The sequence below is a fragment of the Lactuca virosa genome, chromosome 4, assembly GCF_052849685.1.
Source record: "Lactuca virosa cultivar CGN04683 chromosome 4, Lactuca_virosa_CGN04683_v6, whole genome shotgun sequence".
Taxonomy (NCBI): domain Eukaryota; kingdom Viridiplantae; phylum Streptophyta; class Magnoliopsida; order Asterales; family Asteraceae; genus Lactuca; species Lactuca virosa.
This window is the reverse complement of record NC_136429.1, coordinates 524,147,162-524,219,250: the sequence shown is the minus strand read 5'-3', so window position 1 is coordinate 524,219,250 and position 72,089 is coordinate 524,147,162. Positions and strand designations below refer to the sequence as shown.

General features: G+C 38.7%; 2 protein-coding genes and 1 long non-coding RNA gene across 3 annotated transcripts; 1 reads left to right on the top strand and 2 right to left on the bottom strand.

The window, feature by feature from the left end:
- Nucleotides 1-28,790: 28,790 nt before the first annotated feature.
- LOC145103696 (uncharacterized) lies at nt 28,791-30,427 on the bottom strand. Its single transcript, XR_013706800.1, has 6 exons — nt 30,325-30,427; nt 30,035-30,237; nt 29,863-29,955; nt 29,186-29,276; nt 29,018-29,117; nt 28,791-28,904 (listed from the first exon to the last, which is right to left on the bottom strand). It is a non-coding gene; the product is annotated as an uncharacterized LOC145103696 (long non-coding RNA).
- A 1,676-nt stretch (nt 30,428-32,103) lies between these two features.
- LOC145109477 (uncharacterized) lies at nt 32,104-34,800 on the top strand. Its single transcript, XM_079046643.1, has 7 exons — nt 32,104-32,241; nt 32,390-32,460; nt 33,160-33,415; nt 33,496-33,602; nt 33,686-33,818; nt 33,894-34,088; nt 34,225-34,800. Exons 3-7 carry the CDS (start codon nt 33,167-33,169, stop codon nt 34,579-34,581), a joined length of 1,041 nt encoding a protein of 346 aa, XP_078902769.1. The 5' UTR covers nt 32,104-32,241; nt 32,390-32,460; nt 33,160-33,166; the 3' UTR covers nt 34,582-34,800.
- A 2,342-nt stretch (nt 34,801-37,142) lies between these two features.
- LOC145103695 (cyclic nucleotide-gated ion channel 18-like) lies at nt 37,143-40,238 on the bottom strand. Its single transcript, XM_079040982.1, has 6 exons — nt 39,728-40,238; nt 39,345-39,557; nt 38,946-39,247; nt 38,758-38,869; nt 38,426-38,662; nt 37,143-38,021 (listed from the first exon to the last, which is right to left on the bottom strand). The coding sequence occupies exons 1-6, from the start codon at nt 40,190-40,192 to the stop codon at nt 37,314-37,316; spliced, it is 2,037 nt and encodes a 678-aa protein (XP_078897108.1). The 5' UTR covers nt 40,193-40,238; the 3' UTR covers nt 37,143-37,313.
- Between the last annotated feature and the right edge of the window lie 31,851 nt (nt 40,239-72,089).

Sequence of the window (72,089 nt, the reverse complement as noted above, 5' to 3'; positions counted from 1 at the left end):
TATGTAGCTTGAAACCTTGTTGTATTTGGCCTTAAGAGCTTAGCACCAAAAGTATAAATGCCTCAAATGGCTCACAACTCACCTAGGACAAAGGTGGCTCTTGAGAGAGAATCTTCATGCACCAAAAACCTCCATATTTCTCTAAGAAAAGAAGCACACGCTTTTGGTCATGAAGCAACATATTTATATGGTGGATTCCAAGGGTCATGGGTTTAACCCGAATCCATACCCATGGGTTTTATGATCCATGGTTCATGTGGCCCAACTCTTTATGTATCCATACGTAAACTTGGTCCAACATGGATCCTAAGCCCAACACATATAAATATAACTAATTACCATAATTAGTCCCCATAGATTTAACTAGCCTCTTTTGATCACTAAATTAATTCCAAATTAATTCTTGATCAATACTAATTAAAACATATGATTTCATATTGATATATTAGAACTTATAATATATTAATATAAATCATATATAACCTTCTCTCAAGAGTCCATCCTAACAAATTGTCCTGGTGTTATGCAACCCAAATGGACCATGCTACTCTCGGGTCGAGTACATACCAATAATAGTTATGGGCTTAGACATCTAATCCAACAGGCATAACTCCAAGGTCTCCGATGAAGTTCTTCAACCATATCGCCTCTTTCGATGCTTCACTCGTTGCAATGTACTTTGATTCACACGTTGAATCAGCCACAGTCTCCTGCTTGGAACTTTTCTAAGTTATTGCTCCTCCATTTAGGGTAAACACCCAGCCCGACTGAGAACGCATATTATCTCTGTCGATTTGAAACCCGGTGTCACAAGACCCTAATACTATCAAGTCATCACTCCCACCAAGGATAAGGATCCAATCCTTAGTCCTCCGCAGGTACTTAAGAATGTTCTTAACTGTAGTCCAGTGAGCTCTACCAGGATTCCTTTGATATCGACTGACCATGCTCAAAGCAAAGGCCACATCAGGGCGAGTACAAGTCATAGCATACATGATTGAGCCGACTGCGGAAGCATATGGTATTCGGCTCATCTCTGCTATCTCAGCTTCTGTACTCGGACTCTTAGTATTACTCAGTTTGGTATTGATTTGGATAGGCAAGTCACCTTTCTTGGAGTTTTCCATGCTGAAACGCTTCAGCACCTTGTCCAAGTAGGTACTTTGACTAAGTCCTATTAGTCTCTTACTCATGTCTCTCAAAATCCTTATCCCTAGGATATAGGTAGCTTCTCCAAGGTCCTTCATAGCAAATCCCTTCTCAAGCCAGGACTTAACCTCCTGCAAGGTTGGGATGTCATTTCCTATGAGTAGTATGTCATCCATATACAACACGAGAAAGCTAACTATGCTCCCACTAGCCTTGACATATACACAGGACTCATCCTCGCTTCTCGAAAATCCAAACTCTTTGACTTTCTCATCGAAACAAAGATTCCAACTGTGAGATGCTTGTTTCAATCCATAAATGGATCTCTCAAGCTTACATACTCTATTAGGGTATCTTGCATTGACAAAACCCTCTTGCTGATTCATGTAAACATCTTCAGCCAACTTTCCATTAAGGAAAGCGGTTTTGACATCCATCTGCCATATTTTATAGTCATGAAATGCAGCTATGGCTAACATAACCCTTATAGATTTAATCTTCGCTACTGGTGAGAAGGTCTCATCATAGTCAACTCCTTGAGTTTGAGTAAATCCCTTCGCAACCAGTCGTGCATTATATGTGTGTACTTTCCCATCCATGCCGGTCTTCTTCTTAAAGATCCATTTGCACCCAACTGTCTTTCGACCCGGTACATTGTCAACCAAGTTCCAAACTTGATTGCCATACACGAACTGAATCTCGCTATCCATAGCCTCTTTCCATTTAGCAGACTCGGGGCCTGCCATGGCTTCCTTGTAGTTGTTAGGTTCATCCAAATTTACCAGTGTGCTATCACTGATAAATGTATCATGTTCTGTAGTAATATGGAAACCATAATAAAACTCAGGTGCAGTCCTAACTCTAGTGGAACGCCTTAGAGGTACAGATTCGTCAATTAGTTCAATAGGAGTTTCCTCCTCGGGTTGATCTCTAGTGTTTGAGGTTCCTTCACCGCTTGACTCTTGAAGCTCTTAAAGGTCAATTTGCCTCCCATTGTCCCCTTGGCATATAAGTTCTCTCTCACGAAAGACCCCTCTCCTTGCGACGAAGACAACATTGTCACTTGGTTGATAGAAGAGATATCCAAAGGATTTCTGTGGATAGCCGATGAAAATACATCGCTCACTACGAGGTTCGAGCTTGTCGTGAGTCTCGCGTCTCACGAAAGCCTCGCAAACCCAAACTTTGATGTGGTCTAATGTGGGAACCCTCCCAGTCCACATCTCGTGAGGTGTTTTGGCAACCTTTTTAGTAGGGACTATATTAAGGATATGGGCGGCAGTCTCTAAGGCATACCCCCAAAATGAGATAGGTAACGAAGCTCGACTCATCATAGAACGAACCGTGTCCAACAAGGTTCGATTGCGCCTCTCAGCCACACCATTCAGCTGTGGTGTCCTAGGAGGTGTCAATTGTGAAACAATTCCACATTCCTTAAGATAGTCGTGGAACTCGATACTAATATACTTTCCTCCCCGATCGGATCGCAATACCTTATCTTCCTGCCCAATTGATTCTCCACTTCTACCTTAAACTCTTTGAACTTTTCAAAGGTTTCTGACTTATGCTTGATTAAGTAGATATAGCCATACCTACTATAATCATCAGTAAAAGTCACATAGAAGCGGTTAGCATCCCTTGTGATAGATATGAAGGGCCCACACACATCAGTGTGTATAAGATTCAACAAACCCTCACCCCTTTCACAAGTACCATTGAAGGGTGACTTAGTCATCTTTCCAAGTAAACAAGATTCGCAAGTATCATCCTATTTCAAATCGAATGACTCCAAGACTCCAGCCTTTTGGATTTGGCCTATGCACTTCTTGTTGACATGTCCAAGACGACAATGCCACAGGCATGCCTTATCCAAATCATTGGATGAATCAATGTGTAACACATTATTTCCTAAGTTATCTACAACATTCACAATTTCATACACACCATTGCAAGGTAAAGCTTCAAAATAAAAACACCATTATAATAAGCATATATACCACCATTATTATTATTAAAAGCAAAGGTAAAACCTTGTTTATACAAACTGTGAAAGGAAATAATATTTCTCGCCATATCGGTAGAGAAACAACAATTATTCAAATCTAAATTTAAACCATTACTAAGCAATAAAGAATTGGTCACAGGCGACACTTTCCTATTTCCCATGATTAAGTTTATCTTCCCGTGCTCCACATCCCTACTTCTTTTTATTCCCTGCAAATCAGAACAAATGTGAAATCCACAACCTGTATCAAGGACCCAAGAATTAGCATGTGATGTATCATTAGAATGAATAGTGTAAATACCTGCAAAGGAGGGTTTTATTTTCCCATCCTTAATATCCTACGAGTACTTTGGGCATCTTCACTTCCAGTGCCCCTTTTCATGGCAATGGAAGCACTCTGCTTCCTTTGGATTGGTAGAGGGTACAACAGAACCAACTTTGGTTCCGCTAGAAGAAGATCTATCTCGGGACTTTCCCTTGGAAAGAGCCTTCCTCTTCTAACCCCTACCATGTCCAATTGCCAGGACAGGGGCAGTAGCAGTAGGAGTAGGAGTGGTAGCAACAGATTTACCTTTCATGTTGCTTTCAGCAGTTCTGAGGAGTCCTTGAAGCTTGCTAAGAGTGACCTCCTCCTTATTCATATGATAGGTCATACGAAACTGATCATAACAAGGAGGTAGGGAATGAAGAATAATATCAATAGCTAATTCTTCATCAAAGTTGACATTCAACTTTAGCAAGCGGTCCACATATCTTTGCATTTTCTGCAAGTGGCCCGTGATGGACTCTTCATCCTTCATTTTAGTGGTGACCATGGAGGCTATGATCTTATACCTCTCCTGCCGAGCAGATTGATGGTACCTTTCCATAAAATCTTGGTGCATTTCATAGGGCCAGAAGTCCTCATAGGACTTATGCAGCTCAGCAGACATGGTAGCTATCATTATACACGACACTTTTGTCGCGTCCCTCTCATGAACCCGGTACTCCTCAATTTGCTCGAGAGTAGCAATTTGGTCATCAATTTCCTTCAACTCCTTGTCTAGGACATATTCTTTGTCCTCATATCAAAGGGCCATGCGAATGTTTTTGATCCAATCATTAAAGTTGGATCCATTAAAGATGGCTCTCCCTACCAAGTTAATTAGGGAGAAAGAGCCTGAAGGGTTTGAGCCTGAAGCATTGTTTGGGATAGACATCTGTAAAAGAAAAGGAAAAAAGTTTAGATTAGATGAGAATCCTTAATAAATCACCTAAATGAAGTATTAAGGCTAGGATCCAACACAATATTCTACAATTGCGAAGAGGGATGTCGTAATCCAATTGTAAAATATCTGAAGGTAGGTAAATGACGATTTACCAATTTCCACCATGAAAAACAAAATTTCTTATTAGGTTTTTAATTGGATTTGAAATTCCTAGATTCTTTTGAGATTCATTGAAATTTCAATGGCATGTTTAAATCTCGATTGTGCCCTCTCAAGTTTGTGACTGGGATGTCGAGGATCACAAACAAGGTGTGAATAACCATGCAAATGTACTTGATACTCTTAATGTTACAAATCACCTAACCAATGTGCCAGTTAACCACACACACTCCATTGATCTATGATTAACATTAAGCTACCCTTTGCCACTCTTTATTAGTCCCAAATTAGTGTGTCGGTTAACCACACACGCTCCACTAACGACTTAATAAAGTGCAAAGTGTTATTTCATGGATTAGCACCTATTCACATTTTTCCTAAAGTAACTAAGATTGGGAATTTAATAATAGGCTTAGCTACTTTATAATTTCATTATACTTTTAACGAGAATTAATGTCCTATCCTACCCGTTGCGCTAACGACCCTCCACCAGTCAAGGAAGCGGTGGGTGAGAATGGACACCCATTAAACTGCCATTTTATAGGCAGTAACCTTATATCCCCCTTATAGACTGGCTTCCTGAATGGGGTCTACTAACGGTAAGACTGACTTTTCTTATACATATACACACACACACACATATATATATATATATATATATATATATATATATATATATATATAAGTATTAACATTTAATATTATAATAGTATAAGGGTAGAATTTTAATCTTTTAAAACTCTAGGGTTTTGGAATTAAATGTCTTATTAATGTGACTTTACAAATTCCAAAACTTGAGGGCAAGTTTTGAAACTTTTCAAGACCTTTCATATTCATAACCTATGAACAATTATGAGTTTTAATATTCATGAATGCGACCTTTCATATAACTTGAGGACAAGTTACAATAACACATATCATGAATAATTAGATCAAATTTTTGGATCAAACACGATTATCATATAATTTTTTTCTATTGATCTAAACTAACTCATAACAAGACAATTCATATAAAATACTACATATAATTACTTTATTATCTAAAAATTTGACAATTGCCTTTTAAATGGATGAAGACTATCATTACCAATTCAAAAAATACAATTTTTATGATTACAAAACAGTTTGTGGTAATGACTCTATCCATTTCTGGCCAAGAACTCGAAGTTTCTGCACACAGAGGCACCAACTCGTCGAGTACCAGAACTGGACTCACCGAGTTGCCCCTTTACTAAGTGGACTCGTCGAGTCTGTTCATGGACTCGGCGAGTTCATCTGTCAGAATGTAGAAAAGTCGATTTTCCAGCTTTGAAAACAAGTGTGCATCAAATATAACAGAAAGCAATCCTAGGCTCTGATACAACTGTTGGGTTTTAAGCACTATAGCACTCCTATGGTGCACATACAACCCTAGATGCTTTGGAACTACGTTTTCTCTAATTATACATGCATTTTCAAATTTCCAAAGCATATAAATTAACTAGCATACAATTCAAAGTAACAACTAGTTAGATAACTTACCTCTTGTGTAGTTCTTGACCTTGGAAGCTTAGCACCTCAAGTGTTGTGCCTCTAATGTGTTACAAACACCAATATGCAAAGGAGGCTTAAGAGAATAAGACTTGTATCTTCAAAAATCGTTTCTTTGCTCTTATGTACATGTGTAGCCGATTTTGACACCAAGGGGGGGGGGGTTTATAGTGTTTGCAAACTCTAGGGTTTCATCCATGTAACCCTAATGTGCCATGACTTTCCATCTCCCTTAGGCTCCATGGGTTAAAGCTCCATGGACTATCCATGAACCATTTAGCCCACCCTAATGGATCTTTGGCCCACACTATAATAATGGATGATTTACATAATCAGCCCCTTAGATTTAATTAGTCTCTTTTTGATCACAAAATTAATTCCAAATTAATTCTTGACCAGTACTAATTAAATAATATGATTTCTCAATTAATATATTATACTTATAACATATTAATAAATCACCAATAATCTTATTCTCAAAAGTCCATCCTATCAAATTGCACTGGTGAAGGCAACCCAAAAGGACCATGCTACTATTGGGTCAAGTACATACCAGATATAGTTATGGGCTTAGACACCAAGTCCAACAGTCTAACCCAAAAAAGTTCTTTAAGAAGAATTTCTATCGTTTCAAAAACAAGTACAAGCAGGGCAACTCCATTTATGAAAAGCCAAGAGAGGAGAGTTACAAGAATTCTCAGAATAACGAAGAAAAGAAAGAGAAGAAGTTGCTGGGTGATTCTGGATATGACTGTAACTATTGTCATGGAAAGAATCACTTCACAAAGGAATGTATGCTACGTAAGCAGAATGAGAAGAAGGAGAAGGATAAAGACGAAGCCTACTACACTCATAAAATAGACAAACTCCGAAAGAAAAGTACATCAAATGCGAAACCTGTGTTGATGGTGCAAGAGGAAAGTGATGATGGTCGAGTCGAAGTGTGATCCACAGACTCAGAGGATGATGAGGTAAGGAAACCTACTCATGACGGGTGTTTTGTGGTGAATACCGAGAAGCAAGGTTATGCAGGCAAGTGTTTGATGCTTCAGAGAGGCAGTTCAAAATCGAAAGGATATGCAACTGATGGTGGAAAAGCCTCGAATAGTTGCTTTGCTACAAAGACAATCAAGGAGTAAGTGAACGAATACGAGAAGGTTGTCGACAAGGTACACTCTATTCTTTAATCTCTTAATATTCCTACATCACGTTATGATTCTGAATTGGACGATTTACGTTATACAATTTCTGATTTTAGTGATAGCTTAAAAAGGACTCGTGTCAATAATTCTAATCTGAATGATAAACTTAACAGGGTAACATTTATGAATGGGGAGAGAAGAATAAGAAAAGAAGCCTTGGAAGTTGAGCTTAATAGATCAAGAGATGATATTATTTTCCTTAAGAGAGATAGTAGAGCACTTTTGAAACAGCAAAATATTTTTTGTTTGATTGCTAAACGTATGTATTTTAATATTACTCGGCTTTATTTGGATTGTGAAATAGGTAAAGGTTTGCATAAAATGATTTTGTCTTTTCTTGAATTGAATGAAGATGAAATTGATGTTGATTGCTATAAGTGTGAATCAATTGTTTCTTCGAATGATGTTTCTGATTCTTACAGGGTTGGACATGAGATATTTGAAGAATATATTCAGTCCAAAGAACATAAAAATATGTTGAAATATATTTTAACTGAAAAGAATAAACAAGAAATCAAATTAAGTGCTATGCAGAAATATGACTTACTATGCAAGAAATTGAATTCGGATAATACTCTTGATTCTGAGAATAGTTCTGAATTTGATGAAAGTGAAATTAGTGAAATATATTAGAAGACAAAATTGATTGTTCTGCTTTTGTGCAAAATTTTGATGAACCAAAGAAAAATTTAATTTCTGAAAACTCAATCAAATTTGTTCGAATTGTTGAAAATAAACATTCAAAAGTTTTGAACAAAGAAGAAACAGTTTTTCCAAAAGTTCAAACAGTTCTGAATCAAGTTTTTGTAAAGAAATGGCTGAACAAAAATGACACCTCTGAATTAACGTCCATGGTCGCTGATGATAATGCAAAAGGGTGTGATGAATTTTTCTAGTAAAAACCAACAGACAATGCTGATGAAACAAAAGATCTTTCAGAAATGGCCTCTTGGAAAACAAAAGGGAAATACGTTTCAGAACCATTGAATCGTGTGGAATTTTGTTACGATAAGGTCGTACCAAGTGGTACAAAAGATGTTTCAAGTGAAACTTCATCGGAAAGAAATGAAACACCAACTAGAAAGGAAAAACCGAAAGTTAATATTCATAAATCAGTTGAGGAATTAATTGCAAAGAAAAGACAAATGAATGTAAGATAAAGAAAGAATTTGATTAAAGAAAACAACTTTGGAAGAAAGTTTGAATGAATTCAAATCAAAGTTTTGTCAATTCATCAAGATCTTTTAATCAAAATACTGATTCATCTCAAATTTCGAAACCAAAATCAAGTTATTTACCAAGTCACAGTTTTCAAAACCTATTGTTAAAACAAAATATTTTAAGGTTAAAAACAAAGTTGCTTCGGAATCAAGGCTTACTCTCAAAGAATACGAAGAAAAGTTGAAAAAGGAGGAAAAAGAATTTTCGAAAAGGATGGCACCAAAATTCAAAGAATATATTCTTTGAAAATCTAATTTTGTTCAAATCAATCTTTGTGACAACAAAATTAAAGTTTTTAAAATGGAAAAAGGGATGAACCATACTCTGAAAAGAAATCCTTTTGGGTTGACAAAACAAAGATTTTTCCTGTTCAAAAGAAATTCTCACAAGGACCCAAGTTGGTTTGGTTTCCTAAACCTTTTTAAATTTTGCAGGTTATGCATGACGAGCAGTATGATTCAGAATGGTACATCGATAGTGGTTGTTCTTGTCATATGACAGGAAGGAGAGAGGAATTAAGAGAGTTTCAGACTTTAAAAGATGGTGGAAAAATGAATTATGGAAACAATGCCACTGGAGAAATAAAAGGATATGGCATGATAACAAATGGAGAATTCACGATTCGGAAGGTAGCTTATGTTGAAGGCTTACAACACAATCTAGTTAGTGTTTCTTAATTGGTTGTAGGTACAGGTCTAAAAGTGTCTTTTGATGAAAAATATTCATAAATCATAGAAAAGAAATCTAAAGTTGTTCTTCTGAAGTCAAGAAGGAAAAGAGAAATGTATCCTCCGAATCTAAATCCAATCAAAGGGAAACCATCTGTATGCTTACTTACGAAAGCATCTTTGGATGATAGTTGGTTATGGAACAGAAGGTTTTCTCATTTGCATTTCAAGGATATTAACAAGCTCGTAATTGGTGATCTCGTACGCGGACTAACTCGTCTGAAAATTGAAAATGAACATTTATGTGCAGTCTGTGAGTTCAGAAAACAAAGCAAAAAAGAGTCATTCATCCATCATAAATACCAAAATCATTGAGCCACTGGAATTATTGCATATTGATCTCTGTGGTCCATCAGCCATCGAAAGTATTGGTGGTAACAAATATATTTTGGTTATTGTTGATGATTTTTCTAGATTCACCTGGGTATTCTTTCTTAGACAGAAATTCGACGCAACTCAGAAGCTAATAGATTTCATCAAGCAGGTTGAGCCACAATTGCGAAAGCCAGTTCGGAAAATTCGTAGTGATAACGGTTCAGAATTCAAAAATCATGCATTTGAAGAATTCTTGACAAACAAAGGAATTTCTCATAATTTCTCTTCACCTTACACTCCACAGCAGAATGGTGTAGTTGAAAGACGAAATCGTTCTCTCTGTGAAGCTGCAAGGACAATGTTATCGTTTGTGAATCTCCCTCTGTATTTCTGGGCTGACATTGTTGCAACCACTTGCTTTACTCAGAACCACTCTTACATTAACAAACAATTTATGATTACTCCATATGAAATTCTGAACAATCGGAAACCTAATGTTAAATTCTTTCATGTGTTTGGGTCCAGGTGCTTTTTATTCAATTCCAAAGAAAATCGGAACAAATTTGATGAAAAAGCTGATGAAGGAATCTTTATGGGGTATTCATTAACTTCAAAGGCATATCATGTTCAAAACAAAAGATCAAAGAAGATTTAAGAAAGCTACTATGTTACGTTTGATGACAGTTACATGAAGAAATATAAAAAAGAAGATTGTCAATCTTAGGAAAATTTTCCATTAACAAATTCTAATACTATTCCTCTTATGAATCTATATGAGGATTTTCTAAATTTGTTTGATGAACCTGAAAATGCAATTTCCTCATAATCGAATGCCAAGGATAATCAAGAGGATGAATTAATAAAGATTATCGTTGAAGATGTTGAAGAAATTGAGATTCCGAAAGAGCAACCTATTCCAAATGCTGCTGAAATCCCAACCCAACCAGAACCCAATGGTGTTTCGATCCAGGGGAGAGTTCCACTTCAAACTTCAATACCGATGTTCCACTCCAGGGGGAGTATTCAATTCCGAATGTCGGGTCACATGCAAATTTCTAAGGGAAGAATAATGAAAATAATGACTCGGATACACAATCGGAATTTGAAGAAATTTTTGCTGAAATTGATCCAGCATATGATCAGAACTATCCACCAATGACAAAATGGACCAAAGATCATCCTCCATCTCAAGTGATCGGAGATCGTTGATCAGAAGTTCTTACTCATGCTCAACTAAAAGCTAAGCAAACTGCATTATTTTCTAAATTGGAATTTTGCATGTTTAATTCTTTTATCTAAAAAATTAAACCTAATATTGTTAATATTACTCTTGTTCATGCAGATTGGGTTCAAGCGATGCAAGAAGAACTGAATGAGTTTGATCATAACAAAGTGTGGAGATTGGTTCCTACGCCGAAAAATGCATATGTAGTTGGTATGAAATGGGTGTTCAGAACCAAGATGGACAGAGAAGAAAATGTCATTCGCAATACGGCACTTTTGGTCGTTAAAGGTTATTGTCAAGAAGAAGGAATCAACTACGAAGGGACGTTCGCACTTGTGGACAGAATTGAATCTGTTCGCATATTTCTTGCCTATGTTGCTCACAAAAACTTTGAAGTATATCAAATGGATATGAAGTGTGCATTTCTTAACGGAGAACTTGAAGAGACAGTCTACGTCAAACAACCTCCAGGTTTGTGAACGAAAAGTTTCCAAATCATTGTTATATTCTGCATAAAGTGGTATATGGTCTTAAACAATCTCTGAGGGCATGGTATGAAACTCTGACTCATTTTCTTAAACAATCCAAATTCAAACAAGGTTCTGTTGATCCTACCTTCTTTCGAAAGAAGGAGGGTAACCATTTAATGATAGTTCAGATTTATATTGATGACATTATTTCCGGATCAACTAATCCCAACTTAATTGTTAAATTTCGAAAATTAATGGAAACATAATTTGAAATGAGTTCTATGGGTAAAATTAACCGTGTCCTTGGTTTAAATATAAGACAGAGTTCGAAGGGAATATTTTATCAATCAAGAATCTTTCACAAAGACGTTACTGACAAAATTCGGAATGGTTGGTGATTCAAAAGTCAAAGTACCTATGGAGTTCGGAACGAAACTCACTCCTTCTCTTGATAAACCAGCAACGGATATCACTTTATTTCGCCAGATGATCGGATCTCTGTTGTATCTAACATCCATTCGTCCCGACATAATGTTTGTTGTGTGTTATTATGCTAGGTTTCAAGCGAATCCTCGAGAACCTCACATGTTAGCAGTTAAGAATATTTGTTGGTATCTAAAGCGAACTACTTCTCTTGGTTTATGGTATCCATCAAATTCTAGATTCTTTGTGCAAGCGTACTCTGATGTTGACTTAGGAGGCTGTGGTTTAGATCGTAAAAGTACATCAGGTGGATGTCAGTTTCTGGATGACAAGCTCGTTAGTTGGCAGTCTAATAAGCAAACATGTCTATCTTTATCTACAACTAAAGCAGAATACATTGCTGCAGCATCATGTACATCCCAAGTGGTGTGGATTCAGAACCAGCTAAGAGACTATGGAATCAATATGAAGCGAATTCCTCTATATTGTGATTCCGAAAGTGCTATAAGAATTTGCCACAATCCAGTGCAACATTCCAAGACAAAGAATATAGCTCTGAGATACCATTTTATTAAGAATCACATTGAAGATGGGAATGTGGAAGTTCACTTTGTTCGTTCCTCAGATCAATTGGTCGATATATATTCATGAAGGCATTACCAGAAGTATCATTTAATCGAATTCTTCAAGGATTGGGAATGATTGAAGCTGAATCGGTTCCGAAAACCACTTCTTAATTGCCATAGTTATTGTTCATATTCTGAATGGTTCTGAGCTTCAGACTAGTTCGAAATTCACTGTTCACTTCTGACTTGTTCCGAGCTTCAGAATGGTTCGGAAGTTACTGTTCATTTAGCTTTCAGAATTCTCTTATTTTTATTTTAATTTTCTTAACTTCTGTTTTAATTTTCTTTAGAAAATCAATAATTTCAAAAATATTTTCCCTTATTTATGTTTTGTTTTTTAAAAGTCAAAAAGTTCAAAAATATTTTATTCATTTATGTATTTTCTATTCTGAAAAACCAAAAACATCAAAAATATTTTCATTTCTATGAATCGAAATTCATTTCTGAATTTGAGTATGCAACAAGGAATTAACGGTCGACTTTATCTCTTCTTTCTACCATATCTTATCACAACTTTCATGTAGTTTCCTTGACTATCGGAACAAAACCAGTTTTGGTATAGAGCTACAAAACTCTAGTTAATGATCGTAAAATTATTGTCAACATGATTTTCGTGAAACTTCCAACTATTCAACTACCAATATATTATTTTGTATCATAACCCTTAAGACTCTCAGGTTTTACCACTAAAGTTTAGGTTATAAACATTTGTGTTTATGATCTTAAAATCATTATCACCATGATCAATTTTTTATGGAAAAACATCATGCAAGGTTTGGAACGCCCAGGGTACTGATCAGCGATAACAAGCTACAGTTTGCAGAAAACCCATTCCAGAGTTGGTGCGCTGAAAAAGGGATTGAACAACGGTTCACGTCAGTAGCGCACCCCCAGGCCAACGGCCAAACTGAAGTGTCTAACAGAACATTGGTAAATGGAATCAAAAAGCGCCTGGGGAGAGCCACGGGTAACTTGGTAGAAGAATTACTGAGAGTACTTTGGTCATGCAGAACCACGCCAAGAACGAGCATAAAGGAAAAACCATTAAGTCTAACCAACGGTACAGAAGCAATGATGCCGGTGGAACTAGAAATCGGCTTGCCTCGCACAACCTACTTCGAAGAAGAAAATAATGATAAGGACTTAAGGCTAAGCCTGGACCTCATTGAGCAAAGACGTAAGAAGTCAAAAATTCATTAGGCGACTTACAAAAATGTTGTGGAAAGATATTACAACCAGAGAGTCAAAGAGAAAGCTTTCAAGATACGGGAATACGTCCTTAGAAGAAATGATGCAAGCCATGCCCAGCCTCAGAAGAAACTAGGCCCAACATGGGAAGGACCGTACAAGGTCATCGAAGCTCACCATAATGGGTCTTATACACTTGAAATGATGGAAGGGAGGCAAATCCCCAGAACATGGAATTCTAGGAATCTGAGGAAATTTCACTTTTAGAAAGAAATTCGTTGCCCGGATTGATCATCCGGGACAACAGCTAATACTCAAGGCTTACCAAACTCTTCTGCAAAATACAAAATACTCAGTGTATTTCTTGTGCGACGAATACTCAACATATTTGTGAGGCTCAAAATAGCCATTTTATTAGAATACTCAGTGTATTTGAGAGGCTCAGAACAACCATTTTATTAAAATACTCAGTATATTTGAGAGGCTCAAAACAACCATTTTGTTAAAATACTCAGTGTATTTACTGGAACAGTCATTTTTAATACTTAGTGTATTTCTCGGGCTCAGGATAGCCATGCTATTAAAAAACTTAACGCGTTCGTTTGGCAGAATAACCATTTTCATACACAGTGTATTTGTTCGGACCAAAACACGACTAGTTACTTAATGCATACAACCATTGCAAAACTTAGCACAGCCACATGATTTGAAGCGATTACCACGTGCTATACAATCGCCCTACACTCGAAATGTGAGAGGTGATAATGACAGAGGTTTAACATTAATCCATAAAAAAATGCAATGAATCACAAAAGTAAGCACATGCAAGGATATCTTACATCATCAAAGATAGAACAAGTCACTACAACCAAAGCCAAAGGGCCACCAACACTTGAGGCCACCAAGAGCCATACACAAAACAAACATAAACAAATGGAAAAAGAGAACAAGATTCACAAATTTTTTCACACCCCAAAGGGCAGCATACGGTACAAAGTACCTTAAGAACTAACAATATCACCACCATCACCACTAGCGCGTTCATCGCCACCACCAGTATTCGCACCATCACCATCGCCTCCAGTACCTGCACCACCGCTACCAACCACCGCGTTATCACCACCATCATAACCCGCGTCACCCTCACCAGCCACACCAATTAGAATGTCATAAGGAACTTCTCCAACGTAATCCAAAGCGCAGAGCTGCCGCATCCCAGCCATATCAAGATGCCCCAAGCCCAGGAGAGCAGCATGATCCATTGTGGCAAAAGCAAGTAATTCATCATTAAGGTTGGTAGTATGGTTGGACCGGGAATCGCTGCCATCAGAATCATGAACACCGGAATCTATTTCTGCTTTCAACCCAGCACAATCAGATTCTTTGCAGGCAACAAAGGCAGCATGTCGTATTCGGCTAATCCCACTAGTAAATTCTGGGTGCTCAATCAGTTTATCCATGATACGCACAACCCCTACTTGCAAGAGCCAATCTCGGTCACGATGTAAGGCTTTTGCTTCATCTCAGACTTCCCCAATGATTTTGTCACGGTCACTAACATCCCACTCCAGGATTTCATTATGAATCATGAATCCCTCATTATCCTGTATCAGGGAGTCCACCTTAACTTCCAGGCCAGACCGAACTTCCTCAGCAATAGCTTTCTCCGATGTCAGTAAAGCGTACCTCTGATCAAAACCACGAGCATCATTTTCAAGCTCAAGGATCTGGTGCTTAAACTCAGCTTCCCGAGCGGTACAACTAGCGTGATAAGCCTCTATCTCATGCAGCAGCTAGATGCGGTAGGAGTCGGCGACCAAATAGAACATTGTCTGGGCAGCAACATATGACATGTTGTGGACCAGCGCAGACTACCCATGGTATCCATATCAGTAACGACGACGGGTGGAAAGGCATGACGGTTAAACACTACGGAATTAGTGCGAACAGACAACTGAGAATCATTTCATAGATTCCAAGAGGGAGAAAAAGAGACCAGAGCTGGGATCATTAACAACTGGAGACCCCCCACTCAGAGGAGTCTGATGAAGCGGAGTCACACTGGGGCCCCAGCAGGAAGGAAGACTGGGATCAGACTGTGCAACAATTTGAACCGGAACAACGAGCTGCTTAGTCGCCCTGTGATCCCCCTTGGAATGTTGCGCATCATCACCAGGGATCACTACAATGGCCTCCGACATGGAGGATATCGAACTCAGCAGACGAGTAAAATTGTGTCTCGACTAAACGCGCCTCTCGATGTTGAAAACATCGGAGGAGGTCTCCCTCATCGCCAAGACTGCTTTCCTCTTGGCTATGGCTCGCCACACATCTGAAATAATGTTGTCCTTGTTATCCTCTACCATCTTAGCATGACTAAGATTCGCAACCGAAGGCGGGGCAACCATGGTGATGGGTTGAGAAATCAAAGGTTGCTCTCGCACGGTTGCAACAGAACCTTCCAAAGCCAACGTAGTCAGAGGAGGATTCATGGCGAGCCGATCAGCACATCATGACGGAGGAAGAGTTTTGAAAAGATCAGTCTCACGATGTTCCAACTTCCCTCGATACTCTCGGGGGAAGAGTTTCATAAGCTCTTCTAAGTGGACCGAGGTCTAGGGTCCGAGGGTTCGGTCGTGCGAAGCTCGGACACGCGAGAAAGGGGCACGCGTCGGACACCTATTGGACCGCGGCTTCGGATGCGAGGGCAGGTGACACGTCTCGGATGACTCAGCAGATTTCGGACACGTGGCACGTTTTGAGCGAGGGTGACGTGGCCGAAGTCCACCTATGCGAAATTTCTCGGATTTTGCAGATTTTCTCGATTTTTGCGCCAAAACTTCTAAAATCCATAACTTTCGCATACGGGCTCTGTTTTTGACGTTCTTTATATGCACGCGTAGGTAAAATTACGCTCTACAACTTTTGTTTAGACTTCGTCGGCTAATTTTGAATTTAATTTTTATATTATTATTTTTAACAGACCGGGAGAGGAAATCCGTTAAAAATTCATAACTTCTTCATCCGACGTCCGTTTTTGTCTGTCTTTTTACCGTTGTGCTACTATTGACGAGACCTTCTATTCTCGTTTAGGTTGTATCGGCTAAAAATCACTCGATCTAAAATACGAGTTTTTAGGTGTCTGCTGCTAAGCTGAAACTTAGAAAAATCATAACTTCCTCATACGAAGTCAGATTTGGGCGTTCTTTTTATACCTACTCTCGGTTTAACGAACACTACGACTTTAGTTTAGATCACTAAGGCTAAAAAGTAGTTTATCAAAAACTCACTTTTTACAACATTCGACACCTGCCGGTTTTGTCGCGAAACTTCGACAGGTCATAACTTCTTCGTTATAACTCGGATTTTGGTATTATTTATATATCCGTAATCCTTGTCACGCCCACTACAAGTTTCTTAATAGATATCGGCTTTATCTAATATTTATTTTTGACGCTCATTTTTATTCGTAATTAATTAAACCCTAATAATTAAGCATAAAACATATAATTCACATAATATTCACATAATTCCTTTTCATTTCTTCAAAATGAGTTACAAAGGTTAACCTAGACTATAACGTCAATATTAATGTCTAGCCTAGAAACACGGGCGTTACAATTCTCTCCCCCTTAGGATGATTCCGTCCCCAGAATCACACATCAACAAACAACTGCGGGTAGCGACTCATCATGTCACTCTTCGTTTCCCAGGTGAGATTTGGCGCATTTGTATGTTTCCATCGCACAAGCACTAAATCGACCATCTTGCGTCGCAGCTTCTTAGTCTTACGGTCAACGATTGCCTCAGGTTCTTCAATCAACCTCTTGTTTTCATCCAACCTTAATTCAGAAATGGGAATTATGTCGGACACATCTCCCGTGAACTTTCTCAAATAACACACATGAAAGGTGTTATGAATACCCTCCAGTTCTTCCGGTAGTTCTAGCTTGTAAGCTTGATTTCCGATCCTCTGAAGAACTTTAAATGGTCCAATAAACCTTGGACTCAACTTTCCCCTTTTACCAAATCTTATAAGTCCCTTCCACGGCGAGACTTTAAGTAAAACCGAATCTCCAACTTCGAAGGATATCGGTTGTCTTTTCTTGTCAGCATAACTCTTTTGTCGATCTTGAGCTGCTAACATCCTTTCTCTAATCACTTTTAACTTTTCAGCAGTTTTATGGACTATTTCAGGTCCCATAAACTGCTTTTCCCCAGCTTCCAGCCAACATGACGGCGTTCGACACTTTTCTCCATACAAAGCGTGATAAGGTGTCATCTTGATGCTTGAGTGGAAACTATTATTATAGGAAAATTCTACTAGAGGTAAGTGTTCATCCCAGTTACCTTGGAATTCCATGGTACATGCTCTCAGCATATCCTCCAATGTTTGAATTGTTTGTTCGCTCTGACCATCGGTTTGCGGATGGTAAGCTGTACTCAAACACAACTTGGTACCCAATTCCTCTTGTAGACTTCTCCAAAACCTTGAGGTAAAACGGCTGTCACGATCGGATACAATCGTTAACGGAACACCGTGAAGCCTAACAATTTCCTTCACGTAAGAATTCGCAAGTTTATCCATAGACCATTTCTCGTTGGCTGCTATGAAATGTGCACTCTTAGTAAAGCGATCAACGACCACCCAAATCATGTCGTGACCGTTCCTTGTTCTGGGCAGTTTAGTCACAAAATCCGTGGTGATGTCTTCCTATTTACCCATGGGTACAGGTAAAGGTTCTAAACTCCCATACGGTTTTTGATGTTGTGCCTTAACCCTAGCACAAGTTACACACTCGGCCACATACTTAGCAACATCGAGCTTCATCGTCGGCCACCAGTAATAGGGTTTTAGATCTCTATACATTTTTGTACTGTCGGGATGAATCGAGTACATGGTCTTGTGAGCTTCTTCCATCAGAAGATCTCTTACTCCTCCCGCCTTAGGTATCCAAATCCTATCTTTGAATACCTTCAGTCCTTGACCGTTTGTATCAAACACCAACGTTTTGCCCAAACGTTCCTCCTTTCGGTCATTTTTCTCTAAAGCTTCCTCCTGAGCTTTCTTTATACTTTCCACAATTGTCGAGGCAACTTCAATTCTCAACGTTCTTGGCCTTTTATTTTCAAGATTTACCTTCCGACTGAGAGCATCAGCAACAACATTTGCTTTACCAGGGTGGTAAAGTATCTCACAGTCGTAGTCCTTGAGTAACTCTAGCCAGCGCCGTTGCCTCATGTTCAATTCCTTCTGATTAAAGAGATATTAAAGACTCTTATGATCAGTGAAAAGTTTGCATTTAGTACCATAAAGATAGTGCCTCCATATCTTTAAGGCGAATACTACCGCTGCCAACTCCAGATCATGAGTGGGGTAGTTCTTTTCATGTTCTTTCAATTGCCTCGATGCATACGCTATCACCTTATCCCTTTGGGTCAGAACATAACCTAACCCAACTCCAGAGGCATCACTATAAACTGCGAAGTCATCAACTCCTTCAGGTAACGAAAGAATCGGTGCTTCACACAATCTCTTCTTTAACTTCTCAAAGGCTTCCTTATGCTTCTCATTCCAAGTATAAGTAGCTCTTTTGTGGGTCAAAGTTGTTAATGGAGTAGCACTCGAAGAAAAGCCTTGGATAAATCGGCGATAATATCCAACTAAATCCTAAAAAGCTTCTAATCTCCGTAGGACTTTTTAGTTGTTCCCACTTCATCACAGCTTCAATCTTTGCTGGGTCAACCATTATTCCTTCTTGATTAACCACATGACCTAAAAATTGGACTTCTTGAATCCAAAATTCACATTTGGAGAACTTTGCATACAACTTCTCCTTTTTCAAAACTTCTAGCACTTCACGCAGATGCTTGGCATGATCCTGCTTGCTTTTCGAATAAATCAAGATATCCTCTATGAATACTATCACGGATTTATCAAGGTATGGTTTATAAACCCTGTTCATCAAATCCATGAAAGTTGTTGGGGCATTGGTTAGTCCGAACGACATAACCAAAAATTCATAGTGTCCATATCTTGTTCTGAACGCAGTCTTTTCGATATCCTGCTCTCTCACCTTTAGTTGATGGTATCCTGACCTAAGATCGATCTTCGAGAAATAGCTCGAACCTTGAAACTGATCGAACATGTCATCGATCCTCAGCAACGGGTACTTGTTCTTTATTGTCGCTTTATTCAGCTCTCTGTAATCGATGCACATTCTCATGCTCCCGTCTTTCTTCTTTACAAATAACACCGGGGCTCCCCAGGGTGATGAACTAGGTCGAATAAAACCTTTGTCCAATAACTACTGAAGTTGTGTCATAAGTTCTTTCATCTCTGTTGGTGCTAATCGATATGGTGCTTTTGCTATCGGCGTCGTTCCTGGTAACAAGTCTATATGAAATTCTACTTGTCGCTCAGGGAGAAATCCAGGAAGATCTTCGGGAAAGACTTCCGGATAATCACACACCACCGGAATATTCTGCACCTCCTTCTTTTCCTTCTTAGCATCGATCACGAACGCTAGATATGATGTACATCCCTTAGCTAAACACTTCCTGGCTTTCATTAGGGAAATGATTCCAGAGTTTACTCTGCGTTTGTCTCCATACACCATAAACGACTCTTTCCCTGGCGGGTTTACTTTTACTATCTTCTTCCTACACAATATTTTGGCATCATTGGCGCTAAGCCAATCCATTCCTAAAACTATGTCGAATCCATTTAACTCGATAGGCAATAATTCCTCGTGTAACTTATTCCCATCCAAGTCAATGAGGATGTTTTTCATACGATGGCTAACAGGTACAAACTTGCCACTAGCAATCTCGACTATTATAGCATTAACTAGTCTATCTACAGGCAAAGCTAGTTTTCTACCAAATTCATGCGAAATAAAGGAGTAATTGGCTCCAGAATCAAACAAAATTTGGGCAGGCAATTCGTTTACGAGAAAGGTACCTGAAGTGACATCAGTTTCTTCTTTCGCAGCTTCAAGTGTCATCTGAAAGGCTCTCGCCTTTGGCTTTGGTGGAAGATTGGGTTTTGCTGCGTCCTTCTTCTTCGGACAGTCTTTCAAAATATGCCCTTCTTCATGGCACCCAAAACATACCCTCTGGTTGGACGGACACTCGTTGGCAAAATGCCCAGTCTTTCCACATTTGTAGCAAGTCACCCCCTCACTACATTTCCCAGAGTGCTTTTTCTTGCACTTCTCACACCATTTCACTTCGCCTCCTCCTCCTCCAAACTTCTTAGACTTTGAAAATTTGCTTTTCTAGTTGGAACCTGAAGTTCCTTCAAACTTTCTCTTTTCGCCAACTTCTGCCCTCTCCACACCCTTCTCTCTGATATGAGTCTCAACATTCTTAGCAGCCCAGATGGCGGCTTTCAAAGTGGTTGCTTGCTTGACCATCGGACCAGAGTCCGCTGGTCATCCGAGGGAAAACTTGTTGACCTTGGAGAGTTCAGTTGGAACTAGATAAGGAACAAGCTTCATCTTTTCCGTAAAACTAGCAGCGTATTCAGTAACGCTCATCTTTCCCTTCTTCAAATTCTGGAACTCATTATTGATTTCCAGAAGATCCTGCTCAGAGCAGTATTGCAATTTCAGTTGTACCACAAAGTCTTCCCAAGACATCTTGCTAGCTTCTCCCTTGGGCATCGAATCAACTAGTAACTTCCACCAGCTCAATACACCAGATTTTAACAGAGGAATTGCAAGTGCGGTCTTCTGTTTGTTGTTGCACTCACAACTTTCAAACATCGTCTCCATTTCGGAGATCCAATTCATGACTTCCACCGGTGTCGGACTTCCAGATAGACACGGTGGTTTGGATGCCATGAAATCTTTGTATTTGCACCCATGTCCATCAACTCCTCCATCCTGGTTGTTTTGTCTAACTATCGGTGAGTTGGCTTGGCCAAGAGTCCCACTGTAGTTCCCTCCTACTGATTGCCCTTCATTCAATTCGGGCTGTTCAACAGGTATCGTAGTTTCTTCCCTATTCTGTTGTAGTAATCGCCTTGTCTCCTCCATTTGGCGATCTAACATCATCTGCATCATTGCTTGTACCCCAACCATCCTCATTGGCTCAGGTGCAGCTCCTGCAACAGGTACTTGCTCAACTACTTGGGGTTGAGGTTGTTGATTCCTGTTTCCGTTTGCATTTGCAACTCCACTGCGAGTTCTTGCCATTATAATCTATATACTGAATAAGGCGAATTTAGGTCTTTATCCTCGATAGGTGTTTAAATTCCTTTATCACTCCGAAACGTTTACATGTTAGTTCTAATATCGTAATCGTACGCTTAGAATCCTACACACATAAGGTTTCCAGATCCGGTCGGCAACAGACAATAGATCCGAACAAATAATGGCATATATGGCAAACATATAACATTTAGCACATAAAAGCATTTTAGGCATCTTTCCTAAAATAAACTAGTGCTCGTGTCTAAAATATGGTAGACACTCATCTCACAATCATCACTTAGCATTCTAAGTTTAAGTCTATAAATCCTACAATTTCTTAGTTCGCTTAAACTAATGCTCTGATACCAACTGTGACATCCCCTAATTTCTCGGCCAGAAAAGACCGATTTAATTTATGCTTTTTAACATAAAGACAGAGAAATCCTTTTAAAAGATGTTGCGGAATTGGTCCCCAAAACAAAACATGATAAAAGTTTGTCAAAACCTTTCTTTAAGAAATATATAATTTCATTTCATATCAAAACCTCGGGATGTCATGTTCCGATACAGATCAAAGGCATAAACAAGACATTATAAGTCTTTCAACAGTTATTTACAACTACTGGCCTATAATCCAAAAATCTCTCATCATCCTCCGACTATGCTCGGGGTCCACTTCCTGTAACATAAAAAGTTTAGTCGGTCAGGCTTGGGAGCCTGGTGAGCATATAGGGTTTTCAACCCACAGTAATAATAAAGTTATTAAGTTCATCAATCAACAATAACCCTGATTACTCATTCCCGTTATCCTCACTTTACGTCCCTAAACACTTATCACAAGGGACCTAGCCTAAAGAATATCATCAGGATGGACACTACTGCTAAGGGGACTCCTCAGCCATACATGTCCTAAAGGCAACCATGAGGGGGATGGAGTACAGCAAATGAACACCCAAGTTCATTAACACCTACAGGTTGCGGGCCTGCCAGCATTCCACTGGACTGTCTAGAAAAGTCTGTGGTCGTCATCCATACTCCGCTAGATGACTGTATCACAATCACATCGAGGCCTCTCATCATTTTATTTCATCATACATCAACTATCTACCCATGTTTTACCCAACATATTTGTAGATAAAAATACATATACAGTTTAAAACTTGTATAAAACATCTATTCAACAGTCACCTCAATTAAACAGTTAATATAATTACACATAGCACGTATTTTATAGTAAATACTTCATATCTAGGTGTAAGATGAAGGTGACTATACACTCACTTGATTTGATGATAATCGGGCAACACTTCGTTTCCTAAAACGATCGTTTCTAATAAAATCGGGAGTTTTATTGAGAAACTGGGCTCTGCGAGGGTCGGGCTTCAAAACCGAAAAAATAAATTTCTCGGGCACTTCGGTACATGTTTCGGGTGTTTGGTATGATACCAGGGCTTTGGGGGAAGTTGGAATGAAAGAAATATTGAAAAAGGGGTTAAAAATGACAAATTTCCAAATATTCCCCGGGAGGTCTCGCACCCTTCTATTTATAGGGGCGAGGCTCCTGATCCAAGGGCTGAGAAGCCTCCACGCGTCAGCAGATCCGGAGCGAGGCCATGTGGGTTGCGCATGCGAGGGTCCTGCTGGCAGCTTCTAAGTGGACCGAGGTCTAGGGTCCGAGGGTTCGGTCGTGGCACTTGGTGCGAAGCTCGGACACGCGAGAAAGGGGCACGCGTTGGACACCCATTGGACCGCGGCTTCGGATACGAGGGCAGGCGACACGTCTCAGATGACTCAGCAGATTTCGGACACGTGGCACGTTTTGAGCGAGGGTGACATGGCCGAAGTCCACCTATGCGAAATTTCTCGGATTTTGCAATTTTTCTCGATTTTTGCGCCAAAACTTCTAAAATCCATAACTTTCGCATACGGGCTCTGTTTTTGACGTTCTTTATATGCACGCGTAGGTAAAATTACGCTCTACAACTTTTGTTTAGACTTCGTCGGCTAATTTTGAATTTAATTTTTATATTATTATTTTTAACAGACCGGGAGAGGAAATCCGTTAAAAATTCATAACTTCTTCATCCGACGTCCGTTTTTGTCTGTCTTTTTACCGTTGTGCTACTATTGACGAGACCTTCTATTCTCGTTTAGGTTGTATCGGCTAAAAATCACTCGATCTAAAATACGAGTTTTTAGGTGTCTGCTGCTAAGCTGAAACTTAGAAAAATCATAACTTCCTCATACGAAGTCAGATTTGGGCGTTCTTTTTATACCTACTCTCGGTTTAACGAACACTACGACTTTAGTTTAGATCACTAAGGCTAAAAAGTAGTTTATCAAAAACTCACTTTTTACAACATTCGACACCTGCCGGTTTTGTCGCGAAACTTCGACAGGTCATAACTTCTTCGTTATAACTCGGATTTTGGTATTCTTTATATATCCGTAATCCTTGTCACGCCCACTACAAGTTTCTTAATAGATATCGGCTTTATCTAATATTTATTTTTGACGCTCATTTTTATTCGTAATTAATTAAACCCTAATAATTAAGCATAAAACATATAATTCACATAATATTCACATAATTCCTTTTCATTTCTTCAAAATGAGTTACAAAGGTTAACCTAGACTATAACGTCAATATTAATGTCTAGCCTAGAAACACGGGCGTTACAGTCCGTCCACTGACTTGACCTTCAGAGCGTTTTCCTGGGATCCCTCTCGGAGAACGGATGACGGTTTCACCCTGTTGTGACTTTGCAGGTTAACAAGAGCGGATACAAGCAGCAAAGACCGACGCCCAGTGACCATGTCGCATCAATATATATATATATATATATATATATATATATATATATATATATATATATATATATATATATATATATATATATATATATATATTCATGTTCCTAATTTAAAAAAAAAAACTATATGAAAAAGAAGAGATATGATGATCCGTAATAATCATTACTAAGTTTCCTCCCAAATGGGCAAATATGATGATAAAAGAAGTCGAAGTCTAATTCAATTATTTTAGTTTTACCAAAATATCATTGAATCTTATATTAAAGCCTACGACCAATACACACCTCAAGGCATCGTCAACGAAACATATGTTGGATACTCCTCCAACGCCTCATAAAGACAAACTTCAATGCATTGTCAACGAAACATTTATTGGATGACTGTAACGTCCCAAAAATTAAGACAAAAAAATTCATTTTTTTAAATAATAAAACCATCATTATGATCATGTTCACAAAACCATAATGAAATAAGAATATGTCAATAAACATCCAAATACATCAAAGTCATATAAAATGCGGAACAATGTGGTGCGTGCAATGTAGTCATCCTGAGCTCTTCCCCTTTGAACCAGAAGTACCTGAAACATAAAATGAAAATCGTAAGCACAAAGATTAGTGAGATCCACAAAATACCACATACCATACATATAAAACATATAATGGGCCCCGCCGGAATCGAGCCCCGCTCAGCATCGGACCCCGCCCGAAATCGAGCCCCGCTCGGAACAAATCTGTCAATCATCAGGCATCGAATTCGCAGCTGATTGCTTGGGGTATGATGTACCCATGTGGCGATTTTTGCATGATCCCAAGGCATGTTCCTTTAAATTTTAGGATCCGTTGGTGAAGAGTGTCCATCTTCCCATGCTTTCTTCTTTTTGGAGTTCCATGCTTTCCAATTCTGGTTTAGGTTGTAGATCATCACTGAAATCAACCACAAAGTCTGCTAGTGCTTGTGACTTTATTGTTATTCTTTGTTCATATTTGATGTCGTATGTGCTTAGCTTCACGGACCACTTTGCCATCCTACCTGACATCTCTGGTTTGCACATAACATTCTTAATGGGGTAATAGTTCTTACATGTATAGTATGTGTTTCAAAATAGTGTCTTAACTTTGTGGAAGCATTTACTAGTGCAAGTATTAGTTTCTCAATATGGGAATACCTGGTCTCAGGATCCAAGAGATTTCTACTTACGTAGTAGATGGGATGTTGGTCCCCGTAGAGATCCTTGGCTAAAAATGACACTTACAGCGCTAGAGGATATTGAAAGGTATAGGAGGAGTGGTTCCCCATCTAGTGGTTTCACTATCAAGGGTGCAAAACTTAAATAATTTTTAAGTACCTGAAAAGCATCTTTGTGGTCTCTAGTTCACTCAAACCTTTTGTTCTTCTTCAAGATATCATAGAAAGGCTCACCTTTCTGAGGATCTTGAGATGAACCAGTTAAGTGTTGCTACTCTTACTGTTAGTCTCTAAATATCCTTTGTCGAGGATGGGGATCTTAAATCGATGATGGCTTTTATTTGCTCCGGACTTGCTTCTATTCCTCTTTTAGTCACCATGTATCCAAGGAACTTGCCTGATCTCATTCCAAAGTTGCACTTAGAAGGGTTCAACTTCATGTTGTATTCGTCTGGTATGTTGAAGGCCTCTTCAAGATCCTTGAGATGATCCTCAACTTTCTTTGATTTTACCACCATGTCATCGATGTATACTTCCATGGTGTCCCCCAGTTTGTCTTTGAACATCTGATTAACTAACCTTTGGTATGTTGCCCCTGCATTTTTAAGACCAAAGGGCATGGCAGTATAACAGTATATATCTTTTAGGGTAATGAATACAGTATCCTGTTGGTTAGATGGTTCCATTTGGATTTGTTGGAAACCCAATGATGCATCCATAAATGTTAGCAGTTCATGACCAGTCGTAACATCTATCATGGAGTCTATGTGTGTTAGGGGGAAAGGATAATTGGGACATGCCTTATTTAGATATGTATAGTCCACACATACTCTCCATTTTCCGTTCTTCTTCTGCACGACGATCACGTTGGCTAGCCATCTTGGGAAGTTGACTTCTTTGATCATCCCTGTTTTAAGGAGATTTCCTACTTCTTCTTGGATGATCTGGTTTCTTTTAGGTGCTAACTTTCTTCTTTTTTGGTGTATTGGTCTAAAAGAAGGATTAATGTTAAGTTTACGAGTTATAATATTTTTGTCTATATCTGTCATATTCTCATGCTTCCAGGCGAATGTTTTGCTTCTATCTTTTAAGAACTTTATTAGTTCTTTCTCGATTTGTTTTGACATTGAGGATCCTATGAGGACTTTGGCTTTAGGATCCTCAAGGTTTAGGGGCACTTCCTTTACATTATGCTCTCTTGTTTCCGGCACATCTCGTGCCCCTTGCTTTAATTGCTATCCTTGTCGTGGTACCGTTGACGATTTCATCGAAGTCTTGTAGCATTCCTTGGATTCTTGTTGGTCACCTGTGATTTTTACTGTCCCCCATGGGGTGGGTATCTTGACCCACTGATGATATGTCGAGGGGAAAGCCTTCATATCGTGGATCCATGGTCTACCTAGTATAACATTATAGGAGGATAATGTATCAATTACACAAAAGCGTTGCATAGAGTTTACCCCCTCTATATAGATAGGTAGCTTTATCTCTCGACTATATATTTTGTTTCGCCATTGAATCCAATCAGTACTGAGGATCTTTTGATTATTTTGGCTCCAGGGATGTTCATAATTTTTAAAGCATCCATGGGTATGATGTTGACTGAGGATCCTCCATCGACAAGGATCCTTCTGAGAAAATGGTTGGCAATGTAAAGACTGATCACCAGTCCGTCGTGATGAGGATCATGGACATCTGTTCTATATGTTTCGTCGAAGGTAACTTCCTTATCATTTGTGATTGGTGTGTTCTTTTGTGGCCTTTCTTCTTTCTCCGTCTTTGACACTTTAGCATGTCTTTTTGTTGCAGAATTTGAAGTGCCACAAATGTCAGATCCTCCAGAGATTACATTGATTACCTTAGCATCCGTGGGAGGGGATCTTGGTTTTTCTAGGGTCTTATGAGGATCATGATCCTTTTCTTTGGATTTTTCTTTTCTTCTTCCAAGGATCTCCTTGAGGTATCCCTTTGTTGAGTAGGTCACTAATCATCTTTCGTAGGGCTATGCAATCTTTAGTAATGTGACCAAAGTCCTTGTGGTATGCGCACCATTTGGACTTGTCTTTCCAAGCGGTGGACTTTTCCCCCTTTCTTGGCCATCTTGTTTTATCGCCAAGATCCTGCATGGCAAATATTAAACTTGAAACATCCACAGAGAAACAGTAGTCAGTGATCTTAGGAAATTCTTCTTCTTCCCCTTCATCTTCGAGGGCATTAACCCTATGATGATCGAGTCTGGAATAAGGTTTAGACTTATAGGATCTCTGGGTCAAGGAGTCAGCCTTCCTATTGGGGTTATCATAGGAGCTTGGTGGGTTGCTCCTCTTTTGGATCTCCTTGTCTTCTTCGAGCCTTATGAGCCTTAGGTCTCTGTTCCTTACTTCGTCCATTATTTTGCAAGGAGTCGTTACAAGGTCTTCGTAGAAAGGGGAGTCTTTCTTCAAGCCCATTTTGAAGGCTTCTATGGCAGTTGCCATATCGATGTTGGGGATACTCAGAGCTTCCCTACCAAACCTATTCACGAAATCCCTAAGGGATTCCTTAGGATCCTGAACCACCCGATAGAGATCACTAGTTCTTCAGGATTTGTAGTCCCATCATAAGGCTTCATGTTGGGAGTTTGGAAGCGCTTTGGGATTTCGGTGTCAGAAATCGCAAGAGCGAATCTTGAGATCCTATGGCTTGTTGGGGAAACTTCCGGTATAGGCTGGACTACACTAGGTACGTTTGAGATCATCTGTCGTAGCTGTTGAAATTCTTTGGCCATGATCGGGCTCATTCATGCATCAACATCCACAGAGTTAGTGGTAAAAGTGTTATTATTCACAAAGTTACCGAGATCCTTGTTATTAGGAGTTAGTTTTTTTTTTAATTTTTTTTTTCATTTTTCATTTTGGACAAATCTACCCTTGACATCCAAAAATTACCAAATATCACTCCATGCTGATAAAAAAACTCAAGAGCCAATTATCAACAAAATAATTCTAAAAATACAAATTTGTAATACCCATAATTCCATAAAGATGATAAAAATCAATTTTTTTCCTTTGGTAAAACTGGAGAATTATATTTAAATTGAACCTAACAAACATATTTCAATGAAAATCCCATAAATCAATCGTTAAAAATACAAATCAAACCTACAAAAATTGAGATTTTACACATTTATTGGACATGTGTGTAAACTTACATTTCATTCATTACATTCTTATTCTTGCCTAGAACTCCATATGACATTCCTTTATGTATTTAGACCTACACATCATCAAATATTGTGAACTCTTTAGCCCAGTTGACAAAGTTGGTAAAGAAACAAAAAAAATCCCTATGAATGGGCTACGAGTTATGTGGAGACAAATAATGTATACCCTCCTTTTCGCATGAGAACCAACCAAACACACATGGCTTTCAATTAGTTGGATCAAGGGCTCAATTGCATTCTCCATTGTAATCCCTAGATTTACCAATCTACAAAATTCATTTAATACAAAAAAATATTAATATTAATCCTATAAGAAAACCAACTTAAACTGTACCTTTCGTAAATGAAGATCAATATTTCCTTGAGCACCACTAACATATCTAAAATTTGAATCCCCGTCTCCCGTGGTCAATTCAATATGCAACCTAATATTGTAACTTGCCATATGAAAACTCATATTTATTTTCTAAATACGACAAAGATTTAAACCAAATCAGAAACCACTTTGCGAAAACACCAAAAAAAAAGAGAAAAGAAAAGTAATAAGATTTCAGAAAATGGAGATTTTTTTTACAAACAACAAAACCTTGAAGATCTACTGATTAGCGGCGATGGAGTTTAGCAACAGTGGTGGTGGTTGCTCGGTGGTGACAACGTTTCCATGATTTCCCTTCCATTCCATTCAACCAAAGAGACACAAATTATAGAAAAAATTGCCATAATAGGGATTTCAACATTTCGTACCTCTTACTAAAATCAACACTTGGGCATTCAATAAACAGCTAGAGTCCTACCTTCACTAATAAAATATGCATCGTTATGCATCTTAGGAAGAAAAAAACACTATCACGTCAATAACCAACAAATCCACGATAATTATATCCATTGATAATGATAGGCGAAATACCTAGAAACCTCCATGGCCATCGGAGAGCATTCAATATCAACATAAAATCGATCAATCAATATCAACATAATATAGATGAAAAGGAAGAATATTTGGATGATTACCATTGATAAGAAACCTCCAGCAACCAATCCTTCTTGCGCTTCTTACCTAACACTTTGCATGTTCAATCATTCCTTCGAATTAATATCATAACCCTAGGTATATAGAAAGTGGTGAGATTTTGGGAGCGAATTAGGGATTTCAAAATTGAATCTCGTCAATATAATTAAATACCATTATGAAAGGAAAGAAAGATTTGAATTTGTCGTTTCAAAATTGGGATGCAGTCATGAAATCGACATTTGATTTGAGAATCAAATCGTATATGAAAGAAAAAATTGTAAAAATGTTGTACATAGCGCCTTAAAATCAATTGAAACAATCAGACATCTTCTTCGGTTTCTTCGTTAAGAAACCATTTCCCCCACCCCTAAAACCTGCAATGTGAAAATCTGAATGGGTCGTCAAGAAGAAGATAGAAAAAACAGTGAAATATAAGGGATGGTATTATTGAAGCTAAGAACCTTTAGGAAGATTGTATCGGCAGCGTAAGGAGGATGGCTATAATCTTGTTCCGAAGTATGAAGAGAGACATAGGAGATGTGGTTTGATGGTGGTTTCATGGTGTAATGTGGAGACATTACGGATTTGCATGCGTATGCATTTTTTAAAAGAAAAGGCGTTTGATTTTTTTTGTGAGGATGACATCATCAAATTGATCCAAAGGTGGAAAACTATTAAGAAAAGTCAATCAATGGGTCTGATTGTTGAAGGTGATGTAATAAGGTTTCTTTTTTAATATATATAGAGATAGAGATTAAGAGGGTGTCATATTATATTAGAAGCTTAGAAAACAAGAAATGGTTGTTAATGAATTGATGACAAGAAATGGATTTTGGGTAATAATTGTTATGGAATACTTTTTAAGTCAAACAAGTATTAAACTTATTTTGTATTACTTCCACCTTTACCCCTTGTAAAAATTAAACACATAGATGGATTAAAAACGTTTATTTTAGACAAAAGTGTAAACTTAGCAATATGACATTTAATGTTGTATTCAAAAAAGTCTTTGAACATTTGTGATTCAGTATAATTTTTTAAAATTTGTCGATACTTTTTATTATTAATATAAGTTGAAGCAATTATTATTCATCATTTCGGTCGTATTTATTTTGAAAATGATTAATGTTTATGAAATCTTATTTTATTGGACAAACAAAATTATGTTTTTATTTTTAAAATCTATGTTATTTTACTTTATCAATCGTGGTTTTTACAAGTTTAAACCTAGTGTAGGTTTGTAAAACCACAATAATAAAACAAATAACATATAAGAACAAAACATACTCATCCATACGTTCTTAAAACTTCTTCGATTCGTTACTTGCAGTTCGAGTACTTCATTCAATCGATGACCCATTGGTGCAAAAAATAGAATGATCGTCGCTTGTTACTCATGGGACATAGACAAAATCCAGATGAAAACGACAAAAATAACTTTTAAAAATAGAGACCTTTTGTTCCTCATTTGCGAGATATGTTCACGAACAAATAAAATTGGCTGAAACCGGTAATATAAACCTAGTTTATGGTTATTTAAGTGCATAACTTTTCGATCCTTCCTAATAAATCAAAATCTTTTTGCTACATGTCATTTTCTTTTATTTGGACACATGTTATTTTCTAATATTTTTGAATAAATGTTTTTCCATTTGTCATTTTTTATTTTTTCTTAATTGACATATGACATTTACAGCTCAATTAATAATTGCTTTAATTAAAAATAATCAATAAATACAATATTACTATTCTTGTATTTAATATGTTTCCTTTTAAATTCAAATTTTAAATTTTAAATTTCAAAAAATTTCAAATTTAAATAATTTATTTTAACCTTACATAATAAAATTCTCACAACTAGTTTCTCTAAAATATTGATATTTGATTTTGTGGAGAGTGAGACTAATCAAATTATGAAACTTAATCGCCAATTGGCGATAATGTCCACGGATACTTTCCTTATTTCAAATCCAAAATTTTTTTTCTTTTTTTTTAAATTCAAAATCTTCCCCCACTTCTTTTTAATTTTGATACAAATAAGTACACCCCTCCCTAATTAAATAATTAATCACCAACTAATGATAAGTGATAACCCATCGCTTTTAACTTTGGGGTTGAAACGTCACTTCATACCATAAATCAAGGGCCATTCTGAATTTTCCACCACCCCATTTATCCCTACATCTCCATTCTCCTCGGCGGTGACTTGTTAATTTTCCCGTGTTTGCCGTCCGTACGTCGGTAATAACATCATCTGCCGTCGTTTTCCCGACGCCGGTGACAACCTCGCTTCTAAAACCCTAAAAGTTCACATTTCTACGTGCACTCATTGCTTCAATCTGATCGTTTTGCTTCCGTTTTGTTTTTCTCCTGTTAAGGTTATTTGTTATTTTTATCGATTCAGTTATCACCATTTTTACTGTTTGTGCACTGTTTATATTCGCTTTAATGCATTATATTCGCTTAATAATTGATTGCGATTTCAAATCTGTATTTGTCGTCGTCTGAACTACTTGCCAAATGCAGATAGGGGTTCTATTGTTGGATCTGTCGGTCTGAATCACAACTTCCTGGTCAAAGCAAAGAGCAAATCCGAGGTATTTTGCTCTCTTCTTCCTCTCTTTGCTTGTTGTAGCATTGTTTATTTCTCCAAATGATTTTGAATTCGAAGATGCCGTTTACAAATCCGTTGAACATTATAGGGTTTGTTCGTGGCGCATCGTGTAATTTCAACTTGCACGATTGTTATGTTGAGTCTTTTGGTTTTCAGACTGTGCTAGGAGTGTTCTACAGTTCTCTATGCAGATTCGTGTGTTATATGGTCTACTATGCGTAGATTTGTGCTTGCAATGAAACATCTTTTCTTAAGCATTGAAATCATGAGTTTGTAAGCTGATGTTTCATTTAGTTACCATTTGTTTTAGTTTAGTTTCCTCCCACAAGGATCTGACTCTTGGATTTTGTTCTGGTAGATGTTTATACTTTGTTTTGGTTGATCTATAATCTGTGAATCTTTGTATGCTATGAAATTCTTGACATTGTCTATGTGTGGGTCATGTTGAAGATGATCTGTGATGTAAGTTGCAAGCTGGTGTCATGTGACAACAAACTATGATTCTTGATACTGATCTTAATGACTTTGGTAGTAAAAGATCATTTCATATGCACTGAATGTTCATCCCTGATCACAAACATTGCCAACTATCAACCTCCAAATCTGAAAACTCATCTCCAATAATAGTTATATACTTATATTCCAGATGTTTGAACCTTAACTCTCTCAATTTATGTTACAGCTGTACAATGATGTCTGAAACTGCTCTTAGAGATCTTAACTTGCTGCCTAAATCTGAGAGAACAAACGAGAGCTCAAGTAAAGACATCTTAACAAAGCCATATGTTGAACCAAGAAAAAACATTGTTCCTTTAGTTGAACCACCTGTGAAAGGAACCGAAGACGCACATGCTAGCGCTGAGGTGGCAGTTGCAGAAGTTGAATACATTGAATCTGAGAAACTTGAAGATCTTGAAGATGTTGAAAATAGTCTCAAAGTATGTTATCACCTAATATGATATCTGTGTGAAACTATGATGTTATTTTACTTATTTATGACATTCTTGTTTCCTCTAAGGTGCTTCTATCTGGATTAGAGTCTAGAGAGTGGGTTTCCCTTTGTGAAACACTCAACAATGTACGCCGTTTTTCAATATACCACAAGGAAGCCTTGCATGACATACTGTAAGCTTTTCTCTTTTCCATTACATACCAGTAGAAATTGACGATTTTACCCTTCTCTTGACCATTGTCTCCTCAATTAACAGGGACAATGTGATTACCCTTGTTGTGAAAGCCTTGAAGAATCCAAGAAGTGCTGTTTGCAAAACTGCAATCATGACATCTGCTGACATTTTCAAAGCATTTGGGGACCTTGTAGTTGATTCTTTGGATCCTATGGTAATTGTTTGTTTTCAACATACATCTGATCTAATTGGGTGTTCTAATTGGGTGAATTATGTTTTGGTTTTATAGCTTGTGCAACTTCTTCTGAAATCTTCTCAAGACAAGAGATTTGTATGTGAGGCTGCTGAAAAGGCTTTAATAACTTTAACAATTTCAGTTTCCCCTGTTTTGTTGTTACCTAAATTGCAACCTTATCTTAAACACCGAAATCCTCGTATTCGTGCAAAGGCTTCATTGTGTGTTTCTCGTAGTGTCCCACAACTTGTAAGTATTCATTCTTCATACCACTTTTTTTTTTAAATGTTTTTTTCTTTTTAATGAAAAATATAATGTTTTACATTTTATGCATCGAATTTGGTAAAGGTAAAAGTAATTATTGATTATTTTATTTCTTATGAAGGGGGCTGATGGAATCAAAGAATACGGGATTGACAAATTGATTCAAATTGCTTCATCCCAACTAAGTGACCAGCTGCCCGAATCACGAGAGGCTGCCCGAGCCCTCCTATTGGACCTACAAACTGCATACGTTAAATCCCCTGTTTTGGCTCCACAACAAGACATTGACATACCAGTACCACCACCTTCTGACCAATCAGAACAGGACACGTCATCATCCTCATCTGTCCAACAACCTCAACCTCCTCCTCAGGTACATTATTATTCTTGGGACCAATTCTGTGAATCTAATCTTCCAAAATTAAGTGCACAAGCCGTCCTACGTGTCACTACTAGTGTTACCCGTGAGGGTTTGTAACACACCAAAACCTATATACATTTCCATATTATTGACTACTGTTTGATTTTTTTTTTTTATTTTAAATTCCCCTCGAGTATTATTTTTTTTCACTTGTAAATGCTTTTGCATTAAGTTTGAAAGAAGGCGATTGAAGTATTATTATGTAGTTTAGGTATTTGTCCTAAACATGGAGTATATTGTTTCATTTCGAATTGCATGCTATTCACTTCTTTGTCACATGCTCAAGTTTTGCCAATGCGCTTCTTTAATTATTATTTTTTTTGTCATTAAATGCTTCTCAATATTTTTAATGTGTACGAAATACTTCTCATTCAAAAATCCTTATATTAAACACAGAACCCCACAAAAAGGAAAACTTATTATAATATATTATATATAGTATTGTCAAAACTCGTGGAAGACGTAATTAAACGGTTTCAAAAAAGGGTGGTATTTCGTAAATTTTTTGCAAGGTTTGGTAATAAACAGCATTTGAAGTGTGCGTTGCTTCTTTTAACATTTTATAGTTTGTAACTATCTTTTTATACATTCTCATATAAATAAGATGCAAGCAAGACGATAAATTTTAGAGTAAATTACACATTTGGTTCAGGTGGTTGGCACATTTATCCACTTTTAGTCCTAGTTTTGAAATTTTGACATTGATGGTCACTATGGTTGGCAAATATTGCACTTTTGGTCCCTGTCTTTTTTATTTTATTTTTCTTGATGTTTAGATTTAGTAAAGTAAGTTAGAATATACAACCAACACCACTTTATACCACCACCGCCATCATTTTTCACCACTAACAACACCAATGTATGCCACAGCCACCAAAAACCTTTTTTTTTTTTTTTTTTTTTTTGACAAAACCTGAAATTGACCAAAACCAATTGCAATTTGTTTGTGTCTTGCGAAAAATGTTGTTGCAAATGTGCATGTCATATGAACTACACACTAGTTTTAGGAGAAGCTTGAACATCTTGAATCGGTTGTATATCTACGAACTACTTCATACACTATGTATGATAATGTACAATTTTTTGTTAATAATAGCGTTTTAAAACTGTAGGCTATCAGAGTAATGTCTAACTTGAGAACTCATTGAGACATATTTTTATGTGTAAAAATAGACCTTGAATTATATTAGATGTTTTGCCTTAGGAGAAAAGATTATAAGGCAGTAATTTTGCTTTAAGAGGGTTTGTTTTTAGCATGCATAAATGGGAAGAGGAAACACTTTCATGATAATCCAACATGATCGGAAGCCTGGAGAGTATGGGCTTGTCAAGAAATATTGCTCGGTGGAACGAATTCGACAAAAGGCTCTGGTTCAACTAATGATGTGCTGTCATGAAAAATTGTGTATTTTTGTTTCCGGGTCCACAAGTTTTTGAACACCCCAAACAAAGTCTATAACAATAAACACATATTTTTATTAATAACAATAAGAGTAAAGAGTAATTATAGAACACAATATTATTATTTACTTCCAACAATAATTATAAAGATATAACAATATGTAAAAGTTGAAATATATATATATATATATATATATATATATATATATATATATATATATTACATGTGACCTAGAGCTACTCCGCTTCAAAGGAGGTGACGGCTTTTTCTCCACAAGTTACACCACAAACCTGACAAAATTCGGGAGCCGACGACCAACCGATTTGGTCGGTCAACCATGGACAAGTACTAGCTGAGGGAAAATTTATTTTTACAAAAAGTTGAAGAATGAAATCTACTCTAATAAATAAAGATCTTTTTGTCACATGTAATTTTATAATTATTTTAAATTAATTTTTATTTCAAATGTCATTTTATGGTTTTTCTATTTTATTAAATTTCATATATTATTTAAATCTAATAATAAATGCATATCAATTTCATTAATGGACTTTTCTTCCAATTTCAAAATTACTAAATTAAAGTTTCATTAATTTTCTTTATTTATTTATCTAAATCATTTGTTTAAATTTAAAAGAGAAAAAAAAACACTTTAATTTTTATAATTCAATATTTTTCTCAATTTTCTTATAAATTCAAACTTCTCAAATATTTTGAGTTTTATATTTAAATTTTCTTTTAAATATACATGAGTCTTACACCTGTGTTTTATAAAGAAAATGAAGGAAAATGACATAAATGACCTCATGTGAGTTGCACATGATGGGTGTTAACGGTGGAAGGGAAAATAATGAAAAGGGAAAGATCAAACCTGTTAATTTAATTTGAAATAGGGATCAAACTTGAAACAATCGGCAACTTGGACTAAGATGTTATACTGAACAAACCTCGAGACCAAACATATAATCTACTCTACATTTTATGTCTTAAAAAAACAATTAAACATCTTTTGATTTGACTTGTTTAATTCAATTATTTTTCAGTTAGTTCTTTTACTTATTTAATCTGCTAATAATAAAACGTCAAACATGACAAACATAACCAAATAGATCAGTAAACGATATCTTACCACTTGAAAATAGAAATCCGACATAACTTAGTCTCAACAATCGTTTTTGGCTCCAAATATATATACAAAACAAAAGGTATTCCACTATTCCGTATTTGGGATTACAAAATAAATAGAAAGTGACACAACAGATCCCTATACTATTTACTAATTACAACAAACACCCACCATCCCATGCATCAACATTTTCGGCCTTTGGACAGATCCAAGCTTCTTAAACTTGTACCATATGCAGTGTATGTTGTACCTTTGTCACTTTCAAAACCTAGGCTCATCCGGTTTAAACAATTGAGGCATTTTAAGACTCGTAGACGAATCAACAGAAGCAACTTTATGATGACCGATTCCTTTTCTTGTATTCGTAGCAAACCTCGACGCCAAAACAGTCGCCCCAACCCCAAACTGCTGCTCGCTGCTACTGCCCGGAGTACCATCGGTACCCGACTCCTCATAATAAAACCCCTCCATCAACTCCTGTAGAGCCAATTCCTTTGCGAGCTTTCTTCTTTTATATTTGCGCCACGCTGCTTGAATTAAAGCCGCGCCCCATGTCCGCCATTGATGGGAATAATACCGGAACGCGTGTTGGAGTTTTTTACTGTGTAGGTATTTGAACTGATTCGCGACGAATTTTAAATCTTCGGCGCGTAACGCAAAGCCTTCGACTTCAGTTAGGGTTCGGACAGATCTTGTGGAGGAAGGGTAGCTTGTGGCGTTGGGGAGTAGGGCCCACGTGAGTAGCTCTTCGCCACAAAAGTCGCCGGGTCGGAGGGTGATTGAATTGAAGAATCCAGATCTTCCGCCGTCTGTTGTTGAGGATTCTAATTGTCCACGGATTATGAACAACATCTCGTTTACCGGATCATCTTCGCGAACAATGTATGTGCCCTGCGTGCTTAGGGATGACACCAGGCGTTCACAGATCGCGTCCAGAAGGTTGTCGTCCATTTGTGAGAAGAATGGGACCTACATATCATTAAAGCATCCGAATAGTAAAAACAATTTGCCACATCAGCTCAACAACCCAAATAATATAGTAAAACGTTCATATTATTTTTAACTTTTATACAAATCGGTATAAATAAATAAGCAGTATATATAATTTCTTATTGTAGAAAGGAAAATTTATATTAAATAAATTTGAACTTGGAGTTACATAAGAATGCAATCAGTATTGTTATATAATTACTAAAATTTATATATTTCTCAACATTACAAACTTTTTATATTTTTTTTATAACTAAAAAAAACTAGTTTTGTAAGTTTTAGAATATCTAATGTATTTATTTTACATTATATTAAACAAAAGGATAATCTTTTTATAAGAATAAAAGATAAAAATAATTATGAAAAAAAAGTCAAAAACGTACTCGTCGAACAAGGTTAAGGCAGAGGTGGCGTTGGATTTCACGGCGGAGATCGATGGGTAACGACTGGAGAATATATTCTTCATCGACGCCTCTCGTCGCCAGCCATTTATACTGAACAAATCGCCGGATTCTGTCTGCTAATTCCTCCGGTAACTGACGGTGTCTCATCCACTCCTCCGTGTCTCTTCTTTTAATCCTCCACTCTTCCAGTCTTAACGTCATCGATTGCAAATACGTCTTCATTTCAATACAAACATCATATCTTTTATCAATCAAAAACATCTCGTATAAACTCAACTGATTAAATCATGTAACCTAATTAATTAATATACCTGCATGTTTCCTATCAATTGTGCGAATAGAATTAAGCCTCCGATACATATGAAGATGCAGAACAATGTCTCCCCGATATAGATGCTCGTTTCCAGATTCTGTCCATATGAACTGTGAAAAAAGAAGAAGAAATTAAAATTGGAATCGGAATCGGAAGTAATTAATCTATTCATTTTCATATTCATACCTCAAATTTCTCAAACCCCACCAAAGGCAATATAAATACTTCTCGAAGAACTTAGAAGAAGCAACTTCGCTTGTGAAAGCATCTGCAAACATTCCAAATTTAAAAGGAGAAGATTCATTGCTAGCATCACATAGAGTTCTCAAGCTTGTGGATTCAAGCCATTTCTTGCGATCTGGATTATCAATGCTTTTGCAATCCAAAAAACTCATACAAACTTTTTCAGCCATCTCCTCTTTACACCCTTGTTGCCAACATGAATGCTGTCGCCCTATAGACATCGAATACCATGTAGCCCCAAGAACCTGAGTCAGATTCAACGGAGATGAGATTCAATGTCTGAATCATTAAGAACCCTAGAAAAATTGGGTGAAATACTGAAATTGATTGATTCTTACGTACATGACTAGCTAGCATGTAAAGTAGAAGATTGTAAGCAGCTCCTGCCCAAGCTGTCTTAGCTACAAACCCTGTAGATTTTATAATCCGCTGATTTAGTGGAAAAATCACAAACAATCGAGGGATGTACTGAATCAGAACGATGAGTGATAGTGTATTGTTAGCATGATCTTTGGTGCTCTTTTTTGTTGCTGGTATGATCAGCTTGTGAACTATCTGCAACACAAAACAACTTCCAATCACTTTACAATTCTACATAACAGATCGAGCTATGAATTGATTCGGTAACAATCAACCAAAGCCCTAATTTTCTATAGAAGAATCAAGGAAAACATAAAAACTTAAGCTATGAAATTGGGGATGTTGATAACGAATTAGAAACTAGCCTGAGGTAATGGAAGCATAGCAGCGACATCAATTACGAAATCAGACTTCAAATATCGCCGAGCAATCTGACGCTTGTCCATAACGAGTTCGCCTCTGCCGAAAACCTTAGAGCTTGGAGCAATAAACGCAGTGCGAAACTTCATGACGATGTGAACGACGAAGAAAATATCTGCAAATGAACGCCAGGTATTGATGGCGATCGCGGCGGCGTGATCTTTGGTCATGCAGGTGTCTCCGCCGACGTATGGAAGGTAGAAATAAAGGGGATCGATGAAGAGAGAGACGAGGCACACCACGAGGAAAAATTGGTACCATCGAGTCACAGCTTCTCCGTTTGGATCGAGGATCTGGTAATGCCAAAACGTCGCGCTGTTAGCTTTATCTGTGGCGATTGTATTCGACGTCGGCCGCGTAAATTGTTGGCGGAGACGGGTGGCAGGCGTTGTCAGCACCCGATTCATCATCCCTCACGGCGGTGACAAGGCCCGTTAGGGTTCCGATTATGGTGGTTGAAATTTCAGCGGGTGACGATAAATTACGCGCGAAAAAAAAATGGTGTATGGCGATTAACTTCTGATAACAGAAACCAAAAGTAAAACTTACATAAATTATACCTGGATTGTTTGTGATCGGCAAGATTAGTCCTTGAAGTTTGTTCTTATTGTATGTGTTCTTCTAACTGAGATTTGTTTTTCATTTTAGCCCTCTCTTCTACTTTCATATGTAAAAATATGTTAGTTTATTACCTAAATTTAGCAACATAAACTTATGAATTAGGTTAAGACTTAAGAGTCCAAGTCTAGTTAGAGATATGTATAATTAAAGTGTAATTTAAAAGTATATTAGAGTGTGTGTGACTAGTTGCTCTAAAAAAAGTAGTTATGCGTACCAAATGGTGTGTCAGGTTACCATATTAGGTGTGTTGGAAATCTACATTTTAGCTAACTAATTGAACCTTTGAGGGACATAGTCCTATGGAGGACAAATGTATAAATTAAGAATATGATTAGAAGGTGTGTAAGTTATCCATTCAAGGAATAAAAATACACATTGTTAAAATACATCGGTTTAGAAGACCTACTACTTAAGATTAGGTCGTGTAAAACAAATTGTTGTTACTAGGACCTTAAGGGGGTATCACTATGTAGTTGGCATGCTTCGAGATCTGCTTTAAACCTCGAAACAATAGCACATATCGTTAGACGAACCGTGGGTGTTAACCTAAGAGATTACTTTGAGGGTTATTGATTCAAGGAAAAAGAAAGAACGATATGACCACAAAAATGAAGGAAAAAAGTATGAGAGAGCGATAATGAATGGGCGATCATACCATGAGAGATTATAGGTTTGGTTATTTATATATTGACCATCTTGTGTGATTACGTTGATAAGTGGTATTGTTGATGTATCTCACACGGAGTAACGACAAAGGATAACAGCGTCGTCAACTCAAGAACGACCCATCAAAAACCCACTACCCGACAAGAGCCGGGAGCAAACCATTGTCCATAAGACCCTGTGTTCTAGCACCGACAATCTGGCCTCGGGATTGGCCCACTTTAGGAGAGAAACTTTCGTTCCAGATAAGACAAATGAGTACATGTTGCCCCAGGGTGACATGTGTAGTGCTCGGTGATCTGCTAACTGGTAGTTCTACACTAATAGCAAATAGCCACCTGCGGGGCACAATCTACTAATCGAAGGCCGTCTCGTCCTGTCATGCCTGAAAAAATATAAGATACTATTGGGGATCTGTTCCCCTGACCACAGGTATAAAAGGTCCCTTCACTACAAATAAAACGACATTTAGTGGCATAGAAAATGTGCCACTAAAAACCAAAAAAGTGCCATTAAAAGCCTAGTTGGTAATCAGCGGCACAAAAAATAAGTGTCACTAGAAGCGTTGCCACTAAAAACCTTTAGTGGCACTTTTTGATTGTGTCGTTGCAGCCCTTTTGGGTTTTAGTGACACTTTTTATATGTCACTATAACCTTTTTGTAGCATTTTTTTGTGCCATCATATAATTGCTAAAATAAAATCAATTTTTATATTTTTTTAAAAGCAATTATTTTTACCAGAAAATAACAATATTTAAAAATTAGGTCCAACTTTTTTATATATTTAAGTGGAATATAGAATATTAAAAAACAATTCATATAATAAATATAAAACACAAAAACATTACATAAACTAAAATTTAACTTGTGTTACAACAATATTATCAATAGTTAAAACAAAATATCTTCCAAAATGCTTAATAAGTTTACACATCGTGTTAGTAATTAATCAAAACATAAAACAACAATATTCTCAATATTTTGAATAATCATCTTCGCCCCCTTGTGTGTTTGTAGAGTTACTTGAAACAACTTGTAGGAAAGACTACAAAATAAAAAATTTATAATAGAAGTTATTATTAACATACCTACAAAATCAACACAATGTTATAAAGAAACAAATCAATTTATGTAAAACAATTTCACTGTTAAAAAAAGAAGCATCACAACTATAGGTAAAAATGGAAATAACAACAAAATTAAATTCACTGCTAATAAAAGTAGGGACCTTGAAGGAGAGAATTCAACTTCAATATGATGTCGTTTTCTTGATTTTGTGAATATTTGTCTTCTTTGTCTTGAGGGTGTCCACACTTGTATTTTTCTTTTCTTGGTAAATCTGAATGAAATATAACGTTAAAAACATGAATAATACATATTTGGTTTATTAATAAAAATAGAAAATTCATATGCAAGTTGTTGCAGATTCGCATCACATGTGTCTTTATCAACACTCTTTTTCTTGTGCTCTGTAGGGGTAATGGGTGTGAGTTATATGAAAAGTTGAGTGAGAGTAATATAAATAATCTAAACTACAAACTGAAAATTACAAATCAACAGATGCATGTTCTAACCATCTTGAAAATGTCAAAATATTTGAAAAGATAAAAACAAATATAAATGTGCTAATAAGTCATCACTCATGTATGAGATAAATATTCAAACAATCATAGGATATGCCAAATGCTTGAAATAAACTTGCCCTTTTCATATTAACCTTTATTTCTTAAGAATTCAATATAATTCTAATAAGATTTAAATTGTGAAAAGAGAATGGACACTTACGAGTCTAACGGTTTTCCAAATAAATTTAAAGTTCCTGTCTGGATTATAGATGTAAGTTTAGGTATATTTATTATTACTTACCTGCCATTGTTGAAGAAAACCTCTCCGAAATCATCCATATCCAAATATTAACTAATGTGTCTCCTACATAATTGATTCAAGCATCATTTTTCAGAAATGAGTATTCATAAGTAAAGGCATCATAATGCATAATAAAAATTGCATTTATATAATTTATATTTGACTTTTAAACCCTTAAATTTACAACCCTGCACCCATGATATATCATATTTATAACAAGAAGATAAGACTTGAGAATATAAGCAAAATATATTTATGCTTAGAAAGTAAATATACATACAAGATGTTTGTAATTTGGAATCCTTGTAATCCTTCTTTCTAGAGAGACCACCTGTCATTTTTCTTGTTTAAGAAACTCGATAAACCAGTCACGAGTCATATTAAGAAGTAAGAAGTAATTCAATGGTAACTAGAGTATCCCATAAAGCCCTAAAATGTTCAACACTCAATGGATTGTAAAGGTAAACAGGAAGCTATTACTGCATAAACTCGCAGGTTTGTTTTATTGAAGAAATATAACTCAAAAACTTCTATCGATGATTACAGGATCCTATCTCATTATATACTATACAAAACACAATAGAATATAACTAGGATTTTGTTATAGGAACATCTACACTTTCCTAATATACGTTTCTTTATGACTCAAGGACTCTAGAACTTGGACAGCACTCCAAGTAATTGTGATCTGGACCAAACACGCATAACTTGCCACATTGGACTCATATATTCACCAACAATCACCCCCTGAATTTCTGAGTCGAGGGTAATTCTTGCACGCCAAGCAACGCTCTCATCTTTGCGAACCTTATTCGAGCTAAGGCCTTCGTAAGTGGATTTGCTCGTTGCTTATCTCCCGAAACATGCTCAACAATCACTTGCTCGTTTTCCACACGCTCTCGAATAAAGTGGAATCGAGTGTGAATGCGTTTGCTTCTTCCATGAAAGACAAGATTCTTTGACAGTGCAATTGCAGATTTATTGTCTATGCGAATCAACACCTTCTGTTTCTTCATTCCTGTCAGCTCAGCTAACAACTCCCTTAACCAAACCGCCTGAATCAGAATATGTAAACACAGTTATATTAATCAAAATAGCTCTTTGATTATTGTGAGAATATCACTCAAAACTCACAGTGTTTACAATGTTTTCCAATGATCATAGCTCGACCTAAAACAATGTATATATATAATCCTAACTACCGACTTGTAATTAGATTACAATTAGGAAACTAGAAACCGACTTGTTTATGATTTCCTAAAAACTAGGTTGGTCTCCAAGTCCTACTCTACTTAGGATTCCAACAATCACCCCTGAATCTCTAAGTCCTTCTAGAGAATTCTTCAACCCCGTTTCGTTTTTAAAAAACAGATTCGTCGCTGTCGTCACGTTCCGAAAAATCACCTTCTTGTAATTTTTGGAGTCGTTCCGGACATTCAGACGCAAAGTGACCCGGTTTGTCACACCGAAAACAAATCACCTTAGATCGGTCTTTTTCCCTATTTTTCCGATTCTTGCCACAACAACAATTACAATTTTTGCAATCAGAATTAGAATTGGGCTCCCCTCCTTGGGCTTGTGATGAGTTATTGTGTTTATTTCCGTGTGGGTTTTTATTGGATTTGGGCCCATTTGAACCTTTTGATCCAACTGACCCAGATCCTGATCCGTCTTGCTGATTATACCCACCCGATCCTCCTGCCCCTTTCCATTTGCCCTTCGTCGATCCATGACTCTTTCGACTCGAACTTCCACCATGGTCGACGAATAGAGCCCTCGTCTGATCCTCACCACCGATCTCGTCCTCCCTAATCCGCTCCTCATATGCCTTTAGTCTTCCCACAACATCCTCGAACCCGATTGTCTTCAAGTCCAGTACTTGTTCCAAGGAAGAGACAATATGGATGAAGTTTCTTGGCACCGATTTCAGAAATTTCTTGACTAACTTGGATTCCTCAATCGATTCTCCCAAAGCCGCTGATTTTGATGCGATTCCGGACAGCTTTCCGGCAAAGCTGTCGATTGTCTCTGATTCCAGCATCTTCAATCGATCGAATTCCGACATTAAGGTTTGTAATCTTGCTTCTTTGACTCTATCAGCGCCCATATTACGTGTTCTAATCGCTTCCCACAACTTCTTGGCTGAATCCTGATCTCCAATCTGCATTATGAGGTTTTCTGGTAGGGCTTGGTACAGCAAACCCATGGCGAGGTAGTCCTTTTCTTCATTGACATCGGTTCCTGGATCAATCATAGTCCAGGCTTTGTGGATGCGCAAGACAACCTTCATACGCATTGCCCACACTGTGTAGTTAGTGGATGTGAGCATTGGACAGGAAACTGAGGTTGTCCCAACCTCCTTCACTCTCACCGGAGCTTCTCCATCTCCCCCTGTATCTACATGTTGACCTGACTCGTCAACAGGTAAAAATCGATCTCACAGCTTCTTGTTTCAAGACTTTGATACCAATTAAAGGTAAACAGGAAGCTATTACTGCATAAACTCGCAGGTTTGTTTTATTGAAGAAATATAACTCAAAAACTTCTATCGATGATTACAGGATCCTATCTCATTATATACTATACAAAACACAATAGAATATAACTAGGATTTTGTTATAGGAACATCTACACTTTCCTAATATACGTTTCCTTATGACTCAAGGACTCTAGAACTTGGACAGCACTCCAAGTAATTGTGATCTGGACCAAACACGCATAACTTGCCACATTGGACTCATATATTCACCAACAGATTGTAGCATAAAGAGTTAAATAACACCAATAATTAGAGAACAAGGACAAGAAATTGTACCTGGAAGAGTTTATAGGGTTGTTTAATTATTCTAAAATGTGGAGACAACAGTGAGAAACATCAATTAAAATATGAACATGTAATATCCCTAATTACTTAGTAAACATAACCCTAAACATTATCACAATTTAGACTGACGAATTCAACATACATGATAAAACGCATATGAAATTCACACCTAGGCAAAATATTCAAAATCTAAAAAGTAAGGAACGTACTTGATTGACCTCCAAATCTATCATGTATCTGATCTGTATGCAAGAAGACAAAACGTTGGTATTAAAGCGAGAGGTTTTTGTTTGATAGGAGAAGGCGATGTTCAATGGTCATGGGAAAGAGAATAGAAGGTGATGCTCCGATGATCATTAGGAGGAGGAGAGAAAGCAGTGTGGCTGGAGAAGTGACGGTGAGCCGGCGAGGATGAAAAAGCAAGTGCCCTGTTCCATTTGCATTCATTTGATTTCATCAAAACAAAGAGCGGGGCCCTTTTAATTTTGGAATTAGGAGCGTAAAATTGAAATTTTTAATTTTAGAATTGAGAGCGAAAATTTCAATATCAAGGATATAATGGCACAAAAAGAGATGTGTCACTAAAAAGTGTAATATAGTGGCACAAAAAACTTGTGCCACTAAATGTAATTTTATTTGTAGTGCTTCTCCCCCAAGAGAAGGGATTGACTCTTAAATCCCAATCCCATACTCTCCATATGATACATTTTCTCAAAGGAATTTACTAACTTGACCGTCGGAGCTTCGTTCCGGGATCACCTCCCGGATGACGTCTGACGATCTTGTTTTCTTTGTTGTGATTCTCAGGCTTATCTTTTTCACCCCTCAAGGAGACAGAGTTAAGTCGAAGACATATCACAACAGTTGGCACCATCCGGGCGTGCACTCAGTACTACACAACCCATCTAAAGACGTTAAGTGTCGGAGATGACGAATAAAGGACCCATACGACCGGACGATGGTGACACCAGCCCATTCAGACCAATGTAGTCCCTCGACGGGAGCAGTTCGTCGACACTGGAAGGGAAACCGCTCTCACAAACACCAACAATGTCGGCAGCCGGGTCCGCGATGGAGTTCATTTGCAATTATTGGTGACCGCCACCCGTCGCAACGGAACACCCGACCACAACACCCACCACAACTCTTCAAAGAGCGCCGACCAACCAATCACAACCAATATCAAATCGACCTCCGCCACCACTGCGACATGTGGGGACCAACACCTGGTCCCCCGCTACCATTCTACCCACTACACAATTTCCGTCCACAGGTCATCAGTCTTCCCTAATGGCCAGCATGTTACACATCCCACTATTCGCATAACAACCAACGTTCAGCCTATACTCATACCACTACCATGGTGCGTATCCCCAAACAATGTAGTCACAAAGTCACAATAGTAAAGGAACACCAGTACAAGAGATGAGCTCACACACTATGGGGCCAACGAAGTCAAATTCACAACCGAACAAGTTGATGCACACATACTCCACACAGACACCATACATAACACAAGTAACCATGTACAACCACGAGTACCAATACGGGTATGGCCAAGGGTACAACAGCCCATACCACGTACAACATGTGATGGCTGGCGGAGCATTCACCTACTCACACATGGACAGCCCAGCCATGGACATCAGCTCGACATTCTTCCCAGAGCTCTTACAGTACGAAATATCGCATTCCGCCATGATCCCAAACATTCCAAAGTATAACGACACGACAGATCCTGATGAGCACATAGACACCTACGAATGAACAATGACATCACTACGGATGGACAAGAGGTTTACCGCACCTACTTCCCGGTCACGCTATCAGGAAATGCTAGCAAATGATTCAAGGCACTGCGTCCGGGAGGTATCTCCAGCTATGAACAATTGAGGCATCTTTTCCTCAATAAATTTATGCAATTAAGGAAAATCAAAGGAGATGCAACTCCATTATGGCATGCAAACAAAAAAAGGAGAGTCCATCCGAGTGTACTACGACCTGTTTACCCTCACAACTTTGAGCGTCCCCGGTCATGAGGAGTTTCTAGTCATAGGCGCTTTCGCCTAGGGGTTACTCCCAGGCCCCTTTTCGAGGAAAATTCAAGGAATAGTGCCATAATCTAGGGACGAACTAAGTATAAGGTCGAAAAATACCTCAGGAAAATCGAGGGAGAAGAGCTGTAATGTAACATCCCAAAATTCTAGGCCAAAAATTTCATTTTTGATATAACGATTCATACAACAATTTATAGAAAACATCATCAACTTATTTCATTTCACAAAAACCATAGATCATATGTCTCAAAAGCATGTCATAAGATAGTAACAATGTCACGGTACATATCCTAATAATCCCGTATGCGGAAAATTGTCTGTGTGATGCGCTGCTACCGTGCCGGCTCCTTTCCCTAAAAAGAAGAAGGACCTGAAACAAAAACTGAAAACCGTAAGCACAAAGCTTAGTGAGTTCCCCCATCATACCACATACCATACAACATACATATTGTCTAACATATCCGGGTACTGGACTACCCCTTCGGTCTCTTTCAACCGGTAACTGCCTAGCATATCAGGGTGTTGGCCTACCCCTTCGGTCATGTTGACCGGTACCTAGCCTAGCATATCAGGGTGCTGGCCTACCCATTCGGTCCTTTCGACCGGTACCTTGCCTAGCATATCAGGGTGCTGGCCTAAACCTTCGGTCCTTTCGACCAGTACCGGGGACTATTTCACCCCTACTTCTACCATATATCATACTAGCTCATAAACACATAAATCATATACTGCCTAGCTTATCAGGGTGCTGGCATAACCCTTCGACCCTATCGACCGGTACTGGGGTCTATCGTACCCCTCCTACCACTATCGCATACTAGCACATAAAACATAACAGATAGTGACATACCAGATAATTATCACAAAGACAATAATCTCTACTATAACTCTTACTAGTGGGCCGACATTGATGCCTTCGACCCACTTCTACTGGAAGGTAACTCACCTCAATGTCGTGAAGTAGCTGAACTGTCCTCGGCTTTGGGATCAACTCCTCTCAAACTCCTACACATAACAATCTCCTTTAATTACTCTTTAATACTCATAACCCCTTTAAGGGTCAACTATGGTCAACGGTCAAAGTCAAAGTCAACATCCTGGTCAAAGTCAACATCCTGATTGACTCAACTCGCCGAGTTGGTCCATTAACTCGTCGAGTTCCATAATCCATAAAACCCCGAAATCTCGATCCTACTCGTAGAGTTCTTTCATGAACTCGTCGAGTTTCATGATCCATACAACTCTGTAATCTCGATCCTACTCATCGAGTTCTTTCATGAACTCGTCGAGTTCCCCTTCAAACAGTATCGGGACATTTCGATCAAAACTCGACGAGTTTCTCCTTAAATTCGTCGAGTTCTCCTTCATACAGAGTCGGGGCATTTTACTCACAACTCGCCGAGTTCCTCCTTGAGCTCGTCGAGTTCTTCCATTTTCAAGCCCAAAACATGTCCAACTCGTTGAGTCATCTCCTAGACTCGGCGAGTTTGGCCAGTAACATAAAAAGGTTGGGGAACCACGACCCATCTCACCGAGTTGTATGAACAACTCGTGGAGTCCCCCATAGTATAAATCCATACAGTCATTTCTAGTTGGGTTCAATGCCTCCAAACTATAGATCTGGTTCCCTAGGGTCGTTATGTAACGCCCGTAGATCCGGGCTAGTCAATTTAGAGACGATAAGCATAAAAAATGACTTTTTGATGGAAGATTATTTAGAAGGAGTAATCTTAACTAAGTTGTAGTATATGTTACAAGGATTTCGTACAAATAAAGAACGCCGGCATCCGAGTTATAACGAAGAAGTTATGACCTGTCGAAGTTTCGCGACAGAACCGACACGGCACTGTATGACGCAAAATACGAATTTAAGATAGAGAGATATCTAGCCTTAGTGATCTAAACAGAAGTCGTAAAATTCGTTAAACCGAGAGCGTGCATAAAAAGAACGCCTAAATCTGACTTCGTATGAGGAAGTTATGATTTTTCTAAGTTTCGACTTAGCGGTATACAACCCAAATCTCGAAATTGAGATCGAGTGATATTTTTCCGAAACAATATAAACGAGAATCGAAGATCTCGTCGTTAGTGGTCCAACGGTAAAAAGACAGACGGAAATGGACGTCGGATGAAGAAGTTATGATTTTATAACGGAGTTTTCCTGTCCTGGCCTACTAAAAATAATATAATAAAAATAAATTCAAAATTAGCCGACGGAGTCTAAATGAAATTTGTAGAACATAGTCTCACCTACGCGTGGATATAAAGAACGTCGAAAACGGAGCTCGTATGCTAAAGTTATGAACTTTTGAAGTTCGAGGCACGCATACCAAAGCTTATCCGAAGAGTACGCCCAGCGTACTGCTTGTAGAGGCATTACGCCCAGCGTAATCAGGATTTACGCCCAGCGTAAATCGGGGTTTCAGCCCCTATAAATAGAAGTCGCGGGCTGCCGAGTTTTAGTGCTCAAATTCTTCTCTCTCTCCCATATTTCCTCGTTTTGCGTGCAAGAAATACCCCCGAAGCCCCGGTATTATTCCCGAGACCCGAAGCAAGTCCCGAAGCCCCGAAGATCCCGAGAAGTAAAGTTTCCGAGACGAAACTTTGCCCGCGTAAAGCCCGGTTTTGGAGAAACGTCCCGGTTTTATCGGAAACGATTGTTTTAAGAGACGAGGTGCTGTCCGATCATCGTCTTATCAAGTGAGTGTATATTCGTTTTCTTCTAACACATAGATATGAAGTATTCTTTATAAAATACGTGCTATGTGTTTATATATTCTTTGTTTATTTGAACTAGTTGTTGAATGGATGTTTTGTACATGTTTTAAGCTGTATATAAATGTATATATTTTATCTATTAATATGTTGGGTATAACATGGGTAGACAGTTGGTGTGTGATGAAATAAAATTATGAGAGGCCTCGATGTTATTGTTGATCCAGTCATCTAGCGGAGTATAGATGACGACCACGGACTTTTCTAGACAGTCCAGTGGAACGCTAGCAGGCTCGCAACGTGTAGGTGTTTGTGAACGATGTGTTCACCGGTGTACTCCATCCCCCCATGGTTGCATTTTGGACATTTATTGCTGAGGAACCCCCTTGGCAGTAGTGTCCATCCCGATGTTGATCCTTAGTCTAGGTCCCTTATGATAGGTGTTTTAGGGATGTAATGTGAGGATAACGGGAACGGGTAATCAGGTTATTGTTGGTTGATGAACTAAATATAATTATTTATTGTGGGTTGAAAACCCTATATGCTCACCAGGCTTCCAAGCCTGACCCACTCAGTTTTCTTTGTATTACAGGTAGTGGCACGAGAGCATAAGTTGGATGACATTGTCAAGGTATTTTTGGATTATAGACCCGTAGTTATATGTAACTGTTGTAAGGTCTATTTTGTATTGTTTATGTTTTTGGTCTGTATCGGAACATTACATCCCGAGGTTTTGTTATATAATGAAAATACATTTCTTTATGAAATGCTTTAATAAATTCTTATCATATTTTGTTTTGGGGACAAATTCCGCAATTCTTTTAATCAAAGGATTACTCTGATTTTATTTAAAAGAATAAATGAAACCGGTCTTTTCTGGCCGTGATTTTGGGGATGTCACAGTTGGTATCAGAGCATTAGTTTAAGCGAACTAGGAATTTGTAAGATTTCTAGACTTAAACTTAGAATGCTAAGTGAAGATTGTGAGATGAGTGTCTGTTATATTTAAGACACGAGCACTAGTTTATTTTTGGAAAGTTGCCTAAAATGCTTTTATGTGCTAAATGTTATATGTTTGCCATATATGATATTATTTGTTTGGATCTATGGTTTGTTGCCAACCGGATCTGGAAACCTTATGTGTTTAGGATTCTAAGCATATGACGATGGTATTAGAACTAGCATGTAAAGGTTTCAGAGTGATAAGGATGATTTGAATATCTATCGTGAATGAGGATCTAAAATCACCTTATTCGGTGTATAGATCAAAAATGGCAAGAACAAGAAGCGGGGTTGGAAACGCGAACGAAAACAGGAATCAACCACCTGTAATCGAGCAAGCACCTGTTGTAGCAGCAGCACCTGAGCCAATGACAATGGCTGGTGTACAATTGATGATTCAGACGATGTTGGATCGTCAGATGGAAGAAACTAGACGTCTGCTTCAACAGATTCGTGAAGAACCTTCGATGCCGATTGTGCAGCCCGAATTAAGTAAAGGGCAGTCGGAAAGAGGAAACTTCAGTGGGATTGTTGGTCAAGCCAACCCACCGATTGTTAGACAAAACAATCATGATGGAGGAAACGACGGACGTGGATGAAAGTATAAAGATTTCATGGCATCCAAACCACCATGTCTATCCGGAAGCCGGACGCCGGTGCAAGTTATGGACTGGATCTCCGAAATGGAGACGATGTTTGAAAGTTGCGAATGCAGCAACAGGCAGAAGACCGCTCTTGCGATCCCTTTGTTAAAATCTGGCGTGTTGAGTTGGTGGAAGCTGTTAGCTGACTCTATGCCCAAGGGAGAAGCGAGCAAAATGTCTTGGGAAGACTTTGTGGAACAACTGAAACTGCAATACTGCTCCGAGCAGGACCTTCTGGAAATCAATAATGAGTTTCAGAATTTGAAGAAGGGAAAAATGAGCGTTACTGAATATGCTGCAAGTTTCACAGAAAAGATGAAGCTTATCACATACCTAGTTCCAACAGAGCTCTCAAAGGTCAACAAGTTTGCCCTCGGACTACCAGCGGACTATGGTTCAATGGTTAAGCAAGCAACCACATTGAAAGCCGCCATCTGGGCTGCTAAGAATGTTGAGACTCAAATCAGGGAGAAGGGTCTGGAGAGATCAGAGGTTGGTGAGAAGAGGAAGTTTGATGGGTCTTCAGGGTCCAACAAGAAAAATGAATTCTCGAAATCTGGGTCGAGAGGAGGAGGTGGAGGAGGCGAAGCGAGATGGTTCGACAAATGCAAGAAGAAGCATCTTGGGAAATGTGGCGGGGAAGCCACATGCTTCAAATGTGGAAAGCCAGGGCACTATGCCAACGAATGCACCCTTACCAAGAAAGTCTGCTACGGGTGTGGTGAGGAGGGGCACATCTCGAGAGACTGTCCTAAAAAGAAGGAGGCAGCAAGACCCAATATTCCACCAAAGCCAAGGGCATTCCACATGATCCTCGACGAAGCAGACAATAACGCGAGGAATCAGGAATAAGGATTTCATATCCAAAGATCAAATTATGAAGTAACATATGGTGTAGCCTATTAGAGGCATAGTATAGGGTGAACTTGAACTTTTGTGTAATAGTTTCAAGAATTAATATAAACCCTGGTTTTGTTATCTGATGTATTGAGTGACACCTATCAGAAGATGTCGAAGGTGGTATCTTGCCTTTAGTTTATGTCTGATAAAATAACAGTACGTCTAAAGTACACCTTCGATTGGCAGGATGATGGAACGATTGGTGTAATTCTTGAAGTTGTCCCATAATCTGGAATTTCCATCACCAATCGAGTTAAAGTAGAATTGATGATTGAAGATACACATGGAAGAAGTCCTAGTAGAGTCTAGGAAAATTTCTATGATTATTTGGACACATTCGTATGTGTTAAATTGTTTTGTGATTTTAGGACTTGGGGACTGCGAGACAATACTTGGGACGAGTATGAGTAGGTGTGAATAGTAGTAGAGATCTATACTATTGGAAGCACAGGACTCACGCTTGGATCAGGGAAAGTCACAAGGTTACCAAGAAGCTAGTAATTGATTCCGTTTTATTCAAGTATGTCATTACCATTGTTTCGGTAATGACTAGTAAGATGGTTGTTATTCCGACCCTAGTGGTCATATCGAATTGAGTCCGACTACAATGAGTTTGTTACGTGGTTCGGAGAACCAAGCTCGATGTAACATCTGACTTAAGTCAGAAGGGTGAAATCAATGCGACCAATTGTATCGCGCTCGTTGTTAAAGAAGTTAGTAGCTAGAAATGCTACATGTTAAATGTTAGAACAAAGTTCTAGTAGGATCGAGAGATTCTAAGTAGAAAAACAATTAAAGACGTAATGATGAACACAGGAATGGTTTAACTGATGTCGAATGATTAAACTTTAACACCTCAGAAGAGCTCGATTAAGAATTTCGACTGTAGAGGTGTTTAGGGTTACAAAGCAATAATAACTATAATCACATTAGTTTCTAAGGCATACATGCATGCACTATTTATAGCTAAACCCTATAATAATCACGGATGGACAGGCCCAATCCGGATATACAATACTAAGCCCATGACACAACATAACATACCCAACAATCTCCCCCTTTACGTCAATGGAGCCGAAAGCTCAGTTCGGTTGAGCTATAGAAGACTTCTTGATAGTCTTGAACACCTTCGGTATGATGGCCAAACGAGTATGACGAAACGTGATATACCACCGAAGCATGTCCGTGAAGTTCTTCTTGTCTGCCTCAGAGTTCTGCTTGCACCGATGGATGATACTAATTATGTGCTCTAAGCAGTCTGTTGAGAACAGATGTTCGTCAACAAGAGCGAAAAGAAATCTATTGGCATCGCCTCTTGTGAACATCACCGTGAGATGTGTTAAATAAATTTGGCCTATCTTCATTTTATTCACATCTCCAGGTTTTGCTGTTGGCTTTACAGTGGGTTTCTTATTCATCACTTTAGCTATCTCCTGATCCATTGCAGCTACTTCATGGATATAGGAGGCCAACATCCTCTTCAAATGATCCAGGATCGGCTCATATTCTTTCGGATTGGTGAGCAGTATGTTAAACAACAAGATCCAATCATGAGGATTCAAATTTGGAAGATCTGCCAGGGATATAACCGAAAATGAGTTTGCTGAACCTCGAGTTATTTTGAAATTAACATTGATAAACTTCCCAGCAGATGAAGGTTTCAGCACCTTGACAGTAATAATCTTCTGTGCACTCCATGTCAGGTACTGAGGTTGACCGAACTTCAGATAAAAATCGATAAGTTCGCGATCAACTTTAGGATGAGGGAAGGGAACTTGAACAGTCAAATCAAAGCAATGAAATGTAAATGCCTTTCGTGTTATAGGCATATCGAACTGTGAGTCCCTTGAATTTTCACAATCAAAAGAAGCGACAGGTTCCAGCCAGTACACGCTTGGAAACTCTACTGCCTCTTTGATGAAAGTTTCTCTTGTCCAGAGAGGAAACAAGGCCTTTTTACAGTTTATAGCATCTTGCTCTTCCTTGTTCTTTCGCTCCCTTTCTTCAGCTTCCTTCGCAACCCGAAGGGTTTCATCCAATTCTTTATCCCTTTTCTTTCGCTTCAGGGCCTTAACAATTGTTTCGTCTTCATCACTATCATCATCCAATCCCTTTTTCTTATCTTGATTACCAGAACCTGAAGCTTCATTACCCTTCGGTTCGGTTTTGACTGTGACCTTCGGTTGAGTAGCATGAGCACCTTCTCCCCCTTGTTTTGGAGGTACGAATCTCTCCGAAACACCCTTCATTTCATGTAAGAGAGCAAGGGCAGGAAGAAGCTTGGAAGTCAAATGATTCCTGATGGTCAGAGTAAGTATTGGATCATGAGCACTAAGAAGATTGGTAAGCATATTCTGGACATCCCCACACAACTCTGAAAAACAGCTCGCTCTGTCTTCAACAACGAAATCTCCTTTTCAGCTTGAGCTAATTGCACTTTCTGAACTTCAATAGTAGAGGCTTGTCGTGCAAGATCTTCCTTTAAGGCACTCTCCTTTGCTAAATCAGCTTGGAGTGTTTGAAGATGAGAAGTCACTGAGCTAATTAGAGAAGTGTTCTCTGCTTAAATGGAAGAACGAACAGACTCAAATTTAGCTTGCTCCTCTTTTAGTGACTTTGATAAAGAATCAATGGAAGCGTTCACTTTGGCTGCATTTGTATTAGCATGTCCTTTGAGTGATTCAAGAAAAATCTGATAGCTGTGAACAAGTTCTGCAACTTCAGTAGTGGCCTTCTTGCAAGAAGAAGTGGAATCCTCAACAGCCTTCGTCGATTTGTCAATGGCCCCAGTATATTGCTCAAAAGCGGTGTCCATAAAAGCCTTGAGTACAACATCGTTGTATGACTTGTTAGAGGCAAGCAATTTATCAAGCTTTTCATCAATACTCTGCAACTGTTGTCGTGAGACAGGAGCCTCTTCATTGTCGTATGTTGGAAGCCGATAGGGACTGTAATAAGTCGAGTCAAACTCAACATTATCACCACCAAGAGTATCACCAGAATCGGTTGAAGGTGAGGGTGAAAGAGGTTTGGAAGTAGCAGGAGGTTCGGTTTCAGTATTCGCCCCCGTATTAGATACGTTGACGTTTACTGGAGGTTCGGTTATTGTGGTGGTAGGAGTGGTTGTGGTAGTGGCTTGTGAAAAGATAGGAGGGGGTAAAGGAGTTGTAGAAATTGGTATGGTACTAACTGGGGGTGGTGGGGGTACAAAAGTTGTTGTTTGAGATGTGGGAAGTGGTGGAATTGGAGCAACCGAAATTGGAACAGTGGTTTTTGGTGGAGATGGAGGAGGTGTTGGAACCGTATCATTAAGAGGTTCGGTTGGAGTTGGTGAACGAGGAGGTGTGTTACCTCTCGGTGATTCATGATGCTGAATTTCCTCTTCCTCATCCTCCTCTTCATTATCTGAGCGTGAAGGAGAAGGACTCTTGGACTTCTTTGCCATCTTTTTAACCTTCTTTGGAGCCGAAGAATCACCCTTTTCAGCCTTTCGCTTTTTAGACTTGGAAGGTTTAGACGAAGGACCTTCGGTTGTCACTTTCTTGGTAGTGGCCCTTTTGCCTCGGTTGGCTGGCTTCTCCACAGCATCCAAAGCAGCTTGTTGTTCAGGAGTCAGTACTCTCGGTCCTTTGGGAGGAAGCTTTCGGTATTCAGCCATCACCTTACTTTCGGTTGATACACACCTATACATCGTCTCAGGTATGGAACCATTGTGGAAGAACTTTGTGGCATCAGAGAAGATGATCTTCTTCGTATGAAAGGTAGCCACAGACGAGACCAGGGCATCCTTCATTACTGGAATCTGCAAAGAATCAATAGCCCTTCGTGTGATGATGGTCCAGAAGCGACCACAAGAAATTTCAGAGTGTCTCGTTGAAGTGTTGAGACTTTGCACCACTTGTGACCAAATAATCGACCCATAGTCGAGATTAATCCCATTGTAGAGACCATAGAGAATTGTCAGAAAACCCTTACTGGTACCATCTGACACAACAACCCTCTCTGCCAAACTTTTGTTGAGAAGAGTAAGCAATCCATTCCATTGTGGCGGCAAACACGATTTCTTAACCTTCGTCACTGTGGTAAGAACATCAGTGTAGCCCATCTCGTAGAGCATCATAAATAGTTGAGTTGTCGTTATGAAATCCGGAGAGATAACAGAGGCATCGACAACAAGCTGTAACAGGGAACATAATCGTCCTTTCGAAATTGATGCCTTGCGCGAGAAGATTTGAAAGTAGATCCTCTCCTTGTTCTTGTCATAGGTTGCAGTAGAATAGACTTCAGATAGAAGAGACATTGGGACAGATTCCACTTGTGTGAGTGCGATAACCAGTGGAGAGTATTTAAGGCATTCAACAACTTGGAGCATGTACGAATCATACAGAAACGGGTTCAGTTGAATGATCATGTTCTGATTGGGTTTGATCACGAGCAATGAGGACGAAGCAGTTTGATCTTGAACAGATGAGGAATCCGCCATTATTGAGATAAGGAAGAAGATGAACAGTTGCAGATCGCCTGGTGTATAGAGAGAATTTGAAGAAGGTAAGAAGGTATAATATGAGTGAGAAACCCTTTATATACCGTTGCCAGGAGAGAGAAAGAATCTTCGTGATGATGATACGATCACTGAAACGTCGCCTGAAAAAGCGCGATGTGACAGCTTGGTTTCCCCAGATAGACGTCATCAAGCGTGGGTTTAGGAACCGTTCAAATTCACGCGCCCAAAATCTTATCCACATATCGTCTTTTCAAATTCACCTTCGCTCCAGATGTGATAATAACCACTTTCGCGTCTAAAAGAAACTTCAAACAGGCTATAGGAAACAACAACCAGAATGTTGGAAAATCACAAAGTATTTTCGTGCAAGAGTGTGCCAAAAATTAAGAAATAAAGCAAAATGTGTATAGGATGTGAGTGATGTCTGTTAGAAGACATAAAGCAGGTGATTCTGGGCAAGAATCTCTTCCTTCAAAGTCAAGAGAGACTTGAAGTGCTTGCGTGGTTTCCCGAAACAATACGATCGAGTGCTTGTAAAGAAACACCGAAAGGCTTCTTTTAAATAATAGGCTAAGGGTGGCTTATCTTCAACCGAGCGTCGATTCTTAACATAAGACCGAACGTTGGATGAAGTACTTGTGAGACCGATGTGGTCTGTTGAACAAGTAGGTTGGATATAATTTGCTGTGACTAAAGATGTTATATAAATCTTAAAAACAAAACTAAACTGGATCTTTTTGGGAAGAAATGCCTTGGTGTTAGACAAGTTCATAAAAGACCACGCAAAAATAAAATGAGATTGTGTTAGGTAACAAGTAAGATCTTGAATATAAAGATTCACCGTCAATTCAATGTTGGTGTTGGATTGTGGGTTTCACTCAGCACGTGGTTTATGTATCTAAGATCATAAACACAGATTTTATGCAACCATAAACCTCAGTGGTAAAAGCTGAGAGTCTCAAGGGTTACAGTGGTGAACCAAAAGTTGATGGAGAATATAAGGAAGGTGGTTAAGGAACCGAAAGTACCTCTGCTATATAAACGTGACAAAGCAGAAAACTCTTAACTCATTTGAGAAGAGTAAGGTAGCTCTTGACTCGAGTGGATTTTAACAGCCTGATTGGGAAGAAACGATAGGTATAGATCGAATCATTAAGGCCTAGCTCTTAGTCTTAGAGGCTTCGGTCGACATGCAGCAGCATGCTTCTAGGGACACTTTACTAGTTCATATGACAAGAATCATACCTGCCTTAGCTCCAAATTATGTTGCACTGAAATACTTGGGACCTGATTAAAAAGAACAAGCAAACAAACAAACCACACAAACAAAACAAACTAAACAAAACAAAAAAACTTTTAGAAAAATATTTTTTTTGGAGTTTTGAAATTTTCTGAAAAATAATAAAAACAGAAGAATAGAATAAAAGAAAAAAATATTTTTGGATTTTTGAAGTTTTCTGAAGAATAATAAAAACAGAAAAAAAAAAAACCAAAAGGAATTAGCACAAAATACTCTTAAAAAAAATAATAATAAATGAAAGAGAAAATAGAGTAAGAAATAGACTGAAAAAAATAAACAAAATTTACAGCCGAAACCAAACCTTAAAAGAGTGAAGCGAAATAAGCCGAGCGTTCGGTTCCTTAAAATTCCGGAGCCGAAATAGACCGAGCGTTCGGTTCATTTCGGTTCCCGAAAATTATGGAGCCGAAATAGACCGAGCGTTCGGTTCATTTCGGTTCCCGAAAAATCCGGAACCGAAATAGACCGAGCGTTCGATCTATTTCGCTTGTCTAATTTTTAGAGAGAGGTTTGAGGATTCGGTACCGACTCTGCTTCCATCATTCCCAAACCTTGTAAAATTTTATTGAAGCTTGCTTCTGGTAAGGCTTTAGTAAATATGTCAGCCAGTTGATCAGAGGACCGAATGAAATGTACTTCCACGTTCCCATCTTCTACATGGTCCTTGATGAAATGGTATCTAAGTGCAATATGCTTAGTCTTTGAGTGTTGCACTGGATTGTGGCATATTCTTATCGCACTTTCTGAGTCACAATAGAGAGGTATTTTCTTCATGCTTAGCCCGTAGTCCCTTAGTTGGCTTTGTATCCATATCACTTGAGAGGTACAAGATGCTGCAGTTATGTACTCAGCTTCGGCTGTTGAAAGAGACACACAGGTTTGCTTCTTGGACTGCCAGCTAACAAGTTTTCCGTCAAGGAATTGGCATCCACCAATTGTGCTCTTTCGGTCCAGACCACATCCTCCACGATCGGCGTCAGAAAAGGCTTGAACAAAAAATCCAGATCTAGCAGGGTACCAAAGACCGAGAGATGAGGTTCGCTTCAGATAACGGAAAATATTTTTCACTGCCACCATGTGAGGTTCTCTTGGATTAGCTTGAAACCTAGCACAATAACAAACAGAAAACATAATGTTTGGTCTACTAGCCGTTAGATACATAAGAGACCCTATCATTTGACGATAGAGTGTTACGTCAACAGCAGGTTTTTCCAAAGACGGTGTTAACTTTGTGCCAAACGCCATAGGAACCTTCACTTTTGAATCTCCCGTCATACCGAACTTTCCCAGCAAGTTCTTCGTGTAGGCCTCCTGGTTGATAAAAATACCTTCTGGTCCCTGTCTTATATTCAAACCAAGGAAAAAATTAATCGGACCCATTGCGCTAATTTCAAATTTAGTCTCCATCAACTTCCTGAATTCAGCCGTTAAGGTAGGATTCGTGGAGCCGAAGATGATGTCATCGACATAAATCTGAACTATCATTAGATGTTCGCCTTCTTTCTTTCGGAAGAAGGTTGGGTCAACCGAACCTTGATTGAATTTTGACATTTTAAGAAAGCGAGTTAAAGTTTCATACCAGGCCCTCGATGCTTGCTTCAGACCGTATACAGCTTTATCTAACACATAGCAATGATCAGGATATTTCTCGTTCACGAACCCAGGTGGTTGCTCAACATACACCGTTTCTTCTAGTTCTCCATTCAAGAAAGCACATTTTACATCCATTTGGAAAAATTCGAAGTTTTTATGAGCAGCATATGCTAGAAAGATTCTAACTGATTCCAACCTTGCTACAGGAGCGAAGGTCTCCTCATAATCTATCCCATCTTCTTGGAAATATCCGTTTACTACTAACCGAGCCTTATTTCGTATAACGTTCCCCTCTTTGGAGTTCATCCGACCACCGAAGCATTTTAATCCTGAAGACCCATTTTAATCCGACCACCGAAGCATCCTTTGGAGTGGGAATCAACCTCCAAACTCGATTACGTTCAAACTCATGGAGTTCATCTTGCATGGCTTGTACCCAACCAGCGTGATCAAGTGCAGCATTAACCGTCTTCGGTTCAACTTTGGAGACAAATGAGTTAAACATACAGAATTCAACATTAGAGAAGAACACAGTTTGTTTCGCTTTCACTTGAGAACGTGTCAGAACTCGCTCAGATGATTCACCAATTATTTGTGCTTTGGGATGATCCTTAGTCCATTTCGTTAGAGGAGGGTAATTTGGGTCATAGGCTGGATCCAACTCTGCATTTATTTCTTCTTCAAGTTCTGATTGATCACCTTCGTCATTTGTATTGTCTTTCTCCCCCTCAAATGGCGAAGCGTATCCCATGTCAGGTTCAGGATGCTCCCCCTCGGTTGGAGTTGGATGCTCCCCTTCGGTTGGAGTTGGATTCTCCCCCTCGGTTGGAGTTGGATGCTCCCCTTCGGTTGGAGTTGGATTCTCCCCCTCGGTTGGAGTTGGATTCTCCCCCTCGGTTGGAGTATCAGGGGTTGTTTTTGGTGCAGATGAACCCTCCCCCTTGAACGCTGAACTGTTGTTTGGAGGGTCAGTTGAGGGTTGACCATTAGTCGGTTTAGGAGGTTCATTTTTCATTTCTTTTGCAGCCTCATCAATGATCTTTTTCAGATTATCAATTTTGTTGTATGCTGCTTTCGCTTCTGAGTGTACAGCCTTTTCTGGTCATCAAATAGCCTCATGTATTCTTCAAATAGGTTGGAAATTGGAACCGAGACTTGTCCTGATTCAGGAAATATTTCCCCCAAGGCACTTTCTCTTCTTTGAATTTTCTTCATGTAGTTGTCATCAAAGGTCACATAGTATGTCTCTTCAATACGTTTGGAACGTTTGTTCAAAACTCTGTATGCCTTTGAAGTGAGCGAATAACCAAGAAAAATTCCCTCATCGGCTTTGACGTCAAACTTGTTTCGGTTCTCTTTGGAATTGAAAATGAAGCACCTCGAACCGAACACGTGGAAAAATTTGACGTTGGGCTTTCGATTGTTCAGAATCTCATACGGAGTGATAGAGAATCGTTTGTTGAGTAAGGATCGGTTCTGAGTATAGCACGCGGTTGCAACTGCATCAGCCCAGAAGTATAGCGGAAGAGAAGCGAAGCTTAGCATGGTTCGGGCTGCCTCACATAGAGAACGGTTTCGTCTTTCAACAATCCCATTCTGTTGTGGTGTATAGGGGGCCGAGAAGTTGTGAGATATCCCCTTTTCAGCCAGAAAGTCCTCAAAATATTTATTCTTGAATTCAAGCCCATTGTCGCTTCTGATATTCCTCACCAACTTTCGCAGCTGCACTTCTAGTTGCTTGATGAACGTCTTCAACTTGGGAGTAGCGTCTGATTTCTGTTTAAGAAAGAAAACCCAGGTGAAGCGTGAAAAATCATCTATTATGACAAGAATGAACTAACTACCACCGAAGCTTTCGATAGCCGAAGGTCCACACAAGTCAATATGCAAAAGTTCAAGAGCTTCAACAATCTTTGTATTGATACGTGTAGAATGGCTCTTTCTGGTTTGTTTGCCCATCTCACATGCTGCACATAGGTGTTCCTTATCAAACTTGAGAAGAGGAAGGCCTCGAACATGATCACCAAGCACCAACTTATTAATGTCTTTGAAGTTCAGGTGTGATAGGCGTCGATGCCACAACCAGCTTTCATCAGTGTTCGCCTTTGACAGCAGGCATATTGCTGGTTTTCCTCGAATTGGGTTGAGATTTAAAGGATACATCTCTCCCTTGCGTTCAGACTTCAACAGAACCTTTTTGGATTGCTTCTCAATGATTTCTGATCCCTCATCATCAAATGAAACCTTCAACCTAGTTCCCACAACCAATTGTGATACACTGATGAGGTTGTGCCGCAACCCTTCCACATAAGCTACTTTTGAAATTGAGAAGTCTTTGTTGGTTATCAGTCCATATCCTTTGATTGTGCCATAAGAGTTATTTCCATACTTCACACATCCACCATCCTTAAGGGACCGAAACTCCCTCAGCTCTTCCCTCCTTCCTGTCATGTGACGCGATCAGCCACTGTCTATGTACCATTCGTCATCGAACTGCTCGTCACTTATAACCTACAAATTCAAGCAGATTTAGGAACCCAAAGTTTCTTGGGCCCTGGTTAGTCTTTTACAGAAAAAGGAATAGCAGCAGAAATATCAACCAAATAAGTTCTTTTTATTAGAGTTGTTTGGTCTTTTCTTTTGATGGTATACACCTTGATTTTGTTTTTATCTTGTTTAAATTGTGGTGTATTAGATGGTGTGTTGTTAGATGGTTTTGGGATATTCTTTTTAATCCTAGGGTTAGCTGACTTTTTCTTATTATTGATATCAGAATCTGAATCAAGCTTTCCCTTTCCTTTGATGTCCTTCACTGAATTCGATTTTCTTTGGGAGTAGGAAGGACCGAAACTAGACTTTCGGTTGTTAGCCTTGGCGTTGTGACCGAAACTTGACGTTCGGTTCTGAGCGCTGGCGTTGGAACCGAAACTCGACGTTCGGTTCTGAGTTTTGTAATAGTAAGAGCTTGGACTAAAATTTTCTTTCCCTTTTAGCTTTTCCTTTTCCTTGGCAATGGACTCTTTCTTGGAAGGAACATAGTTGGGGTTTTGAGATTGCCAATAACGTTTTCGCTCATTCAGATTTTTCATGTATCTTTGATTTCTTTGGCGTTTCTGTTCAGCTAACTCCTTCTGAGATTGTGAATATTGAAGCTTGATTTTGGCTTTTCCTTTTGAGTTTCGGCAGTCTTGGAAGGAACATTCGGTGTTTTCTTTGGTTCTTCAGGTATCTCTTTTGTTCCACTTGTGCTTGGTTTGTCAAAACTTGAGGGTTTGTTGATGGGTTCTGCAACGTATCTACCTTTTACCCTCCACGTAATCTTCAAAGTGATGCGCCCATACTTCATAGTCTTGAGTGTAAAGAATGGGAACCCTTGTAGTAGATCCAATGCTGTTAGAGATGTTGATGGGATTAGTTTGAGAATCTTCGTGAGACATGGTGAGCCTTTCCTTAGAACCGCTAGAATCTGACCTGTAAACTTGAGATTAGGGTTTTATCAAACACAAGAGTTACCGTCGACAGGAAGAAGACAACTTCTTTATATTCGATAAAAGCGGACACCCTAATGAATTCTTAATACAGAAGGAATGTGTATTGATCACACAGTTTCCTGCTCTGATACCAATTGTTAGAACAAAGTTCTAGTAGGATCGATAGATTCTAAGCAGAAAAACAATTAAAGACGTAATGATGAACATAGGAATGGTTTAAGTGATGTCGAATGATTAAACTTTAACACCTCAGAAGAGCTCGATTAAGAACATCGACTGTAGAGGTGTTTAGGGTTACAAAGCAATAATAACTATAATCACGTTAGTTTCTAAGGCATACATGCATGCACTATTTATAGCTAAATCCTATAATAATCACGGATGGACAGGCCCAATCCGGATATACAATACTAAGCCCATGACGCAACATAACATACCCAACATTAAAATGTGGTTATATCGTATTAGAATATGAAGGAAGGTATATTCCATTATGGAATTTGACTATAAGAGACTTGAGTCTAAGCGCTGCATCATACGATGAGAGATCATTAGAGCATGACCCATCGGTCTGTTACAATAGATAAAGGAAAGTATTTATCCTAAGAAGAAGAAGGAGTCCACAATAAGGACTTATTATGTAACTTGAAGGTTATGATTGAAAGTCCAACATAGTACGAAAAGCAAATGCAAGATTGAGCATCGTCTGCAAACAAGAAGCCCTAGACATAGATACTCTTTCGAGGAAACATAGAAGTTACGGTTATTACTTAAGATGGAAAGATAACGTATGGAATCATTATGCAAGTCCTATTTTCGTTGATGATTTCGGGACGTAATCATCCTAAGGGGGAGATAATTGTAACGCCCGTAGATCCTGGCTAGTCAATTTAGAGACGATAAGCATCAAAAATGAATTTTTGATGGAAGATTATTTAGAAGCAGTAATCTTAACTAAGTTGTAGTATATGTTACAAGGATTCCATACATATAAAGAACGCCGAAATCCGAGTTATAACGAAGAAGTTATGACCTGTCGAAGTTTCGCGACAGAACCGACACGACACTGTATGACGTAAAATAAGAATTTAAGATAGAGCAATATCTAGCCTTAGTGATCTAAACAGAAGTCGTAGAATTCGTTAAACCAAGAGCGTGCATAAAGAGAACGCCTCAATCTGACTTCGTATGAGGAAGTTATGATTTTTCTAAGTTTCGACTTAGCGGTATACAACCCAAATCTCGAAATTGAGATCGAGTGATATTTCGCCGAAACAATCTAAATGAGAATCGAAGATCTCGTCGTTAGTGGTCCAACGGTAAAAAGACAGACGGAAACGGACGTCGGATAAAGAAGTTATGATTTTATAACGGAGTTTTCCCATATTTCCTCGTTTTGCGTGCAAGAAATACCCCCGAAGCCCCGGTATTATTCCTGAGACCCGAAGCAAGTCCCGAAGCCCCGAAGATCCCATGAAGTAAAGTTTCTGAGCCGAAACTCTGCCCGCGTAAAGCCCGGTTTTGGAGAAAACATCCCGGTTTTATCGGAAACGATTGTTTTAAGAGACGAGGTGTTGTCCGATCATCGTCTTATCAAGTGAGTGTATATTCGTTTTCTTCTAACACATAGATATGAAGTATTCTTTATAAAATACGTGCTATGTGTTTATATATTATTTGTTTATTTGAACTAGTTGTTGAATGGATGTTTTGTACAGGTTTTAAGCTGTATATAAATGTATATATTTTATCAACTAATATGTTGGATAGAACATGGGTAGACAGTTGGTGTGTGATGAAATAAAATGATGAGAGGCCTCCATGTTGTTGTTGATCCAGTCATCTAGCGGAGTATAGATGACGACCACGGACTTTTCTAGACAGTCCAGTGGAACGCTAGCAGGCTCGCAACCTGTAGGAGTTTGTGAACGATGTGTTCACCGGTATACTCCATCCCCCCCCCCCCCCATGGTTGCATTTTGGACATTTATTGCTGAGGAACCCCCTTGGCAGTAGTGTCCATCCCGATGTTGATCCTTAGTCTAGGTCCCTTATGATAGGTGTTTTAGGGACGTAATGTGAGGATAACGGGAACGGGTAATCGGGTTATGGTTGGTTGATGAACTAAATATAATTATTTATTGTGGGTTGCAAACCCTATATGCTCACCAGGCTCCCAAGTCTGACCCACTCAGTTTTCTTTGTATTACAGGTAGTGCCACGAGAGCATAAGTTGGATGACATTGTCAAGATATTTTTGAATTATAGACCCATAGTTATATGTAACTGTTGTAAGGTCTATTTTGTATTGTTTATGCTTTTGGTCTGTATCGAAACATGATATCCCGATGTTTTGTTATATAATGAAAATACATTTCTTTATGAAATGCTTTGATAAATTCTTATCATATTTTATTTTCGGGACAAATTCCGCAACTCTTTTAATCAAAGGATTACTCTGATTTTATTTAAAAGCATAAATGAAACCGGTCTTTTCTGGCCGTGATTTTGGGGATGTCACAGTTGGTTTCAAAGCATTAGTTTAAGCGAACTAGGAATTTGTAAGATTTCTAGACTTAAACTTAGAATGCTAAGTGAAGATTGTGAGATGAGTGTCTGTTATATTTAAGACACGAGCACTAGTTTATTTTAGGAAAGTTGCCTAAAATGCTTTTATGTGCTAAATGTTATATGTTTGCCATATATGATATTATTTGTTCGGATCTATGGTTTGTTGCCAACCGGATCTGGAAACCTTATGTGTTTAGGATTCTAAGCGTATGACGACGGTATTAGAACTAGCATGTAAAGGTTTCGGAGTGATAAGGATGATTTGAATATCTATCGTGAATGAGGATCTAAAATCACCTTATTCGGTGTATAGATCAAAAATGGCAAGAACAAGAAGCGGGGTTGGAAACGCGAACGACAATGGCTGGTGTACAATTGATGATTCAGACAATGTTGGATCGTCAGATGGAAGAAACTAGACGTCTGCTTCAACAGAATCGTGAAGAACCTTCGATGCCGATTGTGCAGCCCGAATTAAGTGAAGGGCAGTCGGAAGGAGGAAACTTCAGTGGGACTGTTGGTCAAGCCAACCCACCGATTGTTAGACAAAACAATCGTGATGGAGGAAACGACGGACGTGGATGCAAGTATAAAGATTTCATGGCATCCAAACCACCATGTCTATCCGGAAGCCCGACGCCGGTGCAAGTTATGGACTGGATCTCCGAAATGGAGACGATGTTTGAAAGTTGCGAATACAGCAACAGGCAGAAGACCGCTCTTGCGATCTCTTTGTTAAAATATGGCGTGTTGAGTTGGTGGAAGCTGTTAGCTGACTCTATGCCCAAGGGAGAAGCGAGCAAAATGTATTGGGAAGACTTTGTGGAACAACTGAAACTGCAATACTGCTCCGAGCAGGACCTTCTGGAAATCAATAATGAGTTTCAGAATTTGAAGAAGGGAAAAATGAGCGTAACTGAATATGCTGTAAGTTTCACAGAAAAGATGAAGCTTGTCACATACCTAGTTCCAACAAAGCTCTCAAAGGTCAACAAGTTTGCCCTCGGACTACCAGCGGACTATGGTCCAATGCTTGAGCAAGCAACCACATTGAAAGCCGCCATCTGGGCTGCTAAGAATGTTGAGACTCAGATGTGGGAGAAGGGTCTGGAGAGATCAGAGGTTGGTGAGAAGAGGAAGTTTGATGGGTCTTCAGGGTCCAACAAGAAAATGAATTCTCAAAATCTGGTTCGAGAGGAGGAGGTGGAGGAGGCGAAGCGAGATGGTTCGACAAATGCAAGAAGAAGCATCTTGGGAAATGTGGCGGGGAAGCCACATGCTTCAAATGTGGAAAGCCAGGGCACTATGCCAACGAGTGCACCCTTACCAAGAAAGTCTGCTATGGGTGTGGTGAGGAGGGGCACATCTCGAGAGACTGTCCTAAAAAGAAGGAGGCAGCAAGACCCAATATTCCACCAAAGCCAAGGGCATTCCACATGATCCTCGACGAAGCAGACAATAACACGAGGAATCAGGAATAAGGATTTCATATCCAAAGATCAAATTATGAAGTAACATATGGTGTAGCCTATTAGAGGCATAGTATAGGGTGAACTTGAACTTTTGTGTAATAGTTTCAAGAATTAATATAAACCCTGGTTTTGTTATCTGGTGTATTGAGTGACACCTATCAGAAGATGTCGAAGGTGGTATCTTGCCTTTAGTTTATGTCTGATAAAATAACAGTACGTCTGAAGTACACCTTCGATTGGCAGGATGATGGAACGATTGGTATAATTCTTGAAGTTGTCCCATAATCTGGAATTTCCATCACCAATCGAGTTAAAGTAGAATTGATGATTGAAGATACGCATGGAAGAAGTCCTAGTAGAGTCTAGGAAAATTTCTATGATTATTTGGACACATTCGTATGTGTTAAATTGTTTTGTGATTTTAGGACTTGGGGACTGCGAGACAATACTTTGGACGAGTATGAGTAGGTGTGAATAGTAGTATAGATCTATACTACTGGAAGCACAGGACTCACGGTTGGATCAAGGAAAGTCACAAGGTTACCAAGAAGCTAGTAATTGATTCCGTTTTATTCAAGTATGTCATTACCATTGTTTCGGTAATGACTAGTAAGATGGTTGTTATTCCGACCCTAGTGGTCATATCGAATTGAGTCCGACTACAATGAGTTTGTTACGTGGTTCGGAGAACCAAGCTCGATGTAACATCTGACTTAAGTCAGAAGGGTTAGATCAATGCGACCAATTGTATCGCGCTCGTTGTTAAATAAGTTAGTAGCTAGAAATGCTACATGGTAAAATGTGGTTATATCGCATTAGAATATGAAGGAAGGTATATTCCATTCTAGAATTTGACTATAAGAGACTTGAGTCTAAGCGTTGCATCATACGATGAGAGATCATTAGAGCATGACCCATCGGTCTGTTACAATAGATAAAGGAAAGTATTTATCCTAAGAAGAAGAAGGAGTCCACAATAAGGACTCATTGTGTAACTTGAAGGTTATGATTGAAAGTCCAACATAGTACGAAAAGCAGATGCAAGATTAAGCATCGTCTGTGGTCAAGAAGCCCTAGAGTTAGATACTCTTTCGAGGAAACATAGAAGTTACAGTTATTACTTAAGATGGAAAGATAACGTATGGAATCATTATACAAGTCCTATTTCCGTTGATGATTCCGGGACGTAATCATCCTAAGGGGGAGATAATTGTAACGCCCGTAGATCCTAGCTAGTCAATTTAGAGACGATAAGCATCAAAAATGAATTTTTGATGGAAGATTATTTAGAAGCAGTAATCTTAACAAAGTTGTAGTATATGTTACAAGGATTGCATACATATAAAGAACGCCGAAATCCGAGTTATAACGAAGAAGTTATGACATGTCGAAGTTTCGCGACAGAACCGACACGGCACTGTATGACGTAAAATACGAATTTAAGATAGAGCGATATCTATCCTTAGTGATCTAAACAGAAGTCGTAGAATTCGTTAAACCGAGAGCGTGCATAAAAAGAACGCCTAAATCTGACTTCGTTTGAGGAAGTTATGATTTTTCTAAGTTTCGACTTAGCGGTATACAACCCAAATCTCAAAATTGAGATCGAGTGATATTTGGCCGAAACAATCTAAACGAGAATCGAAGATCTCATCGTTAGTGGTCCAACGGTAAAAAGATAGACGAAAACGGACGTCGGATGAAGAAGTTATGATTTTATAACGGAGTTTTCCTGTCCTGGCCTACTAAAAATAATATAATAAAAATAAATTCAAAATTAGCTGACGGAGTCTAAATGAAAGTGGTAGAGCATAGTCTCACCTACGCGTGGATGTAAAGAACGTCGAAAACGGAGCTCGTATGCTAAAGTTATGAATTATTGAAGTTCGAGGCACGCATACCAAAGCTTATCCGAAGAGTACGTCCAGCGTAACCGAAGTACGCCCAGCGTACTGCTTGTAGAGGCATTACGCCCAACGTAATCAGGATTTACACCCAGCGTAAATCGGGGTTTCAACCCCTATAAATAGAAGTCGTGGGCTGCCGAGTTTTAGTGCTCAAATTTTTTTTCTCTCTCTCTCTCCCATATTTCCTCGTTTTGCGTGCAAGAAATACCCCCGAAGCCCCGGTATTATTCCCGAGACCCGAAGTAAGTCCCGAAACCCCGAAGATCCCAAGAAGAAAAGTTTCTGAGCCGAAACTCTGCCCGCGTAAAGCCCGGTTCTGGAGAAACATCCCGGTTTTATCGGAAATGATTGTTTTAAGAGACGAGGTGTTGTCCGATCATCGTCTTATCAAGTGAGTGTATATTCGTTTTCTTCTAACACATAGATATGAAGTATTCTTTATAAAATACGTGCTATGTGTTTATATATTATTTGTTTATTTGAACTAGTTGTTCAATGGATGTTTTGTACAGGTTTTAAGCTGTATATAAATGTATATATTTTATCTACTAATATGTTGGGTAGAACATGGGTAGACAGTTGGTGTGTGATGAAATAAAATGATGAGAGGCCTCGATGTTGTTGTTGATCCAGTCATCTAGCGGAGTATAGATGACGACCACAAACTTTTCTAGACAGTCCAGTGGAACGCTAGCAGGCTCGCAACCTGTAGGTGTTTGTGAACGCTAGCAGGCTCACAACCTGTAGGTGTTTGTGAACGATGTGTTCACCGGTGTACTCCATCCCCCCCCCATGGTTGCATTTTGGACATTTATTGCTGAGGAACCCCCTTGGTAGTAGTGTCCATCCCGATGGTGATCCTTAGTCTAGGTCCCTTATGATAGGTGTTTTAGGGACGTAATGTGAGGATAACGGGAACGGGTAATCGGGTTATTGTTGGTTGATGAACTAAATATAATTATTTATTGTGGGTTGAAAACCCTATATGCTCACCAGGCTCCCAAGCCTGACCCACTCAATTTTCTTTGTATTACAGGTAGTGGCACGAGAGCATAAGTTGGATGACATTTTCAAGATATTTTTGGATTATAGACCCGTAGTTATATGTAACTGTTGTAAGGTCTATTTTGTATTGTTTATGCTTTTGGTCTGTATCGGAACATGACATCCCGAGGTTTTGTTATATAATGAAAATACATTTCTTTATGAAATGCTTTGATAAATTCTTATCATATTTTGTTTTGGGGAGAAATTCCGCAACTCTTTTAATCAAAGGATTACTCTGATTTTATTTAAAAGCATAAATGAAACCGGTCTTTTCTGGCCGTGATTTTGGGGATGTCACACATTATATCACGTAAAGTTTCTAACTTTACGTCCATGCATGGGTTATTTAGCTCAAAAAGCCCTAAAAAGTGGTTCACAAGTTGCATGGGACTCCCATGGCCATAAAGTTGGCACCTTTATGCCATGGAGTCCCTCAAAGGCTCTAGATCTGAAGTCATGACTCCAAAACATGCTTGCCTCCATGAATGGTCCCAAAATAGGCTCCTTAAAGCCATAAACTACTCCATGAAGAGATCTAGTAAATGAATAGTCAAGGTATTGACTTTATACCTCAATAAGGCTGCTTTGATAACGAAATCTCTGGATCCATGACTTCTTCCTTCAACCAAGCACTTCTAGCTTCCACTCCTTCAAGGAAATACCAAAGAATCACTCTCTTTTCACTCACACACACTCAAAAGGATCAAGATCACAAATTAGGGTTTTGTTGGATTGAGGGAGACGATGAGGGAGGCCACAATGAAGTGTTAAGGTGCTTAAATAAGGTGCAAACCCTGAAATTTAGGGTTTCACTCTGGCAGTCCTACTCGTTGAGTTAAGGCTTCTCAACTCGTCGAGTAGACTTCAAATCCCGCGTCCAACATCCGTTCCTACTCGACGAGTTTGGGGCCTCCAACTCGTCGAGTCCCTTTGCAAAAATGAATGATTTAATTTAAAATACATACCAGGATCCGGGCGTTACAAATCTCCCCCACTTATTTTAGACTTCGTCCTCGAAGTCAGCTGCATCTGGGAAAAGCTTAGGGTAGTGCTCCCTCATCTCGTCTTCCGGCTCCCACGTCCATTCCGAGCCCTTGCGGTGCTGCCATTGCACCTTCACTAACTCGACC

Coding starts and splice junctions, on each gene's coding strand:
- LOC145109477 (XM_079046643.1), top strand. CDS start 33,167: ATGATGTCTGAAACTGCTCTTAGAGATCTTAACTTGCTGCCTAAATCT. Junction 33,603..33,685: donor GAAGCCTTGCATGACATACT/GTAAGCTTTTCT, acceptor CTCAATTAACAG/GGACAATGTGATTACCCTTG. Junction 33,819..33,893: donor TTGATTCTTTGGATCCTATG/GTAATTGTTTGT, acceptor TTGGTTTTATAG/CTTGTGCAACTTCTTCTGAA.
- LOC145103695 (XM_079040982.1), bottom strand. CDS start 40,192: ATGATGAATCGGGTGCTGACAACGCCTGCCACCCGTCTCCGCCAACAA. Junction 39,558..39,727: donor CTATGCTTCCATTACCTCAG/GCTAGTTTCTAA, acceptor TTTGTGTTGCAG/ATAGTTCACAAGCTGATCAT. Junction 38,022..38,425: donor GCCTTAACCTTGTTCGACGA/GTACGTTTTTGA, acceptor AATGATATGTAG/GTCCCATTCTTCTCACAAAT.